General features: G+C 41.5%; 17 protein-coding genes across 17 annotated transcripts; 11 read left to right on the top strand and 6 right to left on the bottom strand.

Moving 5' to 3' along the window:
* Positions 1-1139: 1139 nt before the first annotated feature.
* Positions 1140-3506, top strand: K444DRAFT_660552 (uncharacterized protein; the record flags this gene model as incomplete). The annotated part of the gene is made up of 3 exons (XM_024886477.1): positions 1140-1394; positions 1629-3069; positions 3115-3506. 3 exons carry the CDS (start codon positions 1140-1142, stop codon positions 3396-3398), a joined length of 1980 nt encoding a protein of 659 aa, XP_024741089.1. The 3' UTR covers positions 3399-3506.
* A 1603-nt stretch (positions 3507-5109) lies between these two features.
* Positions 5110-7001, top strand: K444DRAFT_713987 (uncharacterized protein; the record flags this gene model as incomplete). Its single annotated transcript, XM_024888313.1, has 2 exons — positions 5110-5803; positions 5995-7001. The coding sequence occupies 2 exons, from the start codon at positions 5110-5112 to the stop codon at positions 6999-7001; spliced, it is 1701 nt and encodes a 566-aa protein (XP_024741088.1).
* Positions 7002-8390: 1389 nt separating this feature from the next.
* K444DRAFT_713985 (uncharacterized protein) lies at positions 8391-8921 on the top strand. The gene has a single exon (XM_024888312.1). The coding sequence runs from the start codon at positions 8451-8453 to the stop codon at positions 8718-8720; it is 270 nt and encodes an 89-aa protein (XP_024741087.1). The 5' UTR covers positions 8391-8450; the 3' UTR covers positions 8721-8921.
* A 2164-nt stretch (positions 8922-11085) lies between these two features.
* Positions 11086-13035, bottom strand: K444DRAFT_713982 (general substrate transporter; the record flags this gene model as incomplete). The annotated part of the gene is made up of 5 exons (XM_024888311.1): positions 11086-11482; positions 11540-12168; positions 12218-12495; positions 12640-12786; positions 12852-13035. The coding sequence occupies 5 exons, from the start codon at positions 13033-13035 to the stop codon at positions 11116-11118; spliced, it is 1605 nt and encodes a 534-aa protein (XP_024741086.1). The 3' UTR covers positions 11086-11115.
* Positions 13036-16607: 3572 nt separating this feature from the next.
* Positions 16608-18358, bottom strand: K444DRAFT_555256 (glycoside hydrolase family 43 protein). The gene is made up of 3 exons (XM_024876695.1): positions 18148-18358; positions 17482-18088; positions 16608-17422 (listed from the first exon to the last, which is right to left on the bottom strand). Exons 1-3 carry the CDS (start codon positions 18305-18307, stop codon positions 16633-16635), a joined length of 1557 nt encoding a protein of 518 aa, XP_024741085.1. The 5' UTR covers positions 18308-18358; the 3' UTR covers positions 16608-16632.
* Positions 18359-19891: 1533 nt separating this feature from the next.
* On the top strand, positions 19892-22198 carry K444DRAFT_609153 (beta-lactamase family protein). Its single transcript, XM_024879523.1, has one exon. It carries the CDS (start codon positions 19921-19923, stop codon positions 21712-21714), a length of 1794 nt encoding a protein of 597 aa, XP_024741084.1. The 5' UTR covers positions 19892-19920; the 3' UTR covers positions 21715-22198.
* A 414-nt stretch (positions 22199-22612) lies between these two features.
* K444DRAFT_482016 (uncharacterized protein) lies at positions 22613-23695 on the bottom strand (the record flags this gene model as incomplete). The annotated part of the gene is made up of 6 exons (XM_024873013.1): positions 22613-22710; positions 22772-22839; positions 22900-23017; positions 23070-23319; positions 23377-23499; positions 23549-23695. Coding segments are annotated over 6 exons (804 nt in total), but the record flags the coding sequence as incomplete, so codon positions are not given.
* Positions 23696-25414: 1719 nt separating this feature from the next.
* Positions 25415-27746, top strand: K444DRAFT_660548 (MFS general substrate transporter). The gene is made up of 4 exons (XM_024886476.1): positions 25415-26250; positions 26312-26823; positions 26873-27325; positions 27383-27746. The coding sequence occupies exons 1-4, from the start codon at positions 25802-25804 to the stop codon at positions 27553-27555; spliced, it is 1587 nt and encodes a 528-aa protein (XP_024741082.1). The 5' UTR covers positions 25415-25801; the 3' UTR covers positions 27556-27746.
* Positions 27747-28155: 409 nt separating this feature from the next.
* Positions 28156-29679, top strand: K444DRAFT_609152 (FAD/NAD(P)-binding domain-containing protein). The gene has a single exon (XM_024879522.1). It carries the CDS (start codon positions 28243-28245, stop codon positions 29587-29589), a length of 1347 nt encoding a protein of 448 aa, XP_024741081.1. The 5' UTR covers positions 28156-28242; the 3' UTR covers positions 29590-29679.
* Positions 29680-30003: 324 nt separating this feature from the next.
* On the top strand, positions 30004-31859 carry K444DRAFT_306465 (uncharacterized protein). Its single transcript, XM_024871773.1, has 5 exons — positions 30004-30199; positions 30277-30431; positions 30488-30745; positions 30798-31296; positions 31356-31859. Exons 1-5 carry the CDS (start codon positions 30064-30066, stop codon positions 31673-31675), a joined length of 1368 nt encoding a protein of 455 aa, XP_024741080.1. The 5' UTR covers positions 30004-30063; the 3' UTR covers positions 31676-31859.
* Positions 31860-32131: 272 nt separating this feature from the next.
* Positions 32132-33020, top strand: K444DRAFT_521366 (NAD(P)-binding protein; the record flags this gene model as incomplete). Its single annotated transcript, XM_024874124.1, has 2 exons — positions 32132-32349; positions 32429-33020. The coding sequence occupies 2 exons, from the start codon at positions 32132-32134 to the stop codon at positions 33018-33020; spliced, it is 810 nt and encodes a 269-aa protein (XP_024741079.1).
* Positions 33021-33472: 452 nt separating this feature from the next.
* Positions 33473-35227, top strand: K444DRAFT_555242 (uncharacterized protein; the record flags this gene model as incomplete). Its single annotated transcript, XM_024876694.1, has 3 exons — positions 33473-33616; positions 33748-33853; positions 34064-35227. Coding segments are annotated over exons 2-3 (1251 nt in total), but the record flags the coding sequence as incomplete, so codon positions are not given.
* Positions 35228-35370: 143 nt separating this feature from the next.
* Positions 35371-36174, top strand: K444DRAFT_306380 (uncharacterized protein). Its single transcript, XM_024871772.1, has 2 exons — positions 35371-35610; positions 35659-36174. The coding sequence occupies exons 1-2, from the start codon at positions 35561-35563 to the stop codon at positions 35996-35998; spliced, it is 390 nt and encodes a 129-aa protein (XP_024741077.1). The 5' UTR covers positions 35371-35560; the 3' UTR covers positions 35999-36174.
* A 179-nt stretch (positions 36175-36353) lies between these two features.
* K444DRAFT_640986 (S-adenosyl-L-methionine-dependent methyltransferase) lies at positions 36354-37911 on the bottom strand (the record flags this gene model as incomplete). Its single annotated transcript, XM_024884551.1, has 2 exons — positions 36354-37185; positions 37862-37911. The coding sequence occupies 2 exons, from the start codon at positions 37909-37911 to the stop codon at positions 36354-36356; spliced, it is 882 nt and encodes a 293-aa protein (XP_024741076.1).
* Positions 37912-39401: 1490 nt separating this feature from the next.
* On the bottom strand, positions 39402-41527 carry K444DRAFT_521380 (MFS general substrate transporter; the record flags this gene model as incomplete). The annotated part of the gene is made up of 9 exons (XM_024874125.1): positions 39402-39773; positions 39835-39995; positions 40049-40552; positions 40610-40681; positions 40737-40760; positions 40811-40985; positions 41042-41093; positions 41145-41221; positions 41279-41527. 9 exons carry the CDS (start codon positions 41525-41527, stop codon positions 39402-39404), a joined length of 1686 nt encoding a protein of 561 aa, XP_024741075.1.
* Positions 41528-41876: 349 nt separating this feature from the next.
* On the bottom strand, positions 41877-43997 carry K444DRAFT_555234 (uncharacterized protein; the record flags this gene model as incomplete). Its single annotated transcript, XM_024876693.1, has 5 exons — positions 41877-42599; positions 42650-42933; positions 42983-43189; positions 43247-43819; positions 43879-43997. The coding sequence occupies 5 exons, from the start codon at positions 43995-43997 to the stop codon at positions 42043-42045; spliced, it is 1740 nt and encodes a 579-aa protein (XP_024741074.1). The 3' UTR covers positions 41877-42042.
* Positions 43998-47359: 3362 nt separating this feature from the next.
* K444DRAFT_583375 (WD40 repeat-like protein) lies at positions 47360-51071 on the top strand (the record flags this gene model as incomplete). The annotated part of the gene is made up of 4 exons (XM_024877827.1): positions 47360-47796; positions 47851-49459; positions 49692-50638; positions 50765-51071. The coding sequence occupies exons 1-4, from the start codon at positions 47375-47377 to the stop codon at positions 51069-51071; spliced, it is 3285 nt and encodes a 1094-aa protein (XP_024741073.1). The 5' UTR covers positions 47360-47374.
* Between the last annotated feature and the right edge of the window lie 9877 nt (positions 51072-60948).

Here is a 60948-nt window from a genome sequence, read left to right as displayed (position 1 = left end):
ATATGCAATATTTAACGCGGCTTCCATGAGTGATGTTGCTGTTACAAAGAGTTGAAACACTGGCCATCTCTGTGTTGATTTGAGGCACGACCTTGCAATTTGCTGTCTCTGTTATTACATCCTACCGTTGAATCTAAATATCTGTTGTTAAGTTGAAAGTCAAGTTCTTTTGATTGTACTGGAGCAGAGCTGAAGAGAGGAATCCGGGTCGACAAGTGACAAAGGTGGGGGACCTCATAGCCAGGAACCACTATCTGTTCAAAGTCAACTGTCCATGACCACACAGCACTCTTTCTAGAGCTCTCCGCTAGTTCTGGAGAATAACCGTGCAGGGAGATGACAATTATACATCTAGGGAATTACAAGTGCATTTCCATCGTCTCTGGAGAATAGAACCGATGTCCAATGAGCTCTGCGTACAAAGCTACGAATCCATGAGCATGTATTTATCATTTTATAAGCACTATATCTTGCTTTTGGCGCGGTTATTTCTAATTTATTTCTAAGCCTACCCTGTGATCCTTGCTGACTCCAGACTTGTTCATTTTAATCATAACCTGGAACATCTCTGATAAGTGATAAACTCCTCCCATTCCCTTCGTTAATTTCATTCCACTATCTTTGTCTTCCTCTTCCGTTTATTTAAATCTCTCCTGTATCCCAAGTGGGGATCAATAAATAGACACCAACGATTTGGGTCTCTCAGAGAGAAGAGTAGTCTACTGCTGAATGCATTTTTGATTTACGAATGCAAGCCTCCACTGTGCAGTTTCAGATTTGCAGTTTGAGTAAAGATTGAATGCAGAATATAGAACGGTGAGGAGGTCTCAAAGACGAGGTTATTTGTTTTCAATTGTTGAGGAGACACAATAACAATAGAAGAAGAGTGACAGCAATAGAATGTTCTCTTTACTAAACTCTTGCTCAAGCAATGCTCTGGCGTTCCTGGTGACTCTGGTGGACAACCGAAGTACTTTTCAACTGCTCAAGCACAGCCACGTCACAGTCTGTGTTTGCGTTCGATTGGTCATCACAGACACGGGCCAGAAGTCCTGCTTCGCGCCATCCATGGTCGCTGTCCTCGCAGTCAGCCCCTTTTTGTGACGGTCCTTGCATCGAACTATCAAATGATTTGTTCAATGTGGCTGGCGCCACCAATTGGCAATTCGTATCTTCCTTCCAATTCGCGCAATGAAGGAACCAATGAGCCACTTGACCCCGCAATAGGGGGCGGCTCGGTAGCGAACCCTGACTACTCCGTATTGAGAAGTGTGGCCCCCAGTACTAGCCCGGTTTGTCTTGACGAGAGCGGCCTAGTCCGTCCTCCCGAGATGGCGGAAGGCTGCCCAGAATATTTAGCTGTCGCTGCCACTCACCGTGGCTGCTCTCGATATGTGGGCGTGGAGGAACAAGGAGAGCAACTAATTTAAGCCCTGATATTTGGTCCGCATATTCAGTACTCCGGGCCTTACGGGTTAGCGACTTTCATCTCGTGCGTAATAGCCCCAACGCGCACTTAGGTAGGACGGTGTGGGGCGTCCCAAATAACGCCTCACTATTCTAGTTTGTTTGTTGACCTAGAAGTGCGCGTGAACCTCAGTTCATATCAGAAATTATGTCGCTTATAGATCCAGACTTCTCTTGCAACACAACTATTGCGGGGAATACGGACGTGGGAGGACCAGGGGTCAGGACTAGCCCAAACATCTTCCGCGAATAGTCACACTGACGCAAGACAGGTCGTTGGGTCCTTTGCAGTTGTTGCCTGGTTCACCGTCATTCTGACTTTCATCCCGGCCTGGAAGGAAACGAAGGAAACGTACCAAGAATGGCGAAACCCCAAGGACCTAAGTCCTACGTCTCATGGAAATGGACCATCTGGGCTGAAGTCGAACGGGACAGAGCTAGTCGAAAGAGGTGCAGCCCAACGCATTAACCAAGACGCGCCGTCGCAGCTCAGCGACAACGACCACCAAGATCAAAACGTGATTCTCTCGAGACGCTCGCCAGGGCGATCCTACACCATCTCCGGGGTCCGGAAAGTGAAGCCCATTAGGTCCAGTGTAAGTGGCACCCAGGCAACCCCGGCAACCGAGGCCAGGCGCGACTATCAGCGAGTACGTCTCAACAGGAAAGGGTATGACTACGTCAAGGGGCTCCATGCCTCGCCAAAACCGGAATCCCCGTTTGTTGAAAAGATTCTCAATGTCCTTGGAGATCTTGGCGACCTTCAGGCAATCACGTCACTTGGAATCATTATTTCCGGCATAGCGAACCGGAACGACCTCACTTTTTACCACGAACAACTAGTTCTTATCTCATATATGATGGCGCTTAACTCATTCTGGGCTATACGCATCAATTACATGAACGTCGACTCTAAAGACAATGAGTGGCGGCTGCTAGTGAGACGTTTGGCCATATTCGTCTGCATGGTACTGGCAATATACTATCAGACCTTCGTCTATCTCCGTGAGGGAAAACGGCATCTATGGCCCGAGCCGGACAGCATTCCGCACAACGACACTGCAGGCTACTGCTACAGATTCATGGACCGGGCGAATCCTTACTTCTCCTTCTACTTCTGGATTATCGGTCAGGGGCTATTCGCCTTCGCCCTAGCCTTGTGTTTGTTTCCATGTACCAAGCGCTGGAATGAAAGGTGGTTCATCTGGACAACGGTGATAACATTGCATCTGTGGGGCGAGATGAGGGCCTCGTGGGATACATTCTTGAAATCTAAGGAAAAGAAAGGCTGGACAGCGCTACAGACCGCTTTTTGCGATTTTAGCATGATACGAGTCGTGTTTTGTAGTGCCATGGTTGTTCTGTGGTTCTTGCTGGTGCAGCTCCTTGCTATCTGGTCGTACGGCGATGGGTTCTACCCACTAAACTGGTTCTGCTACCTCGCATTCCTCGTCTGGAATACGTTTGACCTCATCACCCTTGTGGCAGTCAACTACCGAATGGTGGAAGGTAATGAATTAACGACATGGGGCTTCGGTCAGGTCTTGCCGGTCGTGGTGGCGTTTCTGTCTATTATTTACTCGCTTGTTGACGAATTCACCGGTCAGTGCGACATCTCCTGAACTATCATGACCACCATGGATATAGCTAACGATACTCCCCGAGCAGATGCATCTGAGAAGGAACAAACAAAGGTTAAGAGAACCCAGACCTTAAGGCGGACGGCTGATCCCGCCCCTGGCGTTGGTGAAGCCTCGGTTGAACGGCAAGGGAGGTTTCTGCCCTCGTCCATCAAGAATTGGAAGGGGAAACATCCACTGTTTGTTTCTACGAAGAGTGTTAAAAACCCGGAGAGAGATGCAGAGGCAGGAAGGCGGCCCCCAATAATTGGGGACGAGACGTGGGAGCCATCGAGTCAAGCCAGGTCGTAGCAGGCTGCCAGGCCATTATTATATTTGAGGTGAGCATCATGAGCACAAGGCAATGGAGGAGCTGAGTGTACTCCCATCCCAGAAGTGGGCCGTCCCAGGCAGCCCAGCGGGGAGCTCAGCTCCAGAACCGGAAACGGCTTTTGGCGTGCTTGAGTTCCGAGTCTTTGAGTATTGCATTATCATGACCTATATCTTTCTGATATTTGCCCGGGTATCGGGAGATAAGTCAGTTCAGAAATAACTTCCTCTTCACCTGCTTGCGCCTGTGTGTTACTGAAAGTCCCTGGTTTCGCGCTGGGATACGGTTCTGGCGAATTGCCTACCCTGAATTACGGGTTGGGTTATGGAGCTCTGTAGATGAATTCGAGGCGGGTTATGGGGATTAGTTGAGCGACTGAGCGACTGTGTTGAATTGGTACGCTACGTTAGCTAGCTTACCAGTCCTTCCAGCACCAGGTTCAACCACTAATTTAGTGTTCTCCACTCTCATTTGTCATGCGTCACTCGCCGAGCTTACCAAGCTCACTAATATATTATTATTCTGATTACTTTTGATTTATTAGCTAATTTATAATGTATCGAAGAAAGCGGGCTCGGCATTATCGATATCGCCGATAGGTAATGAGGATAAAAACCCTTACTTTGGACACTTTCTCCTCTACTTTCAAACTTTACTCTCTTGTATCTAGTCATTCTGCAGACTGTCAACCTCCAATATATTGATTTTGTACCAATATATTGTTCCCATTCCAATAGACTACTAGGGAGGTGAACCCGGCACGGGAGGACTGAATATCTTGTGGAATGCGTCGATTGGTCTCACAATATAGCTCTTTCAAATAACGATCTAGACTTGGCCGTAAAAGGACCCCTGCCTTACTCTTTCTAATTTCAGCTAGTAGTAGTCATAGTTGTGGAGCTTAAACAGGTCGCTACTATCTATTATGAGCTCACCTCCGTAGCTCACCTACTCACCCCAGCCCCGGTTTGGCTTACTCATAGCTCAGGCTATAGTAGTGACAGCTCAGGTCCAAAGACGGAATTAGAAATGCTCATGTCGAGATTCCGATATCGAACTACCTGTTCCGCTAGACGTCCTTAGTTAAGCGAGCGAAAAAGGGGGATCATATCTCGTCACAGTATACGATGAGCCATACCTCGAATAGAGGAGGTCCTCTTCGCGTTCCATATGCTAAACCCCATATTACAGAGGCATGATTCAAAGCCTCTCACATTTCTAACCAAATGTGGCAGATTTGACTAACAAGCCTGCTTTCGCATCATATCAGACTTCGTCCTTAGGCCAACAGGCCCTGCAAAAATCCATGAATCACGGATTGATTCCATGCTCTGGGGATAACATGCGATCTCAGTGGGAGATACACTTTATGACTCTATTATAGCAGAGTACAAAAGCCTCCACTGTTTCTCACATTTCCCAATTTGTTCTTTCCATCAACATACCAAACCTCTAAAAGCTTCATCAAGGCCTCCTCATACCAATCGCTCTTCCATCTAGGTTTGGATAAGCTTAGGTACTCTCGTTGACTCTTATTTCAGTTCGGTATTGGAGACATCTTTAGAAAGCCGCAGGTCAAGAGGCTACCACGCACAGCCATTCCCCACCTGTAACGCCGCACATCCTCCTTCGAAGAGAACTGAGAAGCAACTTTGAGTTGCACTTGCTTTTCAATCAAGACGAGAAATTGCAATGTCGGCTCATGAATCACAAGCCGATTTTACTCAAGATGAGGATGACAGAATTCAAAGATTACATGGATTTTACGGGTTGACCTTTTACAGCATCCAGGAACAACATTTTCCCGAGAGGAGTGAAGAAGATATCGAGAGGAGGTTCTATGAGGTGAGAGACGCGAGAGCTGCGAGAGATGCGAGAGCTCATTTAGGTCCTCGAGCACAAAACCAAGAACTGCAACAACGAGAACACCAGTCTGCAGCTCTTCCTTCGGTCGCGGAAAGGCTTCTTGATATCGAGGGCATCACAGATGCTTATCTCGCAGAAGGTGGCGCAGCGCTTGTAGCGCGCGTGCATCCACGTTGGTCTGACATTCTGGTTGTCAACATCGCGTGTTTGAGATCTCTGCTTGGCTCAGAAGCCAACATACTCCCTGAGGCTACAAACGCTACTCATACTTTTCGAACCGTCTCTTTGGCGTCACAAAATCGCCTTGGGCCTCCTGGTTTGGCGCAGCCCCCAGCAATTATGCGAATGGCTCAGGCACTGGCTATCTCACTCTTCGGCGCTACCTGTCCCAGAACTTGTTTACAATGCGAGGAAGGATCGAATCCAGTTTTGCTGGAATGTCGTCGACGAGCGGGATATTTTGGTGGTGCTTGTAGTGAATGTGTGCTGCACGGGCGTAGTGAAACGTGCAGCAGGTTTGGTAAGGCTCTCTGCCATGAGACACGTGTATCGCAAGGAAGTCTAACTCGGCTTGTAAAGAGGCCACACAGGGATTGCGCTCGGCATGTGATCGATGCAGAAAACGCTGTGTTACACAGACATGTAATCGGGAAAAGGACGGCTGCCAACGCTGCAAACAAGTAAAGAAAGAGTGTACGTACCAACATTCAGACAAGCCGGTAAACAGTTTCAGCCTAAGAGACAAGCCAAAGAATCAGCAGCGCCAGCAGTCATCATTGAAGTGTGGTAACTGTTTTCACCGTAAAACCCGTTGCGACGGAAAAAGATCTTGCAATCACTGTATCAAGACGAACCGGGAATGTGTTGATGTGACCCAAGAATCACGTAACAAGTATCCTGAACGGGACTATCGAATACCGGATCCTGGCCGTTCAGCAAGAGCATGCGATCACTGCCATGGTGGAGCTGAAGGCTGTGATAAGATCCTGAGCGGATGCAGTAGCTGTAGAAACATGGGGAAAGAGTGCAGGTATACAAAAGCTGCGACAGATCGAGAAAAGAGGCTTAAGCGTAAAAACACACAGGAAGGAAATGTTCAGCAGGGGTCTGCTCGCCATCTAGGAAGCCAGGCCTTGCAACAGCAACAAGTGGACGATGAATCTCTTTACGGAGTCTCTCCTCCCGCGTCTGGTAACCAACAACAAGCAAAACGCCCACGAAGTGTGAATTTTGGAACAGAGGGGCCAGGAGTTGGCTCAACTTCCCGAACAACTCCGGTGGCACAAGCCCCTCCCAGACCGAGAGACCCAGTTACGAGCGCAGAAGCGTCTGCTTCCCGCCCACAGCAACATCAACAACTACGAAGCTCATTGCCAGGAGATGACGTTTCTTCAAGTTCGAGCATATTAGCAAGATATGCTCCAGAGCCAAGGAGAGGTCCTCCTACTCCAACCCCGCCACTGCACCAGCGACGGCCAAGGAGAGCCCCCCCTACTCCACCTCCGCTATCAAATCAACCACAAGAATCTCCGTCTAGACCAGTCAGTGGAGTGGCTGCCCACGAAACTCAGGTTAGCATGGTAGAGCTTGGTCATGCATTGCCAGCGGCATCAGGACCAGGGTCGCATGTGATGGGTGACAATAGACGCGGCGGAAGTGGAAGAGAGACTGAAAGGGTAAGGGGCAATGGCCATGGAAGGGGACGTGGAAGAGCATAGTGGGTATTTGGATGAGGTGGGCGTTCCATATAGGGGGAGAGAATACGTGCTCATGACCCTACAGAAATATCTGACGAAGTCGTGTTGGGTCTTGATCTGTGTTGCATGTTAAAAAGTCATTCTCGTGGCAATCGTTGCTTTCAAAAATCCCGGTCGATAGAACCTGAATAAGGGGCTGTAGTCTAGAATGTTACCACATCACGCGCGAGTTTTGATGTCCGCGCCTCTGGACTTGAGACCAGGGAACTGTACTTTAGAAACACCAATCAAGCGTTGTTTTCAAAAATTAGCCTGAACCCTAATACTTAAGTTTGATTGCTGTTTGATCAAAAGAATCCGTTCCCAGATGAACTTTCTCTCTGGGATTAGGATCGCGAAAAGTATATTTGCGAGGGCTCGACTTTCGATAGAGAACAAAAGCATGCCGCACTATAATGTCCACGTGAGCCATTCTATCTTCTTTCCTTTGTTACCTTTGTATTTACCAATGAGAGCGATGCAAAATTGCCTTTTGGAGGTTTATTTAATTCACCAAGTGCCTGCTTCTCTCTGTATAACTTTATGCGGGACCAAACCCGACCTTAAGAACGTTAAAACGATAGTGTGAAGTGAAAAGCGGGCAAGGTAAAATGAGTTTTGTGGGAAGTTGAATTAGGTTTCGGGGTTGATGTTTATGTGCCGCCACTTGAGTTGCCCAGTTAAGCGAGCGGGAAAAGGGGAGCTAATCACGTGTCGCATTTAACATATGTCATAGCATAGCAATAGCATAACAGCACATCTCATGAGATATGACGTCATTGTGTTCCGTACGTTTAATTATACATCATACGGAGGTAATATTTAGATAGGGTCGACTAGCAAACGAATACAATCTAGAACATACAACAGTCATGATCCAGGCGAAACCCGAAGGCAGACTGTTCATGCCATTGGGCTGGAGAGAATGAAGCTCCGATTCTGACTCAATCCCCGTGTGAGAAATTATTGCCTCATTATTTTAATCCTACCAACCTCAAGTGGGATTACTGACACTCAACATTTCGACTATGGCTGACATCAAGCTTCACCCATCATTCAAAGCTCTGTTGAAGTACTGAGTCGTACCCCTGAGAATAAACCTAACTCTATTGGATGTTTGGCAGCCAAGGGCTTGCTCCAATCAAGCTGAAGCGACCAAAGTTCAAGGAGGGCTTTAATAATAGCATGGTATGACCCCACTCTACTGTTGGCCAATTAGACGGCCGATTGCCTGAGCCAGCAAATTGATGAAGCCGGGCTAAGCTTCAGAGTGCTTACAGAGCCATGCCAAAGTCCGCCTTACCTCAACCTGTAACGCCGGAGAGTGCATGAGCTGGTGGACTCATGAAACAATAGATTCTGTAGCCCACTATCAAAGATGCATCCTCTCCTTTGAGCAGTTTCTTTGAAATCGCAGAAGTTATTTCAACGATGGGTCAACTAAATCAGAAGCCGATTTCCGCAGCCCCTCAAGCCATCCACATTGAATTGCGAACCACCGAGAACAGCGCCGCCTATCTCCTGCCCATACTTCAGTGCGTGAAAGAAAGCACTCCCTTCCTCATCTTGTTAGAAATTGGCACCGGCTCGGGGACCATCTCAGTGTCCTTTGCAAAACTCACATCAGATGGTCAAGTCACTGCCATCGATCTGAAGCAGAACGTCTTACAACGCGCTAAAGCTGTTGCAGTAGGTATCTGAAGCAGTCAAGAATATCTATTTTCAGCTAGCATATGCATATGACCTACCCTTTGCCTACGGAACCTTTGAAGTTACATACTGCCACCAGGATCTCTACTATTTGGCGACCCATGGAAGGTGTTGAGGGAGATACTGCGTACAACGAAGCTAGGTGGCGTCGTGGCTGCTCGTGAGAGCGACTTCGAGAACGAGTGCCTGTGGGAATTGAATTGCTCTCCTGAGCTTTTAAAGTCAGAGCCAAGTGGGATTGGATTACGGCAAACTATAGTATATGGTAGTGTAATATACCCGCTAATACATAGAGAAGTCCGTGGTATATTCCCAATTCTTTACATAAGCAGGCTTGGCAATGATTGGCGTTTTTAGTAATCGATTATAATCGATGCCATAATCGTAAGGTATTAATTAAATCGATTAATAATCGATTATAAGCGAGCAAATCCCTGCCCACGTACCCCCTTTTCTAATTCTGGATAGTTAAGGAGTTTAGTAAAGTATTATACTATATATATAATAAAGATAAGGCTCTCCTTTATTTACATATTTAAAGAAAATATTTAGAATTCCACTTCTCTTTTAGTACTTAAGGCCCCCTTTTCTCCCAAAGTTATATAATTTAACTTAATAAAAATCACTATACTTATATATTATTGCCCCTCTTCCTTCTCCCTAACCCTTTATTATTACTTAAAAGTGAGCTCCTTCCTAGGAGGCTCTTTATATATTATAAAAAGCTGTCTCGCAGTAAGCTATTCCCCAAGAAGCTCTTCCCTAGCGAGCTCTTTGCGTATTGCAGTGAGCTCTCCCCAGGGAGCTCTTTACGTATTGCAGGGAACTGTCTCGCAGTGAGTTGTCTCGCAATAAGCTGTCTTCTGGGGAAGAGTGCCCCGGGAGATAGCTCACTATAATACGCAAAGAGCTCTCTGGAATACAGCTCACTGCAATGCGCAAAGAGCTCCCTAGAGAAGAGTTTTTTGGGGAATAGCTTACTGCGAGACAGGCTACTGCAATACGCAAAGAGCTTCCTAGGGAAGAGCTTGTTGGTAGACAGATTACTGCGAGACAGCTTACTGTAATATACAAAGAGCTTTTTGGGGGACAGATTACTGCGAGACAGCTTACTGCGATACGCAAAGAGCTTTCTGAAAAAGAGCTCTTTAGGGGATAGCCCCTTAGGGAATAAGTGGGAAGTGAGCTTTAGTACTTGAAAGTTGCGAGGAAAAGGAAGCCTATATAATTATAGGCTACTTATTGCTAAATTTTAGGGCCACGGTCGCTAAATTATAGGCTATAGGTACTAAAAATTTAGTGCTTGGTACGGGGTAATAATCGTTTGGTAATTAATTACTAATTAATGCGATTCGATAGTATTCGATTGTGTCCAGAATCGATTACTAATCGATTGCTCAGTAATCGTTGCCAAACCTGTATATAAGCGCTTGTTTGGATGAATTTAATGCTAATCGTAACATTAGCCCAAGGAATATTAAAGATTGTTCGAGTTGGCCGGACACGGAGAGCCGCATTGAAATCTGGACAAAGAGCCAAAGCCGCATACGCATTATCGTTAATTTCATCTATGCCATTCAGTCGAGTAGGGACTAACCTGTAGAATTCAAATAACAGCTCACTACTATTGACTAGCACGATGTGCTCCACCAATAGGACTCGTACTACTGTCAATGCATGCCCTATTCGCTATATCTAGACTTGATCATCGAGTATCGGAAACGAGATCTGATAGAAGAGCATAATACGCCCTGGAAATTTGTGGGAAGCTTTTGGGACATTGATTAAGTACCGCCACAAGTAGTTTGTATTAGCTAGGTGGGGCATTCTGGCAAAGAGTTATATTACAAACACTTGACTTCCAAGAATGACTTAGCTAGATAATCGATGTGTAGCAATATTTAGATTTGGAGGGCTTCCAAGGTAAGGTTTAATAGTCGGGCAAGCCGCAAGCAACGGTTGCACATGTTTCAGGCCAAGAAATTCTTGGTACCCCAAAGCTGCTATTCTCTAGCTCAAACTGGCCAATCTACCAACATCCTCCTGTCGCCTTGGGCTAAAGATTGCCACGAGGAGCTTTGCTTGCTCAACTAGCACAACTTCTGTGGCTACTGAAGATAAGCTGGAAACCATGGCAAACGCTTGGGCAGAATGGAAAGACAGGGAAGATGCAAGTTTAGGAATAATCCACGGAGAAATCCTAATCCAGAAATAGCGGCAAGAATACATACATGTTCCGCTGCTTCTCACCCACTTGATAACGCTGACCCACCAGGCATATGAATAGCTTCGAACCTGTGACAGCCAAGCAAAGTTAACTCCAACTCTCACCAGAGAAATTACCAGGTCTCCGACGGCCTCCTTTCCCTCTCTGGGCTCCGCCGCATTAAGCACGCGTCTCCCCCTCAACTCTGTCCTCCGCCTGCTCAACCCGCTCGATCTTGGCCTCCTTCAGCTCCGCGTTCGCCATCTCCGCTACATCAATCGCCGAGTCGCCATCGAAAAATTTGTTGATCTCCTCCATAGGCGTATACCTAGTCTCCACAACGAAGAAGTAGATGATTCCGACTTCAAAAACCAGAAACACACAGTAGAACAGATAATATTTCCATGCGAGAGCTTCAAGAGCAATGGCGTTCACGTATTGGTTGAAGAAGAGCGCTGAGGTTACGCAGAAGTTTAGCCAGGTGAATCCCTTGGCTCGGAGGCCATAGGGAAGAATTTCTGTTGTGTATGAGGCGAGGAGACCAGATCTGTTTAAATGATGTTATTGACTCTCTTCAAGATATGTAAATTTTGGAGTGACTTGCTTGAAATCGTAGAAAGAGCCGTAGACGAAGATCATGAAAACGAATGCGCTGCCGAGGCCATTGACAGGATGGATGGCATATCTGGCCGCGATTATTGTCCAAATTGTAAATGCGAACAACGTGCCGATCGTCGAAATAAGGTAGATCTTGCGTCTTCCGATTCGGTCAACGAAGAAAGACATGGTGATATTGACGATCAAGCCCCACGTTTTGAGGCCACCATTGACACCGAGCTGGGTCTGAGGGCTCGTGATACCGATGTTGTTCATGACTTGATACAGATAGTACGAAATGAGTCCATTTCCGGACCACTGTGAGAAGAATCCAATTGCCGTAATGATACCGACTCTCTTTCGGTTGCCTTTGGTGCGGAGGAAGTCAAGCCAAGTGTTTGCTTCTGCCTCCTTTTCGATTGCGAGAGCAGCGCGAATTTCAGTATGCTCAAGCTGCACGAACTCATCTTGGCCATTGCCGTTGGCATGATAGTGCGCCAGTATTTGGAGGGCTTTGTCCTCTTGGCCACGGTTGATGAGCCAACGGGGAGACTCTGGACACCAATACATCATGGCCAGAATGAAGACGCTGCAGATGCTTTGCAAGAGAGAAGGGAGCCTCCAAGACCAATTGCTCTGTCTTAACATCAGCGCAAGCTGCTTGCGATTGCATAGAGAGACATACCTGGATCTGCAATGTTCCATATGTAACCCAAGAAGCGATAAATGCACCTGAATGATATGAAGCTGCGCTCAATGTGACAAGAATTGCACGATCTTGAGGGTGTGCAATCTCAGCAATGGGGAGAGGAGCTGAGCCGAGCACAATGTTGTCGCCAAATCCGAGAAGAAGACGGGCAGCGATAAACATGCCAAAATTGGTAGCGCCGGTCTGCAGGCCAACAGCAAGCAACATGATGAGGCACCCACTAATGATCCCTACTTTTCTGCCAAATCGATCCACTACACAAGAAACCAAGGTCAGAATCGCACTTTCTGTGATGGCAGGGAGATATGTGAGGACAGCAAGGTGAGATGACCAGGTAGAGAAAAAGTACGGGCCAGCAGCAAGGTGAGAAAAAATCATGTGAATGAAAAGGGACTTACCGGTGTATGGGATGAAGAACAGTCCTAGCATGGAACCAAGACTCATTGATGCGTTGAACAGACCGAGCTTGCTCCCCTGGGGGTGGTTGAAGTATTCTCGCCAATAGCTTAGCGTCTGTAGACCATTCATCATGGAGCCATCAAAACCTGGATTGTGTCCGCGTTAGCGATTGGGGATTTCGAGGAACAGACAGTTTTTTCACACTGCTTACCATTCGCAGTGTTTGTGAGAATAAGAACCAAGATGTAAAAGTAAAGTTTGCGCAGATTCTGGTCCTTGTACCATGTCTTTCGAGGGAAGGTCTGCCCAGCGAAGAAATAGTATCCTTTATGAGGAGGAACTGGTTTCAAGGCTTCATTTTGCTGAACTCGAGGGATGTGATCTTTGAAACCCATCGTGTTTGCGCTGTTGATATAGAGCTGCAAACAAATTATCAAAACGGTACGGAAAATGGATAATTTCCAGTACGAAGATAACGGCATAAAGTATCGGGAATATAGGGCATTATTTTATGAAGACCACTAAATGCCCTGTAAGGTCTTACTTTAATCTCCCTGTAGCCGTTCCTAGCCCCCTGTAAGCCCTGTAGGGGTCCCCTGAAGTGTGGCTTACCTCGCTAAACCTCTGATTTCGATTATTTTTTGATCAGTTCGATTCTATCTATTAAAATAACTACCTAATAAATAGCTACCTTCTCTTGCCCCTTCTTCCGTCCCTCTTTATACTCATTCCCCCCTTCCAAGCGTATTATCTCCTTTACGTAATCAGGGATTACTATAATCCACTCTTAAATCTTGCTCTGAGGGAGGTCCTCCCAGCATTTCTCCCACCTTACTCTCAGCTTCTTCCTATCACTAGTAGGTCCCCGCTTAGTAGTCTCCTTTTTCATCCAGAACCAGGCCTTCTCAATTACATTGAGATCAGGTAAGTTCCCTGGCCAAAGCATCTTCATAATCTTCCATAGATTATAAACCTTCCCTTGGTAATATAACTTGTGGGCTCCTGCATTATCCTCCTGTACGATAGTCTTTGGTCGATCTTTCTGGCACTCCCTCGCAAAGGGTAGAAGCTTCTCAATTAATATCCTCTTTTGGTATCAATACTAATTAATCCCTCCTCGTCCATTCTTCACAACAAAGGCACCAGTCTCCTCGTTATGCTTCCATACCTTCCGTATTCCTCCAGGGGCCCTACCATAAGCCTTCTTCCAATCCCTTAGCCACTTCCTCTGCTCCTTCTCCTACTTCTCTTTATTAGCCTTCTCAATTAACGAATTCCTCGCATCAAGATCAGCTTTGCGATCTCTCTTCTCTTATAAAGTCTCCTTTTCCTATATGTGACAAGGCCCCTTCTTATTAAAGGAGAAAGACCTCTAAAACATAAACTTAGAAAATTCTTTCCACCTTCTCCGTATATAATACTTATTATACGCTTCTCCAGGTAATCTCTATATACGTCTCTTTCCCCTTATACTACCTAATTAGACAGTAGTCTCGTCTGTGAAAATCACATCTTTCCAGTCGTTAAGCGTCTAATACTCTCGCTCCAAGTACCAGGCTAATCGCTCTGCTTTATTGAGCTCGTTCAAACCAGGCTTAACTATCAGTTTATACTAAGAGTAGCCTGTATAAGTAAGAACCTTCTATATAGTTCTAGGTGCGATCTCATGACCCCTCTTCTTTACTTCCTTTGCAATTATAGTACAAGAAAAGCCTCTCGTAGTAAAATTCTGGAGAACGACCTTTAGAACATACTTGATTGCTTTAGCGGAGATTGCAGGTCAACCAGATCTTGGTATATTCAGAATATACGAGATCTCCAAAGGCATATTCTTATTCTCTACCTATCCATACTCCCTAGCTATAGCTGCAAGTTAATAAACAGCCGATCTGGGTACTCCTATAGCCTCTCTGATTTGTCCCAAAGACTTCTTATCCTCAAGTATATAAATAGCCTTAATTCTGGCACCAGTAGAGTGCTCTTTGGGCCCAAGAGTAGCAAGTACAAAAGCAGTTGATAAAGCGGGTAATAGAAGGGCTGGTTCAGCTGAATCATCGTCTGAATCGTCCGAATCTGACGGTAAATTATACCATGCATCCTCTTCATCTTCGGTATGCTCGTCAGAGCGTTCGTCATCTGAGGAATCAGGAGGAGAGGAGAGCTCTGATTAGCTATCTAATAAATCAGGAAAATCAAATAAACCTCCAAAAGTAGCCATAATAATGGCTAAAGTAAAGCGAAAGGTATCAAGTATTTTTCTAATCAATTAGAATTAGAATTCAGAACGAAGTGTATGTGGAGAGGTGTGTATTAGGGCTGATTACCCCCCCCTTTACTCGCTACTAATTAGTGGACTCGCCTATATTTATGGGCGTTTGGGGGCGTTCAGCACCTGTCAAGCTGCATAAGCCCATATTAAGCCTTCAGGGCACTTTTAGTAAGCTTATAGGGGCTTACAGGGGACTAGGACTAGCTACAGGGAGATTAAAGTAAGACCTTACAGGGCATTTAGTGGCCTTCATAAAATAATGCCCTGTATTCCCGATACTTTATGCCGTTATCTTCGTACTGTGGAGGACCCTAAAATATTGCGGGCTTGGAGCGGCTTTAAATATCCCTCAGATTTCCTACTCCACTCCTCAATATCCCTATTCTTCTGTTAGAGAAATTTCAAGGCGAGAACGAGGAGCGCGGGGCCACGTTTGAATTAAGATTTAACCGATTGTTCTGTAATTGGCTCCGAGGATAAATGGGAAATCGCTCTTGGGAGGGCTGAGAGAATGAGTTGCTTCAATGGTGCCTTACCCCGCAGAAACCCCCACCTCTCCGGTGGTTACTCCACTAGCTCCCCCGGCTAGCTTCCGAGCAAAAGTCTACATTGTCGCGGGGCTGATGTGAAATCTTGAAGTAGATTTTGTCTGATCTTCCTGTCATTCGTCGTTGGGGTAAATGCAAAGTTCACCTTAGGAATCCTAAGAGAGTGGAGCTGAAACGGTGAGTGGGGAAGTTCCATGGACGCGGACTCGAACAGGGCAGGGAGCTTTCAGGCTCCCAAGAGCCGAACTTCCATAACTTACTTTTGTTGTGCAGTGGTAAATTCAAAACTTTTAAATAGTTTAATCATACTTCTCGAGCATCATGAAGTCCCGTCCCAACATTATTAATGGTTACTGCTCTATTTGAACAGTAATACCTTACCGTTAACGAAAGCAGAACTCACGGAAAATCTTGGGACACACCGCCAGCTCTAGATTATGGCACCTCCCAAGTTAAGATAATGAAAGGTCCCTCAAGAAAGCGGCCATAAACCTCCGCGATGCGGTTCTCTTCCCCTCTACTCCTCTCTTGATAACCGAGCAACAACTTATGGCTCTTATTGGACCGAAGTTGTAGAAATATGCATAAAGATTTCATTAAAGATCCGATTGTTCTCAGCTTTGCAATGGGATTTGGCTATGGAAAGTTCTCAAGTTTGAGAGACGTACTTTAAGATATTTTTTTATTGGAGTGCATGTGCTGAATTATGTGCAACACAGCAACAGGTTTTGAAAGCGCATACACGACTCGAGATAAGGGCTACTGCTAAGGTGGTTAAAGTCCCTCGCTGATCAGGATAAATTCGGATCCCTGCAATCCTATAGCTGTCGCAGAGAAACAGACATTAGAGGGCTGCGTCTTGGCAGCTTACCCCCGCTTACCCCCGATTCCCTCCTCTTTCCCAAGACGAAGCATCTACACCGGCACATGCTCATTTTTCATTACCAGATTAACGATCAGGCAGATTGATGATCAGGGGCACAAAGGGGAAAGCCTCTCGGCAGTGAAAGAACGATACTAAAGAAGCGTAGTCATGGGGTAGATATCAAAGTGGGGTTGGTGGTTTGAATGTTGCCTTTTGGAGAAACTTTGTCCAGCAGCGAAAGTTGAAGAGAAAACACACTGAATCGAAACTAAATGTGAAAGTGCTGGCAAATGCCTTTTGATGTACGTTCTCATTCCACCTCCAGGTTTTCAAACTGAATTTCTCCTCCTCCCACTGATGAATTTGCGAAACATCCAACAACAGGACCTATGAAGTCAGGAGCTGTCATATCTAGAGTATCCTGAGCTTCAAATGAGATCCAGAGATCTATCTCTGAGTCAATCCTGTAAGAAAATGTGTAAGACAGCTCGGTATATTCAAGCCGAAATTCCACCCATCCTCGGAGCTGAACAGTGTGCCGGGCAACTTTTGAAATCTTCTTGGAGGTGACAGTGGCCTCAAAGACAATCTCCGAGGATGTGTAATCATAGAACAGTCTCATGTAACGGTGCTCGTCTTTGTAGTATGCCAGACCAGCCACCAGTCCTGCAGTGGCTATATCGGGATTCCGCATCAGCACTGTTGATCTTCCCACAAGACTTCGTTGCCGCTTTCCGACAAAGGTGACTGGATCTTTCCATTGTGAGAAGTTGCCGTCACTTGCTGTCAGAGTAAGAGTCTTCCCGCTGTTCGAAAACTTGTGGTCATCAAGCTTTGCATCCCGAATGTAGAGATAATCAACCATGGGTGAAGAGGTCAGACGTGCCTGACCCTCAGCACGCACCAACTCTTTGCCACTTTGCAGGATTGGATTCATTTTGACTTGTGACAACTTCGGCCATTTGCCTTCGGACCATTCTCCCACGGTGAGAAAAGTCTCTCGTCCAAGGGTGTATCGGCCTTTGTCTTTGCGTACTCTTAGACACACACCCCACCACTGCCCCCGCTCGTCCCGCACTATATCACAATGCCCTGTCGCTCTGTAGCAGTGGCCATTAGCTACACTGTAGTCCCAAGGCACAAGTGGTTGCGAGCTTACCTGATGTACTCAGTGGTGCCGCGAGCAGTCAGTATCGGATTCTGTTCAAATGCTTCGTAAAGGCCCCAGATGTTTTTCGACCTCGCCACAGTGATCATATGGCCCTCACAAGTCCCACTTTCAGAGATCATAATATAGTACCACGAGTCCGCTTTGTACATATGAGGACCTTCAGGATAGATTCCTCCGGTCCCTTGCCATATTTCTTTCTCCTCAGTAAGTTTCTTCCCGGTTTGGAGGTCAATCTCAAACAAATGAATCCTTGTCATTGGGCCAGGAGAAGCAGAACCCTGCATGTATACTTTTCCATCGTTGTCGAAGAAGATACTTGGATCTATGCCATGGAAGTCGAAGTAGACTGGATCACTCCACTCTCCAGACCAAATGTCAGTCGCTGAGACGATGAAATTCTCGGTCACATCTTTATCCGAACCACCCATATGGAGGATGTTTGTGCATACAACGTAGACGGTGCCATTGTGATGACGGATCGTGGGAGCATATAAGCCGCCAGTAACATGCATCACATCACCGGCTTCATCCTTTTCAGCCAGTCTGGTGTCAGAGAACTTCAGACTAAGTTGGCTTTGCCGATGGATTGCGTTGCCTGTAATATCATGTTAATAAAACACATTGTTGAGAAGAGCTCTGAGTGAAGGTACAGACTGATATGCTTCCACGAAATGAGATCCTTCGAAGCGTATATTGGCAGACCAGGAAACATGTGAAACGTTGAATTCACGAGGAAAAAAGTTCCATCAAGCAAAATGATAGATGGATCCGGTGCGAAGCCTGGTATTATGGGGTTGATGGAAGTTGATGCCATGGCAAAACAAGGTTTGAAAATGCGACCGAGAACTATGTGGTGCAGAATAGGCAAGCCACATTCAAGGCGGAATAGAATGCCAAGAAATACTTCCTTTGAGAAACTTCGTCCAAAGTTCAAACACCTAAATCTGAAAGTTCTTTGTAATAGTTCATAGAACCGGATAATATATCAGATGAAGCTCATGATTTCCACTTCCCAGCCGGTTAAACTGACCCAGACTCGCTACCCCACTTACCCCTCCCACTCATCAATAGTTTGGCTGTGCCTTGCATTTCAGCTGGCTTGGACAGCGGCAATGTGTGCTTCTGATTTCTAACCCTCCACGTACCCCCAAAGAAAAATTGCTTCAACCAGAAAATGTTGAGTGCTACCTCAGTGGGCGAGATTGAAAGGATTCGAAAGGGACAATGTGGCACGTGACTTACTCTCCTTTTAGGTTTCATCCAAGGCAATCCCTTTAGCCCCTAACCCTTTAATTAAGAAGAATGAGCCAGAACGAGCCAGAAATTTCTGGGGCCATATTGCGCATTGCTACGGCGTAAAGTCTTGAATCACATAAGAAGCCGTGATAGTAGAGAAGGAAAACTTACATAGCCTCAATAGAATCTGCTCACGTGACAAGCCGTCCACTAAGCCGTGTCACTGGTGCAGTCTCCATAAATACAATATTACTCTAAGGATTTTCTCTGACAAGTTACTCAGGTTGTCGCTAGGTTAAAGTATATGAATATGTAAGGCGCTCTTCCTTTAGCACCCCCTATGTCATCATACCTACACCCCCTTAGGTGCAGCAAAACACAACACAGCACTTACATCGGGTCTGGACTAGCATTCAGCGTGTAAGCCCCACTCAGGCAGCTATTTTCCACAGTCGAGTCACACTCCCCATCCGAACTTTGAGAAGAAAAGCCTCTGGGGACCGTATATTCCATCTGCAGGGTCGAGAGTGCCTAGGCTCTGCCTTACCACAGCTTTCCCATCCATTGAGGGCCGTCCTTTTTCGTTATCTCCAAACTCTAAATTCCGCAAGACTTCAAAATCTCATTTTTTTTCTTTGGATGAAAATTGCTCATCCTCATAGATCCGATAAGGAGTTTGACACTACTTCTTTTTCTTCTGTTAATTTCCTTTTCATTATAATTCCCATTATTATTCAAATCCGTTGGTGGTGGTTTGGGTGGCCTATCGAGTAAGCGAAAACCGCGTACATTACCCTTCGTTTATTTGCGGCAGATCAGCTTATAGGGCCCAACACCAATCATCGGCCTCATCTCATCATTGAGATCTATCCGCGTTTAAAACGATGATCTCACAGCGTCACAGGCAACCGAACCAGGTTGGCGCAGTGAGAGGGTGAGATTTTAGCGATCATTTTCTGCCTTGCAAGGTTTTGCGCCTCTCCATCAGGCTCGCCTAAACGGACTGCATATACGCGTAAAATCAGGTACTCAGCATCGCCCGCTCATGCGGTCAAATGCCTCGTAAGTTTGTAGCAGTTCGCTCTAAGCAGTTGATCAGAGGTGTATATATAAACAGCACGATTCGACATTATCGAAATGCAAGATATCTAGCAGAACAATCTTTTCCGCATTTCACTCTCAGATCTCGCCATGCACCCGATTTTTCTACGCCTCCCTATCATTTCATTCTGCATCTCAGGTGCGCTTGCGGACTTCTTAGGACCAAGTTACCCCGCACCGGTGGACTTGACCAGTCACCAAAGCCTTGTCGCCGCAGGTTGGAGAAACATCACCTCCACCCTCCAGAGATACATCGACCATGGCGACCAGGACATCTCTTCCGGGGCTATGGCCGATATCAAAAACCTCACATTTTCCCTTGGCATGTTCTCACTGAACAACCCTGCGGCCAGTGAGCTTCAATTCCACTACACGTCTCCCGAAACCGCAAATGCGCCCAACGGCACACATAAAGTCGACGAGAACAGTATCTACCGATTCGCAAGTCTCACTAAAGTCTTCACCGTACTTGCAGGCCTACTGAATTTCAACGACACCGAATGGGATCGCCCTCTTACTGACATATTTCCCACCCTTGCCGAGTTCGCCCCGAAGAACCAGGGGGAAGATGGCACTGTGTACGCCACTCAATGGAACAAAATCACACCTAGTGCCCTGGCCGCTCAAGTAGCTGGAGTTAGCCGCGATATTCTTCCTTTTGGCTCTGGGGACGTCGCACTTCAAATCCTTCCGGATATCTTCGTACCAGGGCTAGGCCTGCCACCCGTCAATGTGAGCGATCCGAAAGTAGTCACACCATGTGTACTTAATTTCTTAGAGAATGGGACTATTTGTACAGCAGTCCCATATCTTGAGAGTGCAGAGATACAAGCCCCAATCTTCGAGCCCTGGACAACCCCCAATTACGCAAACAACGGCTTCATCTTACTCGGTCGCGCGATATCAGCCACCACCGGCAAGACCATGGAGCAACTGTACCAAGAGACTATCTTCAATCCTCTTAACATGGGCTCTTCACACTCATCTACCCCTCCAGAATCCGAGTGGAACCACTGCGTGATCCCCGGCGACCCAAGCACAACCTTTGCATTTGACGCTGGCCTGCTAGTATCCACCGGCGGACTCTTGTCAACAATCAGCGATCTAGCAAAGTTCGGTATCGGTATCCTCAACTCAACACTCCTCCCTCCAGAACAGACACGGAAGTGGCTCAAGCCCGTTTCACACACAGCCCGCTTGCAATTCTCGGTTGGCAGGCCGTGGGAAATATTTCGATATACTCACCCATCCGGCCATGTCACTGACATCTACACTAAGCTCGGTGATTCTGGGGCATACAGCAGCTGGTTGGTGCTTCTACCGGACTACAATGCCGGGTTCAGCATTCTCGCAGCTAGCACGATGACAAATCGATTCGCGATTGTTGAAATCATTGTAGAGCTGGTTGTGGAATTAATACTCCCCGCTTTAGAGAAACAAGCTGGTATTGAAGCTGCGCGAAATTTCGCTGGGACTTACACTTCAGGAACTCCAGACCTCAACTCTTCCTTAACTTTGACTCACAACCAGACCCCGACCTCCCCACCTGGATTGCTGATTTCATCGTGGGTCAGCAATGGGACAGATATGATTACCCGGCTCTCTGAGGCACTTGGATCTCCCCCTTGGCGTCTCCTGCCCTCGATTTCGGACCTAAAGGCTGGAAGAGCTGCCTTTTTGCTCGCTTCGACCAGAGACGCACCGACTCCTCGAACGCCGGCTGGGCTGTTTGCGGGTTTCGAATCTCAGGATTGGCTTAATGCTGGTTCTCTCGCATATGGAAATATTGGAGTAGGATCTTTTGTCTTTGATATTGGGACAGACGGAAAGGCAACGGCGGTCAGTCCCTCCGCTTTTCGAATCACGTTGGAAAGAGCGACTTGAGAATTGCGGTGTTGGTGGTTTAGACTGGGTGGGTGACAATACTGAGAATATAGAATAGACTGGACAGCGCAGAATGGTCATGATAATAACTCTTCTCTAGTTTAGAGATTGTCTGAGAGGTGGGAAATCACGGCCGTGGTTTCCATCACGTGAGCTGGTGCGTGTCTCGCCGAGTACACTTGTAGAATGCTGAACAACGGCGACAAGTCAATTAACAGTAGTGGAGTTGATATGACCCGATGTTAGCAAAGGTGTGTTCACAACTAATTGGGGTGTATTTGATTCTCGGGAAACGGTTGAAATTTGAAAGTGTTGGTGAGATTCGCAAATTTTCTTTTCTTGCAGTCGGGCGTCAAGGAGGTCTGAACAGATGTGGGCTCAGTGTCGACCAGCATAGGCTTTACAATAAGGAAATAAATCACAACCAAGGCTGGAGCATCTCAAACCGCGAGGGTATGATGTTGTGTAGACCAAATAATCCAACTCCTTTTCGAAATTTACATTGACGGCAGGCTATAGACAGCTTCCCAAGTTCCAAATACACCTTACAAAAAAGCAACACTACCAAAATCAACACATCAATCGGTTCTGCTTAGGCACCACCCCTCTCCAGATCCTTCTTGTCCTGTTCATCATATCTCATAACAATATCCGTCCTCTTAGTGATACCATCACCAGTCTTCTGAATCGGCAAAATATTTTCCTCGCTCTCCGAGCCTGTCAACTTACTCGCCAATATTCCACTTCCGCTAACATCGGTGGTCGTTCTGTTGTTCGTACTCTTCAATGTACCATCGCGGCCTTCACCGTAAGGCATGTATCCCTTGGTTCCGCGACTCCGATTTGCACCGTATGTGTTCATCGGGTACGAGTCACCTTTGCTGGAAACTTGCTTCTTGACATGAAGAAGCAGTGGTCGGAGTGATGGAATTGAAGCTGCGATAATGACGACATAATTTTCGATGGTAAACCAGATAATGAAGGACACGGTGAAATCTTTAAAGACAGAGTTATTAGTTCGGCGGTCATGCCAAGCATGTCAGAGTGAAAAACTTACATGTGAAGTCTGAGACCTTTCCCAGGTTTCCGAGTTCTATCGTTTTCACGATGGAGGCTGCAAATGCACTTTGAATGGTTAGTGTGTAAACTTGGAGGAGTGGTAGGCTATAGCCTATTGGTACTCACAAAATACTCATTCCCATTAAAACACCAAGGATAACTTTCACCCGCCGAGTTATGTTCAGGTCCTTTAAGATGACTAGCGGGAGGAATGTCAATATGAGATCGTGGATGCAGTTTAAAGCTATATCTATCAGTAACCCGAGCAGCGAAGGGTTTGAGCCGCAGAAACCTACCACCAAGGAAGTAGCCGGAGTACACCTGCACCTTCCTGCTCCAGCATTTTCCGCCAACTGAGGGATCCCATAGAGCTGCAAAGTGTTCGCATTGAGCAAAGATGAGGACTAGCTGGATGATATTGACGATAGCTTGACTCCAGACAACAGACCACAGGATCCACCTTCGGAATTTGCTAGTTCCTACAAATTTCAAGAGATAGATAGCAAAGGAGATTCTCGCTAACGTTGGCGCAACAATGCCAGGAGTCTGTTCATACCGAATAGTTAGCGATCAATGTGTGGTCAGAAAATTGGTATAACAAACCTGAGCAATAAATTCAAATTTTATAGCGTTGACTGTCTCTTCGGGTGTTAGGTAATAGATGTGTCTTCCAATGCCCCAAGACACGGCGTGGGTTATGAGAGATGTGTTGAGCATGGCAATGATCTGCAGACGATGAGTTGGGTAGACTCGTAAAGGCCAAGAGGATTCGCACCAGAGACAATATCATGAGGTAGTCCTCAGCACCCATACGACCCACGACTTTAGCCTGTGTGTAAGTCCGGGCTATCACAACGATGACAGCAATGCTTGCTTCGACCCAACCTGCTATGACAGCACTTGGACCGATATTTATATCGGGTTGCATATCCGTCGACATCTTCAATTAATCTGCGGATCTTGGTGCAAGAGGGGCAAAGTTGTAGCTGATTCTGTAGAGAGACGAGCAGTTATGAGGTGAGAAAAAAGATTGGCAGTTCAACCAAAATGCCAAGAGAAAGAAATACTGGTTCAGTCTTGATATTTATGAAGGGAGTCCTTCAAAATAACTTATCTATCTTTCAAGTCCACGTTCTACACTGCGAAAACAGGCGGTCGTTTGAACAGATGCCGTCCGAAGGGGCTGCCATTGCACCTCAACAACACCCCATGACTGAATGCAGTGATTGAACATTCATTGAGTTTCATCCAGGGATCGCCACTGAGGATTCTCGACAGTTGAACGTTTCCCGGGAGGATTCCTCATGCAGCCAGCATTCTTGCATTCACACACCTTTCCTTTTTCAAACAGGGGTGAAAGAACTTAGAGGGTTCTAGGTCCTCTGTCCATAGTTTCGGGAATTAAGCGAGAAGGAATCAGCGGTGCCTCTGCTTCTGTCCCTGCTAAGGGAACACCTACAGTCTCCTTTGAGGGCAGGACTTGCCCTGTGACGGTTGGAGATGATTATTCGACTTACTTTGGATGTCCAGGAAATTGGATGGGCGCCTCTTGGGCTCTCAGTGGTCAGCATGGTCCCCAAAAAGCTTTGTCTCCCTGCCAGGTGGCGCATATCACCAACAGTCGCGTTTTGCTGATTGTCACTCCTGTATGATCTCTAGGAGTGATCAAATCGTGGCGGTACCCAATCCGTCCTCTGGAAGAAAGTAAGCAGCCACTGGTCGTCAAGAACAAGCAATTCAACACATATCTGAAATTAAAGCAATAGAAACACTTCCCGTTTAATGGAAAGGTAAAACGCCGAAACCAGGCACATTCGTTAAACGGAGACATTTAACGCTGGCATGTGATAGGTGAATCTTGATGGACGGGATTCTGCATGTTGCCAAAGTGGGGGGCGCAACTTGGCTGGTGCGGGCGCCGTTCCGCTCGAAACCAAAGGCTTGTCGTGAAGGCTGAAGCCATACCTGCAAGCTCAACACTAGCACAACGTTTTAAGAAGGATCTTCCGATTCTTCCCTTTATGGGGCCTATTTATTTTGTAGTGCAGTGAACAATTGATTTCCGAAGATCAGATGACGCAATAATAGGATCCGGGATAGAATAGAAAAGCTGGTCGACACTGCCTTCAGTGCTAAATTATACTCTAAGAATTGCAGATAAACGACATGCTTCGCTTACAGGACGTGGCTTGCTAGTGGTATCCTTGAAGAAGTCAGATCAATGGCACCCTCGTTTGCTGCAGGTGGCTTGGGAACTATCTCCCCACAGAGGCTTTTTTCCCGTGTCAGGTCGCTCCTTGGCAGGAGACGCCCCTGGCGGCATAGGACCAAAACGGGCCAGCCCGTTATTTGGACCCCGCGATTGGTTGCGGCACTTGGCTGATGGCTTCCGGGGACCAGGGCATTTTTTCAAGCAGGGGTGATCTACTTGAGGGCGTTCCGGCGGAAGTAGTTTTCCTTCCCCGTGGGCCAAAGAGCGTGGGGTAATTTCGTGTGACTGGTCCCTAATCGGAATCACCAACGCTGCAAGTGCTCACAGTCTGCACATGCTTGACTTACAGCATTCGATATTAGCCCCCGCCTATAAAATGCTCTGGGAGACAGGTTGGCCTCCAGATAAGGCTCATTGGCATTTTCTAGTCCTGAAAGATAGTTATTTCGAGGTTCCTATGGCTTTCAACTGCCCGCAAAAGCAAACAACCCCAGCCCGCAAAGTTGTCTCGCCAGTTTGAAGGCGTTCTCTTGGCCCTGGATGCAACGTGCCTGACTTCCTTCGGGAAGGGTTCTTGGGATTGGTTCACGGGTTGCAATGTTGATTGTCCCAGGGCAGTGATCGCGAAGGAGGAGAAACGGCGGACAACCAAGCCATCTCTTGGGGTCTTCGTTTCAAATCGCCTTTTCATGTCCATCAACAAGTCTATCAGAGACTTTAAGTGTTGAGATCCCACGTGGCATTCCCTCTGCACTTATTCCCCTTTCCTTACAACAATTTCAATTCAGCCATCGCCTTATCCCCAGCAAAAGAACAATGGCCGAAGATTTCTCGAAAGACGAGAAGGTTGAGGTATCTGCTGATGTTGAGAGTTCAATCCATCATAAAGCCGCCGAGACAACTTCGGATGGCACGTACATTGTCGACACTAAGCTGCAGGACGGAAATACGGACGCGAGTAGCTCTGAGGTTAAAGAGGTACGAACTACCAAGGACGGCAAGACAGCTCTCATTCCTCAACCTTCAGATGATCCTGCCGATCCGTTGAACTGGCCATGGGGCAAGAAGCACCAGGTCCTTGTTGCGCTTACCTTCAGTGCCTTGTTAACAGATTGGGGCATGACGTGGGGCACCACCCTTTTTGAGGCACAAGCAGAAACTTGGGGCATGTCAATTGTTGATATCTCCAACTCGCTCAGTGGTGGCATTTTCTTACAAGGTCCCGGAGGTGTCTTGGCTGTACCACTTGTTCAACGATACGGCCGGTTAGTTACAACCGTCTCTTCCTCGTGAGAGTACTAAAAACTGACGTATCCCCTCATCTAGATTGCCGGTTCTCTTTTGGTCCCAGGTTCTCTCCTGCATTGTTGTCATCGGAGCATCTCAAGCACCAACCTACGCTGGATTCACAGCATGTCGAACCCTCCAGGGCTTCTTCAACACTGCCCCTCAAGTCATCGGCCTCACCATAATCCATGACATGTTCTTCTTCCACGAGCGAACTCGTAAAATCAACTTCTGGGCATTCAGTTTCTTGGTTGGACCTTACCTGGGCCCTTTCATTGCTGGTTTCCTCATTCAAAAGATCAACTGGCGTCAAGATTTTGGAGTCTTGGCGGCATTCCATGCCTTTGCTGTCATACTGATTGTTCTTTTTGGCGATGAAACTCTTTACGATCGAGATCATCCAGAGAACAACGTGAAGGTCGACGGAATTGTGGGAAAGATTAAGCTCCTCACTGGAATTGTTGGTCTCCGCGCCACAGGTCGGCCAACTCTCAAGACCGTTTTCAAAGATCTCATTGCAATCTCATACCTTCCCTACCTGATTCTTCCTTGTAAGCAGCTCGATTTGCCAGTACGGAAACACGAAACTAATTGCAACAGGTTCTATCTTCCTTCTCGTTGTCTACCTGTGGGCAATTGGCATTACAACTTCAGTAACCCAATTCATCAAGCCACCTCCATATCTCTTTAGCGACACGGCCGCCGCACTCCTCTTCTTGGCCCCCATGATCGGCGTTCTTTGCGCAGAAGCCTGGGGCCATTTCTTCAACGATTGGCTCTGCAATAACTATATCAAGAAGCACAACGGCGTCTACAAACCAGAGAACAGACTTTTCGGTTGCTGGCCGGCTGTTGTTTTCTCTGTGTGTTCCCTTGTACTATACGGACAGACTCTGCAACACTCGCTTTCATGGGCAGGCATTGCTGTTGGGTGGGGAATGAACAGTTTTGCTATGCTTGCTGCCACGACGGCGATTTCTGCTTATGTGCTTGATTGTTTCCCTGGCCATGCTGCTTTGGCTTCTTCTTGGGTTAATTTTTGGCGAGTTGTCGGTACGTAATTCTTCTTCTCACATGCCTGCCCAGGAAATCTACTAACTGCTTTCTCAGGCGGTTTTGTGATCACTTATTTCAACATGAAGTGGGTTGTCCACAGTGGAGCAGCTATTGCTTTTGGTTGTCAAGGCGCTATTGTCTTCGCTGCTTTTGGCTCGATCATTGTGGTGCAGCTTTATGGCCACAAATGGAGAGTCATATATCCGGCTCCCGCTGCTGAGAACTGAGTGAGCCTGGAATATGACATGGGACCCATTTGCTAGGAGGAACTTCTAATCTTCAGAGTCATCCTGGGCCTCGAGTTGGGAGATCAGAACGGACGGATAACTCGAACACAGAAAGGGGAATGTTATGTCACTACCGAAAATTGACTTCTTGAAGCACCACTTTTGTTTTAATCTTAACTTTTAAACCTAACCCTTAATCACCGTTCCAAGTATTCAGTCTTTATTGAGCTTGTTCAAACCAACAATTGCCCGACAAACAAATACTTCTCCCCAGCATGCAATGTAACTCTATGTAGGAAGTCCGTTTCCGAAAAGCAGAATCTTTTGCGAGACTCTGAGACTCCCCAGTCAGTGGACGGCACAAAGAGACAGGGTATTGCATCCTGAATGTGACAACTGCAGCTGCAGGGGGCCAACCCCCCACAGCGTCTCAAGCTGCACGAGGCTGCATGAGGCTTCAGCTACCCTGACAGATAACCAGGAAACAAATCGCCTATCTTCTGGGGGAGATTCTCGTCACATTCTCGCTTAAAGGGATCATCTTCTAATCGTCCAAAAGAGGCAGATACCCTTGCTCCTCCAACCCTCTCGCGACATCCTGCCTTCGCGAGCAAACACCTGCCACGGTTTGGCCAAGTCGACTCAAGCCGGCCCTCAGAACTATCTCATCGCTGCAAATTGCACAAAATGGGTTCAATTGCCAATGGAGATCCTCTTCCCCCGAAGCCGATCAACCTCGCCGTAATCGGTGGTGGTCTCGCTGGACTCGCGCTCACCCTCGGTCTCCTCCCGCATTCCCAACATATCAAAACCACCATCTACGAGTCCGCACCCGCTTTCGCTGAGATCGGCGTCGGTGTTGCGTTCGGTCCCAATGCCGTACGGGCAATGGGCATGATCTCGCCCGCAATCCTTAAAGGTTTCAAGAAACACGTGACGGGAAACTCACCTGATTATCCGGCGTTGGAGGATGTGTGGGCGAGCTTCAGGTATGGGATGGACAGCAAGACTGAGACAGAGAGTGGCAAAGGAAAGAAGTATGGTGATTTGATTTGTCATCTTCGGGGAACGGAAAAGGGGCTGGGGGAGATGCTCGAGAGGGAGGGGATTAGTACGAGGAGTTGTATTCATCGGGCGCGGTTTCTAGATGAGCTTGTTCAATTGGTTCCTGAAGGTACGGCTCAATTTGGAAAGAGGTTGGTGGAGATTGAGGAATTGGAGGAGGGAGGGGTGAAATTGAGGTTTGCGGATGGAGAGACGGTGGTCGCGGATGGTGTGGTGGGATGCGATGGTATCAAGAGCATGACGAGAGAGATGGTCTTTGGAGAAGAGGGCAAGAAGGCAAGGCCGCAGTTCACAGGCGAGTATGCCTATCGGGCTCTTGTTCCTGAAGCCGTTGCGGTCGAGACACTAGGAGATGAGTTGGCGAAGAACTGCCAACTGTATATTGGATACAGAGGATACATCATGTCGTACCCGGTAGAGCATGGGAAATTCATCAACATTGCCGCGGTTATACAGAAGGACAATTTAGAATGGGACGACGACAATTGGATCATTGCGTCAACCAAGGAGGATATGGTGAACGACTTTGAGGGGTGGGGAAGTAATATCATTGAACTGATAAGCAGGTTTGAGACGAAAGACAAATGGGGTTTCTATGACTTGCTGCACGAACAGAAGTATTACCGAGGGAATGTGTGTCTTTTGGGTGACAGTGCTCATGCGAGTACGCCAAACTTGGGTGCTGGAGCGGGGATGGCATTCGAGGATGCGTATGTTTTGAGCAATCTGTTGGGAGCTGCGAGGGATGCCCAAGAGCTGGAGAAGGTATTCAAGTGCTTCAATGAAGTAAGACGCGAAAGGACGCAGGACGTCATCAAGGCCAGCAGGAAGGCAGGAAAGGTGAATTCATTTCTTGGTGAAGGAATTGGGGACGACTTTGACAAGCTCAGACCTGATATCGAAGCTCGGTATCGATGGGTTTGGGACTTTGACTTGGAAGCTACGCTGGTAGAAGCAAAGAAGATGTAGCTCCTACCTCGAGATAGCCGTGTTTGTGCAGGAATTTATCCGTTAGCTTCCGATCTGAAGTATATTCGGGAAATATTTTCAAAGTTTGAGCCTACCATCTGCCTTTGCATGAGAGACGAAGAAAATTGTGATTGGACTAACTCTGATTCCTTCATTAATTAAAGGGAACCTTTTCGGGACATGGATTCGACCTGATGATGAATTCAAAATAACATAATAGTATTCAGGGAAAACTGGAAACCAAAAAACTTTATCTTCCTGAAATTCAGTCAATTCTTGGAGTACAATCCAGGGTGTCTTAAGTTCTCGCATCGGAGATAAGACACCCGCTACAGCTTTGGTGCACGTGATCCCAATTCAACCTCACCGCCTGACCTGATCTTCCAGCTGCCTCGCTGCATCAAGCATCAACATGTCAACGATCTAGCACTACAGATACTTCTCTCCGCTTAGAACGCAATACGTACAATGTGAATGGCTCTGCCTTTCGGCCTCACCCCAGACTTGACTCACGGGGCAACCCCGCATGAAACATGTATCACCCAAGCTGCGGCGCTGGAAGGGTCTGCAGGGCCGCCAGCCGAGGCTTTGTCACTCTCTATTTCTACAGGTCAGCTTTCTGCAGAGTTTTGATCGTCCTTATTGCAGTATCGTTTTCCTCTCCGTCTTGCAGCTAACCTTGCGCAGACAACAAGGACTCCGAGTCACTGGAAAGCTTCTGGGCGCCCTCGATGCGAAGCTCTCCTGGCTATCAAGAGAAACCCCCAGATCATCCGAGATCGAGGAAAGGGCACAAAAAGTCCCGCGGAGGATGCTATAATTGCAAGCGCCGAAAGATAAAGGCAGGTTGAGGTCATTCTTCATAGTTTCTCCAAGGTCACGTGGCTTACCCCTTCAGTGTCAAGAAAACCAACCAGCCTGCCACAACTGCATGAGAATCAACGTGCCATGCGTATACCCACCTCGCCACTGCCTAAAGCCAATTCAACCGCTCTACACGCCTTCGCTGGAGACCACGAGCTTGCAGTCGACGCCAACTATCTTTAGCGCCTCTGATATGCGGTTGTTCCATCACTTTATTGTAAATGCATATCCGCATCTTCCTGTCGGGAACGACAGCGTTTGGGTGCGAGAAATAGCATCTTTCTCTCACACAGCAAGTTTCTCAACTCCTCCGACTGACCTAACATCCACTAACATACACCAAGTACGATTTCCTCATGCAAGCAATGCTCTCCCTCTCCGCCGCCAACCTAACAGTGACCTCTACCTCCCCGCTCTACTCCTCAGCTCTCAGCTACCGCGGTCTTGCCATCAGCGGTCTAAACACCGCCCTTTCTACCCCTCCAACATGTAAAGCACATGCCGACGCCATTCTAGCCACATGTTGGATTCTCGCAGCCGTGACGATGTATTTGGGTGAAAGCGTCGAGGAGTTCTTCACGATGATGAGGGGAATTAGCTTGGTTTCACGCCAGGGTTGGGCAAGTAGGTACGGGACTTCGTTTCTGAAACTGGAGGGTGGTAGTCAGACGGAGGTTACTGTATCGAGGTTTAGGGATGTGCCGCTGGTTCCTGGGCATCTTGTGGCCGAAGCAAGGGAGGCAATTAAGATGATGAGGGCGTTGGAGATGAAAGGCGTGGAGGAGGAGGTATTCAAGTTGCAGGCTGAGATCGTGCGGTTACTGTCTGTTTCGTCACTTGAAGGTTAGTTTCACCCTCTTTCTCCTTCTCTGCATGAAAGATCCCGGCTGAAATGATAAAAGCGTACCTCAAGTACAGACAGATTCACGCCGTCTTATCTGTCCTCCCTCATGCAGAATTCCAGGCTTTCATTGATCCTTCGAACACTCTCGCACAGATTCTCTTGGCTCATTACGTGGCACTGCTTGCTCTGATGGCACCGATCAAATCGCGGGAATGGGCAGGCAGGAGTATGGGGACTGTTAAGCGGAACACTGTTTTCAAGTTGGATTCTATTTGGAATAATGTTCCGGAGGATATGAGAGGATATCTTTACTGGCCTATGAAAGCCACAGGCTCTATCCCTGGCATTCCGCCTTATTTGAAGGTTATGTATCCGTAAAAGGAAGTCCTGCGTGCTTGGTGGAGTTTTAAGACCTACGCACATTCGAAAGAGGAGGAGTCAGTGGGGGGGAAAGAAGCTGATTGGATGGGAGTGGGAGAGCTGCCGGTGTGGTTTCTCGGCTGCTGGGATACTCGGATTCCTCGCATCCAGCTTGCATCTGCGGAAGCCAAACTCACCACTAATCATCACCTCTCCCCGTCGAACCCAGTTTCTTTTCTTCTCATACTCATTTCGTCTTCAGAAAGCAGTTCCCCAAGGACTCTCCTGTCACCCATAAGACGGCAAAACATTCTTCCGTCTTGTGAGTTCGCTCTTTTAGTACGAGATGGCGTCCTCCTCTCTCCAGAAAACAACTTTCAATGCCCTCGTTGTCATTCAGCAATTCTCTAATACAAAGCTTGACCAGCAACTGAAATTCTCCGCTCCGTCCCGGACTCGCTTATTCGAGCCAGTATGCATTTCATCTACAAAAGAGTCCTGATCATCGGCGCAACATCTGGCATAGGCATCGCTCTCGCAGAGAAAATAATCGCCAACGGTTCCCACGTAGTCGCCGTCGGCCGCAGAAAAGATCGTCTCGACTCCTTGGTCGAAAAATACGGATCGGAGAAGGTCTCAGCGCTGCAATTCGACATCACGAACCTGGGAGGGATCCCATCTTTCGTGAAAACGTCAGTCCTCCACTCTCCCCCTGCTGCCTGCCCTTAATCTTTCAAATACTCTGATAAAGTTTCTTCTAACTTGGAACAGCGTTCTCGCCTCCCATCCCGACCTCGACTCCGTCCTCCTCTCCTCCGGCATCCAACGCCCCCTCGATTTCTCTTCTCCAGAAAGCATCGATCTTGATCTCGTCTCAACAGAATCAACAACAAACTACATCTCCTATATCCATATCCTCAAATATCTCCTCCCATACTTCCTCTCCTCCTCATCTTCCGCTTCACCTAAATCCCTAATCTTCATCTCGAGCGCGCTGGGTCTAGTTCCCATACCGAAAGTGGCAGGATACTGTGCAAGTAAAGCAGCATTGCATCATTTGATATTGTGTATTAGGGAACAAGTGGGAGGGAAAGGGGTCAAGGTGGTAGAGATTGTGCCGCCGGCTGTGAGGACTGAGTTGCATGATTATGATGGGAATGAAGAGAAAGGTTTAGGTGGGAGAGGAAAGGGGGTAGGGATGGATTTGGAAGTTTTTACTGAGGAGGTATGGAAGGGCTTGGAGGAGGGGAAGGATGATATTGCTGTGGGTATGGCGGCGAAGGCGTATGAGGTTTTTGAGGAGAAGAGACAGGGGATGTTTAGGATGTTGATGGAGTTAATGAAGGGTAGTGGGGAAAAGTGAGGTGTGTCTGGTTTGGTGCATTCCTTCTGCTCGAGGGGGTTAAAGGGAGTCTCTTTACAAGATTCATCTTTCACTGAGAATGAAAACAATAATTTTTTGGTTTGAAAATGTTAGAAGTTCCCCATAAAAAGCACTGACGGCTGTCAATACGCGATACGAGAGAGATGATAGATATGACAAAACAAAATACTACATCGTAATGACCGCCACTCTAAGTTTCTCCATTCTGTGGCCGCTGAGGGAAGTGGGCGTTTGCCTACTTCCGATTTCAATTAGAAATTTAAGTGTTTGCAACTTTGCGATGTTATTCAAGAGCGTCATTTTCAACAAATATTTAACCCCTGCTGGACCAATACGTGATACGCGATTATTAGTCAGCATTGAAATTATCTCACCAGTCGTTTGCGACGCCTGAAAAATGTCCCGATCCGCCACGTATCACGTATTCTCAATGCGCCTCCTTGCGACGCGTCTGCACACCCACAGAGCGATCAAGGATCGATTATTTACGAGGCTTGCTTTGCCCCTTATCGCTTATACTGTCGAACACGTGACGAAGTAAACAGCTGGAGAGGTGCTTCAGCACAAGTCTGGAGGTGAGCAGTGCCCTGACTTCACGAAGACCACCCGCTGGGACGCTCCAGTGGAGTTGGCTCTCTCATTCACCTCACAGCTTTTGCTACAATCAATGTCCTCGAGTCTCAGGATGCTAAATTTCATTTCCAAGGGCTGGGCTACCAGACGTCATGCCGACGGCCGGAGTCCAGAAGACCAGACGGTCGCACACCAAATCCAGGGGAGGCTGTCAGGAATGTAAACGGCGAAAGTTAAAGGTAAAAGCGCCTTTCCTCATCTATGGACCCCCAATAACTGCTCCTCAATCTGCTCCTCCTGCATCAAGTGTTCAGAATTCCCGTTGGCCCAAACCCCTCTTTAAGAACCAGCCCATATCTCAAGCAATCCCTCCAGCCTCTCAGTATCCATATCCCAGTAGCTGTGCTTCTCCTTCTGCTATCTCCCTGAACTCGTACTAATCTGTACAGTGCGGAGAACAGAAGCCTGCCTGTTCAGGTTGCGTCAAAAGAGAGATTCAATGCGAATACGTCAATAGTGGGACATCTCACCCCTCAGCCAATGTCGATCTTCCTGCACCTACTTTGCCCCCCACTCGGGTCCCATCTTCATCAATCGGCTCCCCAACACCTTCGTCGATCCCCGTGAGAGAGCCTCCGTCAGCTGTTGACCCTAGACTTGGAGTCTCAACACCAGCAGACACCGAGAGGAGGGTTGGACATTTTGACATGGAAGACATGAATCTCTGGCATCACTTTATCAAAGTGACAGCCCCAACATTGACAACTCCCTGGAAAGAAGATCTCGTTCAACGAGCTCTTTCTTGCGACTATTTGGTGCACGGCATGTTGGCAAGTGGAGCTTTGCATCTGGGCTATCTCAGCTCGGATCCAAAGGAGAAAGATAAATACGCGTTCCTGGCGAGCCAGCACCATGACTTGGCCCTTGGCCCTTTTCAAAGAGCGATGGCCAATGTAAACGCTGGGAATGCGAACCAACTGTGGGTTTTCTCGACTCTGTTGATGACGTTCACGTACGCCTCCTACCGCTCCACCGAACACTTGTTCCCATTCTCCGAGGGTGCATCCAATGAAGTCTTGTCAAACTGGATGTTTTGTCTCCGTGGATGTGTGGGCTTCGTCCAAACGGCCCTGGAGCATCTAGAAGGTGGCCCTCTTGGCTTCATCATCTCCGAGGGAATGAAAGTCGAGACAGCAATAGCAGACGGTGCAGTGCCCGATCCAGAAGTCGACCAGAGCCTGTCCCTCTTGAGAACTGCCGTTTTCCAGATGCCTCTCATCAAAAGTACCACCACTGTTGAAGAAATGGAGGCATATGCTGATGCGATCGAGCGGCTGCGCAACATGTTTGCTGCATACTCGCGGGGCCTCACCTCGCAAATGACGCGAGCTACAGCAGCTCTCTGGGTTGGAAGGGTTTCGGACACCTTCATTCGACTGCTGAGTGAGAAGCGGCCCCCAGCTCTGATACTTACGGCTCATTATTGCCTCCTGCTCAAGTATTGTGAGAATGTCTGGTACATGGAACAGCGCTCTTACTATTTGTTCGAAGCCGTTAAGCAGAGTTTGGGAGAGCAATGGGCTCCTTATGTGGAATATCCACATCGCGTCCTTTATAGTAGGACCTAGGCCAGATCGCAGGGGTTTGCGACGGTGCGACGTGGGCGGGAATACGCGATACGAAGTCTGCGGGGTTGTCCCGGCTGACTCGTCACAGGGCTGAGCATCCCGACGAATTATCGTTAACTCCGCGCCACAGGATCCAATCCGTGCTGCCTTCGTTGAATTGCGTATACTCCGAATAGGCTTACGTATCACACACTGAGTCACATCAGAATATATATGCAGACGGCTTTCAACATTGCTGGCTATATTCAGCAATTTTCAACAGTCAAACAATCCGATCAAAACATACTCGTTCCTGAACACCCCCCCTAGCCAATCGAAATGGGTCTCATCAAGCTCGGGATTGTTCTCTATGGCATTCATCTCATCACGTTAGTTACTTCTATTGTGCATTGAGCATAAACCTGACAATTTCACAGGAAACCCCTCCGCGAAGAAAGAAAATGCGGTGCAGGCTGCGGATTGCCCAGGAACTATCACGAAGACCCAGCCAACAACTCTTTCCCAGGTCCAAAACCCCCAGGATCCCCTCAAGTCTACCAGGAATACCCAGCACCATCTCAGTACCAGCCTCAAAACACTACCTATCGAGATGAGAAACAACTCTACAGCGAAACACCAAGGATGAGCGGCGATAACCAGCAAATCCAAATGCGCGAAGCTCCGACATACGATGAAGCTACTTCGAATCGCTTCCCGACGGCAGCGCATGACTGCCCGAATTGTGGACATTCGAATGAGAAGGTGGTGAAACATTAGGTCTAGAGTGGATGAAGATGCGCACGATTGCGATTGGTTTTCGTGTCATGTTGTAAGATTATGTGTTGGTGTATACATCTCAGCCCTGGAGTTTGGGGTCGGAGTTCATCGGCGGATACTAATTTATAACTCCGTGCTCAGTTTCGTTGCAAGTTTTTTTTCATTCGGTCAGGTATTTGTGATATTTCCTCTCTCGGTGTTCTCTCTTCCCAGTTCCTAAATCTGCAGCTTGTCCCTATGCCTCAATGACAAAAGAGACTCCCAAGTCAAGCTGTTTTCTTTTACAATACTTCCTTGGCAACCGAAGGCTAGACGTCCCTCAGCTACCTTGCGCTTCCCCTTTTCACTCGCTTACCTACTTCCACGCAAGCATCTCGCACTGCAGCGCCGCGAACCAAGCATCTTCCATCTCGGCCCACTTCCTCACCGCCCGCAGTGTCTCTTGTATCTCATCCTCGGTAATGCCAGCATCCAGCCAGCTCTGGCGGAACGGATCTCCCTCCCGCAGCTGTCCTTCAGCGCGCCAGGCTAACCACTTCCTCGTTTCTGGCCCCGAGAACACCTTCGTTCCAGCGCCAACTTGGACCTTGCCTCCGTCAGTATCAAAACCAGCGCTGCGGAGCAGCGCCGGCATCCTCGACCCCGTGGGGTCAGGGTCTGGCATCCCCTTGTGTATTCCGCGGCTTGAGTTTTGCACCCACAACCGGTCGAGGTCCAAGCTCCGCGGGTAGAAGTGCGAATCCGCCGCATCGCGCGTAGCTAGGAGACCGCCTTTCTTCAAGACGCGTCGCATCTCGGCGAGAGCACGGAGCGGTAGGTCCGGCGGGGGCAGATGCCCGAAGAGCTGCGAGCAATAGACGATATCGAATGTCTCGTCGGGATAGGGTAGCCCTTTTAGAACATTTCCTTCCTCGAAGATCACGGATCCGGGTCCCTGGGAGGGCACGTGGTCTTCGGCTGCTAATATCTTTGCCTTTTTCAAAACCTCTGAAGAGATATCGAGGCCCACTATCGTGCCTTCGCTGGCGTACTTAGCGAAGCCCGTGGTGATGGTGCCCGGCCCGCAGCCGACATCGAGGATGTGGTCTGTCTTCTTAATATAAGGTAGGAGAAAGGCTGCATCTGACTCCGGCGTGCGCGACTGGTGAGTTGCGAGGGTGTGGTTGGAGTAACCCTGAGTATAACTGCTTTGACTCCGGTGTGCCATGTTTGCCATCTCTTTGGCGAGAAGGCCAATTTCCTGCAGAGTGGGATCTATCGTTTTTGTATCTATTTATCAAGGTTGGGAGGTTTCATAAAACTGGGGCGGCCTCTCACGGCCCGAACAACCTAGTACCTCCGTTAAATCCGGCATCTTTCTCCTCGACCGGCGGCCTTTGGACCGGAGCAGTCGCTGCTTTTACCTGAGCCGAGCCCTGAGCCCTGAGCCCTGAGCGCGCTAATAAGTTAGCTATATTATGCTCCGGGAGACCCTTTTCTGGTTCCCGAGAGAATTAGTTATAGTTTTCGCATTATCTAAATATAAATCCTATCACTACCTACTTCTACAAAACGTAGCCAACTTTTTAATTTATTATAATATTAATAGTAGCAATTCTTGCTCTGTGAGGCACGTAATAGCAGGGTGATGCACAAGTAGTCAAGGTAAGTAAGCTGCAGAGTGACGCTTGCAAGTGTAACTGATTCCAAGAATTGATTCCAACAAAAGACTAATTGATGCCCCTTTCCAAAGCTAGAAGCGTCTCCCTGTATATTCCCTAGTGCTTAGCCAAGCCTGCGAAGCACTTTACTCAACTAGGAAATACGATCTCATGCGATCCGTACGATTCCGATCGCCCGTACGATTCCGATCGCAAGCTTTACCCAAAATAGGAAACTAGATCCACGACATCTGACACCTGTCCATGCGCCATCACGTGTGCCCCATCACATGCTCTCTCTATTAAACTTATAACAGTCCCTACTAGTGCCTAGTAATTTAGCCTTATAATTTAGCGTTATTATATATGACTTTAATTTTACTAGTGTGTCAAATAATTAGATTAGATTAGATTAATGGCCATTAGTCTAATCTAATCACGAAATATACTTATTAATTATATTCTATTCACGTATTTATTAGATTAATCATGATTAATCTGATTAATCTAATTAATACACACGTGATCCTACACGTGACCGTGCTAGCCTAATCTGGTAACACTCCTGCCCGCTCTAGCTCTAGCGCTACACTAATCAGGGGCGGTAACGCTTAGTAAGCGACCCGAAGCTAAATTAAAAAAGGGGGAATATAGGAGAATAACTGGTTTATTATTATTGAAAGCTAGTATATAACCACTATTATATAAGCCCTAGCTTAGTTTAACTAGGGCTACCTGATAGGTGCCTTAGTTATTTAATACTTATTAAGTAAATAGTGATTTACTATAGTCACGTGACAGATTAATCAGATTAGTTATTCTAATCTAATCAAAAAAAAATCGGAATTACATTAATTATAATCTAATTACATTAATTAATTAATTAATTTGATTAACGTGATTAATCCTTTGGCACACTGAATTTTACTAAAAACTTATTTAATTTCGATAATATAGAACTCATACTTAATATAAACACAATTCCCATCCTATATTAGCACAAAAGATAGGTATTATAAATCTTTGAGTCTTTTCATATGGAACCATCCAAGACAACATCATGAATATTGGTTCTTGCCGGTTAAACTGGGAAACTGGGATAAGCTGCCTTCAATCCCTGTCCTGGCCAGCACCGAGAAAAATACATTCCTTTGATTGATGTCAATATTGGCCACCATCGTGACTCTACACAGCAGGCTGTAGCACAGCACATAGTATTTGGTAGAAGGCATATCCCCGGCGGAATATTGTTTTCAAACAAGAAGAGCAGCTACTCCGCGACCCTCACATCCTTAACCTGCTTGGTAATCTCCGAAGTTCCAGATACGGGGTCGCAAATACTAATTTCCGGGTGAAAACTTATTCCCCCCCCTTCCTGTGGCCATTGACCTCCCACAAGCTGGCCATGCCTTCGTAGACATACCATCGAGCTCCGTCTAAGACTTGAGCCGCGTACAAGAGCATTGAGTGAGAAAATCCTTCCTCTGAGTTACCCCAACATGGCTGTCGTCGATTCTTTATACTTTCTTTCGCTTAGGTCAAAGTACCCGTTCTGCGGCGCCAAAAACTTCCCATGAACCGACGGCATTTTCATTTTTCTGGGCTTAGAAAGTGGTAAGATTGGCAAGGTCTCTTCTCCCTCTATAATTGTTATCTATACATCTAAAGTGACAACTAGAGCAGCAATGAACGCCACGCGCTCGTTGCTCATTGTCAAATGTCATCTCGCCCTACTGAAAGATACCTGTAAGGAAATGGAAACCCTAAGCTTTCGAAACAGTTTGCTTCTTCCTGATATCTTTGAACCCCATAAACCAACAGGACATGAAGCTGCCTACTGCTGCTCCAGCAGTCAAGTAAAAAACGCGATCCACACTCTTCGCATACACCACCACTACGTTTACCAAGTCGGCTCCTTGAAGAATGGTTCGGAATCCCGTTGCACCGGCATTGATGACAGCTTGAGGATCCACGGAAGGGGAGTACTTGGGAAGCAGGGTTTTAAGACTGTTGGTCAAGATGGTGTCGGAGAAGCTGAGGAACAGCGCTCCGCCGAATGCTTGGCTGAACATGAGGAGCGCCATGGCGACGGGGATTTGGGCTGGCTGTAAGGTGTTTTGAATGGCAATTATGGGCTGGAAAGCGCGGTAAACTGTTAGTTGCAGGTGAGAGTTTGAAGAACGGGGGGGGGCTCACTGGTTGCATTCCAAGTCCGCGACCGACACCTCCGATGATCTGGTATCCAACCCATCTTCCAGTCGATGTTCCGGGGGATGATGTAGACAAGAGACCATTTGCAATTGCTACTAGGAGGGAACCAAGTACACTGAAGGGCAAATAGTAGCCTAGTTTTCCAACTATAGGACTCAGCAAGAAATCTACGGACTCGGGATATATGCACGGTACTCACTTAGGACTCCAGAGATCAAGCCAGCGAGGATGTGAAATCCAATAATAGGAAGAACGTAGACACCGCTCATAGTAGGAGACGCGCCTTTCACACCCTGGAAATAGATCGGCAGATAATAGGAAACTGTGAAGAGCTGGCCCATGAAGAGGCCGTACGTCACGCAGCTAGACCAGACAGTCCTCTTTCCCATTGTGGAGAAAGGGATCATTGCGTCGTCTCCCTTACGGTAATCCCACGCTAGAAAGACTGCGAATGTACCGCCGGCGCCGCAGAACAGGCCGATGATCTTCGCACTGTTCCAGGTATATGTGATACCGCCCCATTGTAGAGCCAGTAATAGTTGGATGACGGCAGGCGCGAAGAGTGCGAAACCGGTGAGGTCGAGTTTTTCTGGCAGCGTTTTGAGGACGGCCAGGGGAGGGGGTTTGGGGAGTTGGTCGGGAACGTGGATGAATATTAAAAGTACTGCAACAAACCCTCCAATCGGGAGGTTAATGTAGAAGCCTGATATCGAAGGGGCGATTAGACACATCAACCAAATACGGAAAGAAGGTGACTTACACCATCTCCAAGTCGTGTATTCCGTCAGTAATCCACCAATCAATGGTCCCGTTATCAGGCCCAGTTGTGAAACTATATAAACGGGTGAACATGTTTTCGGTAGGAAAGGAGTGAAGCTAGAACATACAAGCGGTAACAAATCCAATGAGAGCTACAAACATGGTTAATCGACGAACTAATTTTTCTTTCTGGGGAACATACCTGGTCTTTTTGCCATAGGGACACATCCAGCAATGATGGTAAAAGCACCGTTCGTTATGCCAGAACTTCCCATGCCGGCGACGACCCGTCCCACAATCAACATCTTCGAAGAGTTGGCCACTCCACATAGCAGAGAGGCTAGTTCAAAAATGGCGAAGAAGGCGAGGAAGGTCCACTAGACGTAAGTGTGAGTAACAACTGGATCCACGAGAATGGAATATGTTTGCTGACGTTGGAGTTGAAGTTCGAGTAAAACTTCCCCGTCAGCGGTTGCAGGACCGCACTAGAATCATGTGAGCTAGCTATACTTGCAAGGGAAGGAAGCTCAACGTACCTTGCAACCTGGTATCCGGAACCGTACCAGCCCACGTCGGGCAAAGAATGGAAGTCGTTTGTGATTTTCGGAATAGCCTATAGCTACATCTTAGCTGGGAAAGAAATCGAGAGAGCTTTACCACCTGCCGTAACGATGATTGACGTGTCCAGCAGCATGAGCAGACACACTAGCGAGACGGCGGTCATGATAGTAAGAAGCTTGAAGCCAGACACCCATTCTTGATCCTGCGTTGGCTGAGGAGCTTCTGGCGCTGACTTGGGATCTTCATAGAATCCTGCCTGGCTGTTGTCAGAGGGAGGGGCGGAGAGGTCGTCTTTACTCTCTTCTGGTCCAATTTCAGAAACTTTCTTGGTGAGAGAAGGGGGTGTTGATGAAGCCATTTGGTTGCAAAGCGGTGGTAATCCGTGAGAAAATATAGGCCTTGCGATAGGGGAGATGTCGAAAATAACAAAAGAGAGTGATTTAGAGAGAATTCTAGTTTGAAATCTAAACTTCTTTACTGAGGAGAAGGTTGTACAGATTTTATAAGGTTGAAGGGGCCTAGGAAGTCCAAAACTTTGTAAGCATCGGTCGGGATTGAAGAAGAGGGTCCAAATCCGACACCCAATCAAGTCCCTTATATGGAACGACATCTTTTCTGCGCCCAATCTTAGCTTCGGCACCGTTGTTGAAAGGGGGTTTTTCTCTTCTCATTCACAGCTGGTCAGGAAGCGGGGCTATTGTGTTCATCAAGTATTCGTAATATGAACCACTAAGTCTACTATTCCACATCGGTTCCAGCCCCGAAATTGCTGGTTCATCTATACACGCCGAATGATTTTCCCAACGGGAAGAAATTCCTCATAAAAATGTATCATTCTTGTGCGGCGGCCGCGTTCAAGATAATACATAAGTGTTAATTATTTGAAGAAAGGAGAAGGTCCATGAGCCAATCGTCGTCAGAACCCATGACAGGAATGTTGTCAGGACAAAACATTCCATTGACACTCTGCGAAGGAGGAATATTTAGTAAGTCATCTTGGACCAAATGTGTCTCCATGCCTGGCCGAATGGTACGAAACATCTGTGCTGTTCGAAAGAATAGGTCTCCTTCCGGGAAGCCACTATTATCCAGCCCAGCGAGTTCCGCAACTTGTTCGAAGTTGTCAATCACACGATTCATCGTGGAGAGCGCATCCGCGGTTGTCCAAATACTGTTCTCCATCCAGCCAGAATCGACTTGACTTATGAGCCGAGAGAGCGTAACTAGGCAGCGGACCAGTTGCGAGAGTATGGAGAAGGGCAACCCAGCGTAGGTGGCTACTGGTATCGCAAAAAGGGTGTCAAACCATGACTTTATTGCCCGAACGCCTGGATCGACAGATTTCCGTGGCTGAAGTGTTGTTCCATGGAGAAACGTGAGTGGAAGGGAGACTTCTAGCTCTGCGTTGTAAAGATGAAACAACACCGCATCTGCTGTAATGTGAGTAGGAATATAGATCAATTGGTGTATTGAAGCTAACCATCCGTTTGAGGTTGAGCGAGAAGCTCGGTTTTAATGTCACGCAGTTGCGATTGGAAGACTTCGAGACAGAAAGACGTGGGCTTCATGGCACGTTTCGTAGTTTCTGATACTCCGTCATCCAATATAGCCCGAGTCACTCGCTCAGTTATTAATTGCAATCGCACTTGCTGGACTAAAATCCCATCGCTGAAACATTCTTTTGCTTCGTCTAAGACTTGAAGACATTCATCCAAATGCGGTGTCCAACGAAGTGCATCGATTTTTTGAACGAATGAGGATATTCTGAAACAATAAGTGTAGGTTCGAGGATGAATTAAAATAATCAACGTACACTGATGTAACCAAGAAGCAACCCAGCACAGCTCTCCGCTCCTCCATGGTCCGAGGTGTAGGTGCCCTCGAATAGTTCGCCTTCAGGCAGACCAGCGGACGGAAGTCTTTACGGACTTGTTTATTAAGTCCTTGGTCAAAGACCAAGGATATCGCGAGTTGAGTAAAAACACCCAGGAATCCTTTCGTACCCACTTGGTAGTGAGCCCTAAAATGCGGTGGTCAATGCCAGATTCTGCCCTTTCGAAGAGACGAAATAACATACCACCAGCAAAATGTTAGAAGTCCTAACAGGAGATCGATACTCTTCTCGGACTCAATGACCATTTCTTGCGCTACAGTTTGTCGGATTCGGGTACCCAAAACTTGTTGCTGTGATGTTGATTTTGAGCCGACTGTCATTATGCAAAGCCATAGAAACGGTCGCTCTTGTCGGAGGTCTTGCGCCCTTGTTGTAGGTAGGATATAAATAAACGGGAAGTATTTGGATTTGTAGGTCTGGAAATTTATAAGATATGACTCTGCGTCGGCTGGAGAGGGTTCGAAGTCTGTGTCCAAGAAGCCATATGGTTGAAGGCTGTACGGAGAGCCCGTGGAACCATCAGTGGGAGGTGTCGAGACTGCTACAGGATGATAAGTGCCACGAGGCGAAGAATTTTCTACAATCATTTCATGAGGTGTTTTCACGACCCCACTAGATTGCGCTCCAGCCTTAATCAATGACACGAGGCCATCTAGCTTTTCCTCGAGTCGTGCTGTCCTGGACACCACAGGCTTCCGCCGACTCCGACGTCGAACTGACTCTGCTGGGCGGCACTCATTGTCTAAGCGACGGCACCTAAACATCGTATGTCAATCAGCATGTCATATTACTGCGACTTGCTAGAGGTTTCTGACCTCTCACAAGGTCCACCAGCATGGCGGATGATACACTTGCATTTGGACCGGACACAGTTAGCACAAGCTTGTCCATATGGTGCTGGCGTCCCGAGAGACACTGATGTATGGCGGTCCATATTTTTCCTTACGGAAATAGCCAGAAGTTGTAAAGGTCCAAGGTGCAGATCTGTTACAATAGTTCTCCAGATCAGAGATGTGACTGTATTGGCGACGGAGGTTTCGGTGACCAGAGTCGTGCTGACAAACGGCTTATGACCCCTGACGGAGCGGAATGTCTTGGCAATCCCGAAATCCGAACGGCCAGCATGAGGGTGTGTTTGACCTCCTACAGTTAATCAACTTCGAAAGGACAAGGATAACTTGTGCTGGTGTGGACGCTATCTTTGAAGAAGGTTGACTCCCTTCGAAAATATCTTACAATATGAATGAGACTTTGAAAGAATAGGAAGAACCGGTACTCAATATTATTTGACCCACCGACGCACAAGGTATGCCACTCTTACTAATGAAGTGCATAAATAGCATATTTTGGATCTCTTTCATAACGACACGACTGAGCCCAGGATTCTACATGATCAACATAGATCTTTCTAAGGAAATGCTCTTCGGGGGAGGTTTTCTGATACCATAGTGCCAAAGATCCTTCCGAGGAAATGTCACGAAATTCGCCAAGAAACATTCTTTCAGATCCGAATTTTGCTATCTGTTTTCACAAGCATGTCGAAGTAGATATAACATACGATATTCAGCTAAACAAACAATCTTGTCTCCGTAAATAGAATTCGCTGGGAACCTTCTCTCCAAATCTAGAGAAAGATAACGATACATTTGGAGTTCCAAGCCCTCATACCGATCATCAATGTGAGTTTCCACTGAAATAATATCTTGGTGGGCTCGAACTTTTAGCTACACTGTGGGTCTCAGAAGGGATTTTTTTATGTTTGTCCATCTCCCCGTCTTGAAAGTTGAATAGGAACATGAAAGCTCGTTAATTAATGAGATTAACTCAAGGCCTGTTTCGCACGGCCGCATGTCTCTTAATTACAAGTAATTATAATAACCAAATACTAGCTTTTATTACTCGATAATTAAGGCTAGTATTTAATAAATTAAAATTATTTTGCAAGAAATAAGTAACTAATAATTACTTTTATATTAATCTTAATATTTATAAAATTACTTATTATAATTAGGTTTATAAATATTAAGTATTTAAATAATATCTTTTTTTAATTTTTATAAGCTTCTTTATAATATAAATTCTTTCTAAAGCTTTATATTTTATAATTCTTATAAAATCTATCTTATATTAACTTATTTAATAATAAGTAATATAAGATATAATTATGTTTTTAATTATTATAAAGAGAATATTTAGAAATTAATAAAACTAAAACTAAATACTAAAAATATTAGTAAAAATAAAGCTAAAACCTTTATAATTAGAATAATTATTAATTAATTAGTTCTTGTAAAATAATTTTAATTTATTAAATACTAGCCTTAATTATCGAATAATAAAAGCTAGTATTTAGTTATTATAATTACTTGTAATTAAAAGGCGTGCAGCCGTGTAAAACGGGGCCTTATATTACTTATTACTAAATAAATTAATACGGGATAAGTTCTAGTAAAATTGCAAATATAAAGCTTTAAAAATAATTTATACTCAGAGAGGCTTATAAAAGTAATTAAAGCTAGTATTCAAATACTTAACAATTATAAAACTACTTATAATAAGTAGTTTTATAAATTCTGAGATTAGTATGGGAGCTATTACTAGTATTTGAATGCCAGTAATAGTTACTAGTAAATAAAAATATGCGAAAGACTTATTTTTGTAATAAACAAAGGCTGGTGTTTGAATTCTGATAAATACCAGTATTCAAGGGTTGTGAAACAGAGCCTTATTCATTCGCGAGCTTGATATATAGTGCCTCGTGATAGGCATTATTCCACTTAAGCTAACGGAGAAAAAATCGTCTTTGTATTCCATGCAATAGTGGCTGGCGCCGTAGAGCCGAATATGCTGCTTAGGGATTGTTATATCACCACCATCTGGGTGGGCTTATAAACGCGAGGCAAACGAACCAATTCGGGGCGGGAACCTTGACATCAACGACTCATCAACCGCTTTCTTGACGATTCGTGACTCACAAATGGCTCGCATACGGGCTAATTTAGTGACGTTCGGCTCAAAACTCAAGGAATGCGAGAAAACTAAAAGTCGTAAAAATCAATAAATCAAAGAATTTGATAAAAGGAAACTATGCTAATCTAATATTTCGGAACGTAATAATATGCTGTTGAACTGTCTTTTTATTAAATTCCAAGCCTGTAAGTAATATAGACGGCGATATAAGAAGTAAAAGGCAACGCACGTAATTTTACAGGAAATGTTAATGAAACAAGCGAAAAAGGGACAAACGCGCAGCTCGAGCCTGCTCGGGCCGACACTTCTACAGAGCGGAAAAGTACCGTACGTTGTACTGCAGCATAACGAAATGGAAGCACAATTTCCCAGTAAGATTATTATTAATAGTGAGAAGAACTTGATTACTAGGAAACTTCTGGCTCCTAGTATGAGCACTAATGCTATAATCTATTAAAGCAGTAACTTTTTATTAATAAACTATATATAATTAGATTATTTAGAATACAAGTAATAAAACTAAAGCATAATTAAATATTATAGGAAAGGCATACTAATTTTGCTTTATATATTAATTTTAAATATATTAAATAATGCTTTATTTACTAATAAGTAAAATAAGATAAATAAATATATATAATAAAGTAAATATTAAACTAAATTAAATTACTTAATTAAAGTAATACTTATATAAGATTATATTGCCTAATCGGGGCTAGTACTTATATTATACTTAATGAAATACTAGAGAATATATAAAGAAGTATATAAAGCTTTAAAAGTAAGTATTAATTAGTTTCTTATAAAAGCTAAGTCTTTAAATTAATTATGTTTATAAGCTTTATCTTATATTATTATATATAAGAGCTCTTATAAAAGTTATATACTAAGAAGTAAAACTTGTTTAAAGAAAGCTTATATAAAGTTTATATAGCGCTTATAATAACCAAAAACTATAAAATATAAAAAAAGGCATTACTATTTAATAATTTATTATTAATTTAAAATACTTTTATAATTTTAATATTATAATATATATTAAAATAGGAACTTTATTAAGTTCAGAAAGGCTGTATGGGTATTCTCGAGAGAATACGGAACATGTCGAGGGCAGCTATTACTAGATCGACTTGCGCTATTATAACGGCTGTAAGGGTGCTGGGAATATAATGTGTTCAATTCCGAAGATCGAGTCACAATCAAAGATCACGTGATCGTGTTGGTCTATTCTTAGAACTGAGTCCTCAGGCCAAACAGGAAGCCTCGTCCCAACTCGAATCTCAGCCGTAGGAACGAAAATGTCTGTTACGCGCTCTGTTCGTAGGCCTCTTCGCAACAACAATGGCAGAGACTCTAGGACTTGCCGCAAGCGTTATAGCAGTTATCGATTTGTCCGCAAAGGTTACCTCACGGTGCTCTGAGTACTACGGCAATGTCAAGAATGCCCGAGACGACATCGAACGCCTTCAAAGGGAGGCTCAAGGATTGAAAGCAACCCTTGAAAGGGTCCAGTCGCTGTGTGACGGCCCAAATGGTGTGAAGCTCCAGGAATCCCAGAGCTTGCGTGAGGGAGTCGAGGACTGTAGGAAGCAGCTCGCACAGCTAGAGACGAAGCTAGAGCCTCGAAGAAGGAATAAATTGATGAGCCATTATGGAATACGCGCCTTAAGCTGGCCTATTAAGAGCAACGATGTGGATGGAGTCATGAAGAAACTCGGAAATTGCAAGTCCAACATATCTTTCAGTCTCCAAGTCGACCAAGAGTAAGTGATTTTGTTCATATTTCACATAGCAGAAGTTAATAATGTTGCCTATAGGGTACAAATCCTTAGTCTCTATCAAGGAACAGTTCTTAATAGACTGCGATCCGTCGATAATGCCGCATTCGACTCCCACGACGAAGAACATAATGCCAGATGCTACCAAGGCACTCGAGTAGAACTTCTTCGACAGATAAATACCTGGGCTAGTAATCAAGGCAGCGAATGTATTTTCTGGCTGAATGGAATGGCGGGTACTGGCAAGTCTACAATCTCCCGTACAGTGGCCCAAAACTTCGCCGATAAGGGAGATCTCGGCGCAAGTTTTTTCTTTAAGAGGGGCGAAGGCGACCGTGGCCATGCAGGATTGCTCATTACAACAATTGCTACTCAGCTTGTCCAAAAACTGCCTTCCTTAGCGCCATACGTCCAAACTGCGATCGAGGCCGACCCAGTTATCTCGACAAAGGCCCTAAAGCAACAGTTTGAAACGCTCGTCTTGCAACCTTTAGGCAAGATGCAAAGAGACTTGCAAGAGTCTTCGAGAATAGTGGTTGTGATTGATGCCCTTGACGAGTGCGACCGAGAGGAGGATGTCAGAATCATAATTCGCCTCCTTTCACAAGTACAACGCATAACATCGGTACGACTCAAGTTCTTTTTAACAAGCAGGCCAGAGCTGTCTATTCGCGTCGGCTTTGAGGATATAAGCGGTAAGTATGAAGGACTAGCTCTTCATCAAATCCCTAGACATATTGTCAAGGAAGACATCTCTGCATTCCTAGAATACGAGCTAGCAATAATCCGTGATGATTATAATAAATCAGTCACATCAAACCGGCAATTACCCGCGGATTGGCCAGGTCAAGCAAACGTTCAAAGCTTAGTTAGAATGGCTATCCCATTATTCATTTTTGCTACAACAGTCTGCCGGTTTATTAATGACCGAAAATGCGGCCAACCGAAGGATCAGCTTGCTAAGGTCCTAAAATATGAGACTAGAAGCCAATCATCCAAACTTGATATAACGTATCTCCCAGTCCTGGACCAATTACTTATCGGAGTTACTAGTTCGGAGAGAAGAGGTCTAGTAGAAGAATTCCAGCAAGTCGTCGGCTCAATCGTCATTCTCGCTAGCCCTCTTTCTGCTACTTCCCTCGATCGACTACTTGGAGTTCCTGAAGGTACAGTCGATAGCAGAACAGATCTCCTCCACTCGGTTCTAAGCATCCCCTCTCGTTTTGATTGCCCTATACGGCTACTCCATTTGTCATTCCGGGACTTCCTCGTCGACCCTGAGAAGCGCGGGATAAACCCCTTCTGGGTCGACGAGAAGGATGTTCATACAAAGCTGGCAACAAGATGCCTCCAACGCTTGTCTATTAGCAAGTATATCAAGAAAGATATCTGCGATCTTCAGACACCAGAAAGGCCACGGGCAGATATTGATAGACAAACGATAGATTCACACCTACCACCAGACATCCAATATGCTTGCCAATATTGGGTATATCACTTGAAAGAGGGCGGAAGCATTATATGCGACAACGAACAAGTCCACAATTTTCTAAAGTATCACTTCCTCCATTGGCTTGAATCATTAAGCCTTATTGGAAGGCTACGAGAAAGCATTAGTATGATCGACAACCTGGTAGCTATGGTAGAAGTAAGTCACTCTCTAATATTAACCACAAGCATCTACTGAAACGTAATTAAAGTCTACAAAAAGTATTCAACTATCTCAATTTCTTCGCGATGCGAAGCGTTTTGTCCTTAGCTTCTGCTCAATAGCCGACTCATCGCCACTCCAGCTCTACTCTTCTGCACTTGTCTTTGCTCCAAAAGAAAGTACCATTCGAAATATATTCCAGAATTACATACCTGATTGGATCTCACAGCAGCCAAATATAGATCTGGAATGGAATACCGCTTTTGAGACACTCGAGGGCCACAGCGGTTCGGTCACATCAGTCGCCTTCTCACACGAATCGAAGTTACTAGCATCGGCGTCAAGTGATTGCACTATTAAGGTCTGGGATATGGCTGTAGGCTCTCTCCAGCAAACACTTAAGGGCCACAGCGATTGGGTTAGGTCAGTGGCCTTCTCACACGACTCGAAGCTGCTAGCGTCAGCGTCACATGACAATACTATTAAGGTCTGGGATACGGCTACAGGTCTGCTTCAGCAAACGCTCAAGGGCCATAGTAATTGGGTTAATTCAGTCACCTTCTCGCACGACTCAAAGCTACTAGCGTCAGCGTCAGACGATAATACCATTAAGATCTGGGATACAGCTATAGGCTCTCTCCAGCAGACGCTCAAAGGCCATAGTAGTTCGCTCAGGTCAATTGCCTTTTCGCATAACTCGAAGCTGCTAGCGTCAGCGTCACATGATAACACCGTCAAGGTCTGGAACACGGTTACAGGCTCTCTCCAGCAAACGCTCGAGGGCCATAGCGATTGGGTCAACTCAGTTGCCTTTTCGCACGACTCGAAGCTACTAGTATCAGCGTCACATGATAACACTATCAAGGTCTGGGACACGGCTACAGGCTTGCTCCAGCAAACGCTCAAGGGCCATAGTAATTGGGTTAACTCAGTTGCCTTCTCGCACGATTCGAAGTTACTGGCATCAGCATCAGACGATAACACCATTAAGATCTGGGACGCGGCTGCAGGCTCTCTCCGGCAGACGCTCGAGGGCCATAGCAATTGGGTTAGGTCAATTACTTTCTCGTATAACTCAAAGCTACTAGCATCGGCATCAGACGATAAAACTATCAAGATTTGGGACGTGACTACAGGTTCGCTCCAGCAAACGCTTGGCTATAGTAATTGGGTTAGGTCAGTCGCTTTCTCGCACGACTCAAAGCTACTGGCGTCGGCGTCAAACAACAATACCGTCAAGGTCTGGGACGCGGCTACAGGCTTTCACCAGCAAAGTGTCGCAGTTTCCGGTAATATCACGAGTTTATCATTTGATATTACGGACTCAATCCTTATTACAAACGTCGGAAGTTTTAAGGTAGAAAGAACTAAGCTTCCCACTTTGTCCGAATCTTCTCAAGAGGCCACTGGTAAAAGCAACTGCCAAGGATTGGGAATTTGCGGGCCGTGGATTACATGGAACACCCAGAACTTGCTCTGGTTACCGCCTGACTACCGGGCTTTTAGTTCTGATATTTCGCTATCGGGGTCGACAATCGCTATTGGCTGTCAATCTGGAAAGGTGCTTATTATCGGATTCTCATCGGCCATCTTATCTACTCTTAGATAGCTATAATGTTAAATAAAGTAAATGCTGATTATTTAAATACCTTAGTTTTAAGACTAGTTTACTGCTCTTGGGGGAGCATAGCTCCTATGAGAAATTCGTTAGGAACTATGCTCTCCTGAGCCGTTTTTCACAGGACCAGTGATCTCCCGGGAAATTTCTCCTAGGAAAGTACTATGCACGTGATTTCGACGTTAGGGATGGAGCGAAATTTGGCTCCCTGTGGCTAATATTCTGACCCCTTTTAGTCAGATTATTAACGTCAAAAATAGTTCGGCCAGAGGCTGCCACATCCGTTTCGCTAGCGCTTCCCAACCTCTAAGGATAAGGCAAGTTTTTAGGGTATTAAGAATTATAAGTTCTAAACAAGAAGACTGTGAAATGCGAAATTGCGAAAGTACTTAAATTTGGCACCCAATTATGCCTAAAATTATATACTTTTGAAAAGAATTAATTTCAAAGTCTCTTTATATATAAAAAACTCCTAATTTGCTTAAAAAATAGTTAATAAAAGGCTTTCTTTTAATAAAAAAGAAAGAAGAAAGAAAGAAAGAAAATATAAATAATATTATTTTAAATATTAATTAGGAATTAGAGAAATTAAAAATAAATATAATATAGTAATTACAAATTAGTTATATGAGCTAATTTCACGTAATTATATTTATTATATTTAGCTTTAGCTATTAGTACTATATTCTTTTTTTTTAATATTAAAAAATTATTATATAAAAAGAAATTAATATAAAAAGGTATTATATAAGAAATTGGAGTTTAATTAAGTATTTTTAGGAAATAAAAGTCAATAAATCTTGCTTTATATATATAAATATTAATACTTTTATTTAAAAATCAATAATAAATAATTTATAAATTAAAGAAACTAAAAACTAAAATAAGAACTAAAACAAAACTAAAATAAAACTAGAATAAAAACTTAAATAAGAACTAATATAATAATTAATATAATTATATAATTTACTAAGAATAAAAATTAGAAAATAAAAATAAAATAAGAAATTAAACTAAAAATATAAATAAAATATTATTAAAAATTAAGGCATTTTTTCTACTTTTATTCTTTAGCTAAATATTTTTAATATATAAGATTTCTTAAACTTTAAGTTTTTAATTATTATATTAATTTAATTCATAAAAGTAATATAATATAATTAGTAAAGAAATTATATTTGCTTTTAAGAAATATAAATAAAATATCGTTTTTAATTATTAATATAATTATTATTTCGAGAGTTATATATATAATTATAAGAATTAAAGATAATAAAATATAAGTAATAAAATATAAATAATAAAATATAAAATATAAAATATAATTATATAATCTCGTATTTTATAAATAATTTAATTAATAAACTAGATTTTATTAGACTTATCAAATTTAGAAATCATATATTAATATTATAATATTATAATTCTGATTTCTAAATATTAAATACTTTATTAACTTTATATAAATAATATTTTATAATTATATAATAATATTATATATATTTCTAATAAACTAATATTAATTAGTTTCCGGATTTAGATTAAATTAGAAAAGAATTAAACTATATTTATTTAAGATTTAATTTTTTAAAAGCAAAGCCATTATTTAAGTTAAAGAAAAAAATAATTATTAATTCTTTATTTATAATTTGATTTTATAAAAAAGAAAAATATTTAATTTTACTAAAGTTTAATTAAGCTATATTAAAAAAAGAAATAATAATTACTTTTATTTATAATTCGGTTTTATAAGAAAAAAAGATATTGCTTTTTACTAATTATTAAATAATTAGCTATTCAATTATTTAATTATTTTATATAATTACTTTTTTTATTTTTATAAAAATTACTCTTTTATAATTACTTGAATTTCTAAAGCTTTTAAGCTTTAGAATTATTAAATTCTTCTAAAATCTCGGTATTTCACTTTCTAAATTTCTTATTATAAACGAAATTTTTACTTTAAATATAATATTTTTTATAAATTATTCTTCTTTTTACGAATTTATTTCTTTTAAAAGTTATTATATCTTAAACTAAATACAAGTTTATAAAATATACAATTATATAACTTATTATAATAAATAATTCCTTTAGTAAATTTATTTAATTTAATTACTTTATATAAAATAATAATTTCAAGAAAATAATAAAGAAATAAAAATATATAATTAATTTAATTATTACTAAATAAGAGAAAATAATTGAATTTTTGAATATTAAACTATTTTAATATATTTTTTATAATATAATTAATAATATTTTTTTTAGAAATTATTTAAATATAATTTTAAAAACTTTATATATTAAAAAAACTATTAATAAGCTTAAATATTTAAAAATATTATATTTAAATAAAATTCTTTAATATAGTAATATATTTATATAATAAAATAATAATATTAATATTATTATAAGTATTTTATTTACTATTATTAAGGAAAATATATAATATATATTAAAAGCTAGATTAAATCTTTAAAGAGAACTAATTCTATTAGAATTTATAATTCTTATAAAAAATAAATATCTAGAAGTATTTGTTTTTAAAAAATTTATATTATTATTATTATTAGTATAGCTATAGTTATTAATAGTTATATAATATAATTATATAATATAAAGATAACTAGAGATAATAAAATATAGATAACGAGTAATAATTATATAACCTTATATTATATAAATAACTCGACTAATAACTAGTTTTTATTAGGCTTAGTAGATTTAGGAATTATATATTAATACTATAATACTATAATTCTTATTTCTAAATAATAATAACTTTACTAACTTATATAAATAGTATTCTATAATTATATAATAATATTATATATTTCTAATAAACTAATACTAATTAGAAAGAATTAAGCTATATTTATTTAAGATTCAATTATTTAGAAATAAAGCTATTATTTAAATTAAAGAAAAAATAACTATTAATTCTATTATTTATAATTCGGTTATATAAGTAGAAAAAATACTTAATTTTACTAAGGTCTAATTATACTATATTAAAAAAAGAAATATTTATTAGTCTTATTATCTATAATTCAGTTATATAAATAGAAAAGATATTTGATTTTACTAAATACTAGAATAATTAGCTATTTAACTATTCTATTCTATTTCTATTTAACTTTTATAAAACTCTTTTAAAAATTATCTTCTTTTGAATCCCTGAAGCTTTTAAGCTTTAGAACTATTAAATTATTCCGGAATCTCGATATTTTACTTCCTAAATTTCTTATTATGAATTTTTATTTATTTCAAATATAATATCTTTTATAAATTACTTATCTTATAAACTATTCTTTTTTTTATAAATTTATTCTTCTTATAAGCTATTATATCTCGGACTAGATATAAGTCTATAAAATATATAATAACGGAATATACTATAATAAATAATTTCTTTATTAAATTTATCTAATCTAATTACTTTATAAATAATAGTAATTTCAAGGAATTAGTAAGAAAATAGAAATATGAAATTAATCTAAACTTTACTAGAATAAATAAGATAACTGAATTTCTAGATATTAAGCTATTTTAATATATTTTTTATAAAATAGTTAATAATAACTTCTAGAAACTATTTAGATATAATTTTAAGAACTTTATTTATTAAAAGAACTTTAATAAACTTAAACTTAAAAGAATATAATATTTATATAAGATCCTTTACTATAATAATATATTTATATAATAAAATAGTAATATTAATACTATTATAAATACTTTATATACTATTATAAAGAAAGATAAATAATATATATAATTAAATAAGAATATATTAGTAGCTAGACTAGACCTTATAAAGGAATTAATCCTATTAGGCTTTATTACTTTTATAAAAAATAAACATTTAAAATTTATTATTTTTAATATTCCTATATTATTATTATTTCCTTTATTACTTTCTTTACTACTATATTTTATATCTTTACTAGATTTATATACTAGTATAAAAGCTTTAGAAATAAATAATATACTTCTATTATTATTATTACTATAATTATATCTAAATACCTTCTAATTTCTTTTAATTTTAAGATTTATTAGAAAAGTTACTAAAATCTATACTAAAAAATAAAAGTATAATAGATTTAATAGTAATTTTAATTATAAACTTATTTTTTCCCTTAATATTTACTAATATATAGAGCTTTTATAAGAGATACTAATACGAGCTTTTCCTATTATACTAAAGGAACTAGCTTAAAACTACTTTTATAGTAACTAGCTCTTTTAATATATATATATATATATAAAGCTTATATTAATATTTATAGCTTTTTTAAAAGCCCTAAATTCAAATATCGAAATTTAGATAAATAAAATACTATTATATTAGCTTTTATAATAGCTAAATTCCCGGAAAAGATAATATTTAAAACTATTTAATTACTAATTAATAAATTATACTAACTATAATACGGTTTTATATCTAATTTATAAAATACTAAATTTCTTTATAATAAAATTATTATCTCTTATTCAGATTTCCGGGTATATAAATATATAATTTCAGATTCTCTTATAAATCTCGGCTAGTTTATTAATAAGCTCTAGTTATTTATTATTATATATAAAAGCAAATAATAAGCTAATTCCGAAATCTTTTTTATTAATTAATAATATTATTTTCAGAATTCTCTAAGCTATTATTTCTCCGGAAATTATTAAAATAAATCTAGCTATAATTTCGGAACCCGTAATAACTATTTCAAGTCTTATAATTATAATAATTATATTTCGAAGTTATATTTTATATATAAGAAACCCGAATACTATTTATAAAAGTATATATTAGAGAAATAAAAAGCTAAAAAGGCTTAATTTAGGAATAGAAGTATTTATTAGTTTAGATCCCGAAATACCTATAACTTTAATAAATACTTTAATAGTACTTATATATAATATATTACTAAAGCTAAAGATAAAGAAAATAATAAAGGTAATAAAAATAAACTAATAAATAATACTTTTAAGGTTTTATTAGCAGAAATAAATAAAGAAGAGAAATATTATTTAGATTTCTATTTTACTTTAATTAAGAGCTTTTTAGCTATTTCTACTACTTCTATTTTACTAATAACTATAGCTAATACTCTTATAAATAATCTTATTTCTTTTTCTTTTATATATTAGATAATAGGCAAAAACTATATCTTAAAATCTATTAAACCCTTAATAGAAAACGCCTATACTTTTATAATTAATAGTATATTAAAATATAATACTTATTACTTTTACGGAGTTATAATTAATACTAAAGCCTCTAGATACTTAATTACTAGTTCTAACTAATTTCAAGCTCTTTAGCAAACTAATAATAGTATTAAATTTAATAAAACCATTAAAAATTAAATTAATATCTAGTTTAGTATTAGATCTATATCTTTTATTAGATTTATAATAATAAATATACTAATTAGGTAAATATAATTCTATATTATATCTTTAAAAACTTTATTTTTACTTAGCTTAGCTAATATAAATAAGTTAGGGATTTACTTTAATAATCTTATTAATTATTTTATTATTTTTACTAGAAACTATAATATAATATTTCGAATACTTTTTCTTATTTTAGAATACTATATTATAAGGCTTTATTTCTAAATTCTTTATTTATAATTCCTATTTTCTTATAAAAGTCAAATTATAATATTTATATTATTAATTTAGCTATTTATTTATTAGTAAACTCTAGAATATACTAGAATAAATAGGCTATAATATTAATATAAAAGCCCTTAAATATCTTATGAAATACTATAAGTAATACTAGAAATATAGCTAATTATTTAAATAATTCAAGTTTAATCTAAAAAATAATATTAGTTTTAATTATTCTATTATTATTAATATTTTCTATATTTCTAGTAAATCTATACTTTATATTATTAATAAAGGCATTTAATATTAAGCTAGCTAATAACTCTAAAATATTAATATAATATATATTTGGAATATACTTAAGTAATACTAGATTAATAATTATTTAGGCTTTTCTAATTAGATTATAGTAAATACCAGAAAGTAGTTTATTAGTAAGAAGTTTATTTAACTTATAAATATTATAAGAACTAAGGTTAAGATTATTCTTATAGAAGTTTATAAATTTATTAGAATTATAGAATATTATTATAGCCCGATCTAATATATCTATTTTATTATTATAGCTAAAATTAATAGAATTAATAAGAATATTATATTCTAAATAGCTTTTAAGGCTATTAATAACTTTATAGAACCTAATAGTATTATTCTAATTTTTTTTAGTTTATAATACTTTATTTTAAATAATTAAATATAATATTTTATTACTTATTATATTATAGTAATTAGTAATATTTAAAAAAGTAATAATAGAAATTTAGAAGCTTTAAGCTAGATATTAAATTACAAATACTTTAAATACTTAAAATAGTTCTAGTATTACTAATATTTATAAACTATTTCTAAATTCAAATATTCTTATTTAGTATAAAGAAAATACTAGTTCTATTATATAGTAATACTACTTTCTATTTAATCTCTATAAAGCCCTTTTATATAAGAAATATTAAAATTATTACTAATAGTCCCAAACCTAAATCCAAATCTAATAATAAAACTAAAAGTAATACAAGTATAATTTCTCTTACTATTTCTACTATTTTACTAAAGTATAATAGAGAATACTCTTATAAAACTCCGGATATTATAGTATTTCTATAGAATAATAAACTATATAAGAATTCCCGTTAGATTAAAGTTATTAGTTTTCTAGAAAAAAGTATATTTGAAATTACTTCTAGATTTTAAATACTAAAAAATTTTTTTTTTTTAACTTCTGGTTTATTAATGAAATTAAGAATAAAGATATAGAAAAAAAGCTTAAAAAGTTAAAACTAGTTATCTAAGCCTATAATAATAGTAAGAAATATATAGTATTAATATAATTACTTATTATTTAATATATTAGCTAAAGAATTATTCTTAGTATTATTATTATAATAATAAATATTACGGAATTATATTTATATAATATCTTATAAGCTTATATCTAATTAATAACCTTACTTAATTATAATTTATAAGCTTATTAGTAAGCTAAATTTAAAGAATAATTCTATTCTAAAAATTATAAAACTATTATATAATATACCGGAAGCTAGAAATTACTAGTTTAAAACTTATTATTTCTATTATATTAATAAGCTTTCTATAAAATAATTAACTTATAACCCTTATTTTTTTTATAATAAGTAATTCTTCGGAATTATTAGCCTTTAAACTAATAATACTTTATTTATTAGAACTAATAATTTTATAAAGGCAAAGTAATTAAAGCTTTAAGAAACTAAATTCTTAATTAAAAAATATAAGTTCCTTATTTTTGACTATAATCTCAAGTTTAATAAAAGTATTATTTATATAAATACTACTAGAATTACTCTTATATAGGAATATTAGTATAAAAACCTCTGAATTATTTCTATAAAAAATACTACTATTATAAATAATAAAAGTACTATTTATTAAAAACTAATATATTACCTAATATATTAAAGAAAAATATATTATATTAGTCTATTAATTAAAAGCTTTATATAACCTATTAATTACTATTTAAGCTATTAAATTCTCGAAAACTAATATAAAGGCATTTAATAAATATATTTAATAGCAAATTGAGAATATTACTAAAGAACTAAGATTTATAAAGCTAGTAAAAAAGTTCTTATATTTAATTATTTTTACAAATACTTTATTTATAAATAATAGAGATTTCTTTTCCTAAATTAGATATATTCTAATTCTAGTTAATATATTAAATAATTAGATTTGATTTAATTAGACTTCCCTATTTAAATCAAATTAAGTCAAAATTAAGCTAATTAAATTATACTTAATTATAATTAAAGATAATTAAAGATAATTAATTAGATTTATCACGTGACTATATATATGACTCTGGAGCTTTGGAAGCCGAGATAAGGCTAAAATAAGGTCTGGGCTAGCCGTATTAGGTATTACTAAAGGCGCTCTTTACTAAACCAGGCCTAGTACTAATTAGTAAGCAAAGCCAAAGGCACTAGAACCTCCTTAATTTCTACTAATTTCTTGCTACTAATAAAAGAGCTATAAATAAACCCTTATAGTAATTAAGGAAGAAGAAATAAGAAAAGAAGAAAAAAGAAGGAAAAAGAGAAAGAGATTTCTAAAGAAGAAAACTATTAAGATAAGGTAATATTATAGTAGTAGTAAAGAGCTTGAATTAAGCTAAAGGCTATTTGCTAGGCTAAGGAAGCACTTGCCACATGCTAAGTCACGTGCCATGGCACTATATAACTGGTATTACGTAATAAAAACTAGTTTGTTATTTTAGATTTAGACTAATTTTATACTCTTATATATGCTTTATAGATTTTATTTCTATCTTATTAATATAGCTATTAGTTATTTAATAATTTTTAAAAATACCTAAGAAAATATACTTTTATATTATTATATAATAATTATAATAAAAATCAAGCTAATTAAATCATACTTAATTATAATTAATTCTAATTAATTCTAATTAATTCTAATTAATTAGCCTTAATTATTTTTTAATATACTAATTCTAGTAAATAGAACTAGATATACTAATATTATTTACTAGTTCTTTACTAAATATAAGAGAATTACTAGAAGTATTCTAGTTTCGGAATTTTATTATATAGCTTATAGTTTTAATATAAGTACTTTAATTAAATCTATAATTAATAAAATACTAGAAATAGAACTATTACTAGTTATTTATACGAATTTAAAGTTATTATATAAATATCTTATTAAATTGGATATTACTTGAGAAAAACATTTAATAATTAATATAATATATCTTTATTAGATATATAAATAATAAGAGATTATAGAAGTTAAGTAAATTAAGAGAGAATTAAATTCTATTAATTTTATAATAAAATTAAAGCTATTAAATACCTTTAAATACCTTATTAATATAAATACTATATAATTAGATATAAAGAAATAAGTTAAATATAAATAGAATAGGAAACGAATATATAGAATAAAAGAATATATATAGAGATTCTTTTAGTATCTAGTATCTAAGTATCTAGTACTAGGCCAGATTAGGAAATTAAATATCTGAGTATCTAGGTATCTGGATATCTGGATATCTAGTATTAGGCCAGATTAGAAAATATAAATATATAAAATAGGAAAATATTATAGAAAAGAAAATTATATATAAAAAGCTATAGTTTTTAGTATATAACTAAAACCTCAAAAGTAATATAGATATATAAAATATTTGGGAAATCTAGTACTAGGCCGAATTAGAGAGTTTATATATAATTAGAGGAAAGTATTATTTTTCGCGTTTTTTAGAGAAGTTCTAGTATTAGTATAGCTATAATTATTAATAATTATATAATATAGTTATATAATATAAAGGTAACTAGAAGTAACGGGATATAAGTAATAAATAATAATTATATAATCTTATATTATATAAGTAATTTAATTAGTAGCTAGTTCCTATTAGGCTTAATAGATTTAGGAATTATATATTAATATTATAATACTATAATTCTTATTTCTAAATAATAATAACTTTACTAACTTATATAAATAATACTTTATAATTATATAATAATATTATATATTTCTAGTAAACTAATAATTACTTTTATTATTTCTTTTTTTTATTCTATCTTATATTTTTATTAGATTAAAATATTAATATAAAAGTTTTAAAAGCAAGAAATATAAGAAATAATATATTTTTACTAGTTTTATTATTATTACAATTATATTTATTAGTTTACTAATAATATATATAAAATATAAATATATTAAATTA

This window comes from Hyaloscypha bicolor (assembly GCF_002865645.1).
Source record: "Hyaloscypha bicolor E unplaced genomic scaffold K444scaffold_39, whole genome shotgun sequence".
Classification (NCBI taxonomy): Eukaryota; Fungi; Ascomycota; class Leotiomycetes; order Helotiales; family Hyaloscyphaceae; genus Hyaloscypha; species Hyaloscypha bicolor.
The sequence above is the reverse complement of the archived record's forward strand: the minus strand, read 5'-3'. Positions and strand labels throughout refer to the sequence as shown.

What these genes read in the sequence shown, in the direction of transcription:
- K444DRAFT_713985 (XM_024888312.1), top strand. Translation starts at nt 8,451, where the DNA reads ATGGGTCAACTAAATCAGAAGCCGATTTCCGCAGCCCCTCAAGCCATC.
- K444DRAFT_555256 (XM_024876695.1), bottom strand. Translation starts at nt 18,307, where the DNA reads ATGGCATCAACTTCCATCAACCCCATAATACCAGGCTTCGCACCGGAT. An exon ending in CATTTCGTGGAAGCATATCA is followed by an intron (nt 18,089 to 18,147) that starts GTCTGTACCTTC and finishes ATGATATTACAG; the next exon opens with GCAACGCAATCCATCGGCAA. An exon ending in GGCACCACTGAGTACATCAG is followed by an intron (nt 17,423 to 17,481) that starts GTAAGCTCGCAA and finishes CCACTGCTACAG; the next exon opens with AGCGACAGGGCATTGTGATA.
- K444DRAFT_609153 (XM_024879523.1), top strand. Translation starts at nt 19,921, where the DNA reads ATGCACCCGATTTTTCTACGCCTCCCTATCATTTCATTCTGCATCTCA.
- K444DRAFT_660548 (XM_024886476.1), top strand. Translation starts at nt 25,802, where the DNA reads ATGGCCGAAGATTTCTCGAAAGACGAGAAGGTTGAGGTATCTGCTGAT. An exon ending in TCCCTACCTGATTCTTCCTT is followed by an intron (nt 26,824 to 26,872) that starts GTAAGCAGCTCG and finishes TAATTGCAACAG; the next exon opens with GTTCTATCTTCCTTCTCGTT. An exon ending in TAATTTTTGGCGAGTTGTCG is followed by an intron (nt 27,326 to 27,382) that starts GTACGTAATTCT and finishes CTGCTTTCTCAG; the next exon opens with GCGGTTTTGTGATCACTTAT.
- K444DRAFT_609152 (XM_024879522.1), top strand. Translation starts at nt 28,243, where the DNA reads ATGGGTTCAATTGCCAATGGAGATCCTCTTCCCCCGAAGCCGATCAAC.
- K444DRAFT_306465 (XM_024871773.1), top strand. Translation starts at nt 30,064, where the DNA reads ATGGCTCTGCCTTTCGGCCTCACCCCAGACTTGACTCACGGGGCAACC. An exon ending in GTCACTCTCTATTTCTACAG is followed by an intron (nt 30,200 to 30,276) that starts GTCAGCTTTCTG and finishes AACCTTGCGCAG; the next exon opens with ACAACAAGGACTCCGAGTCA. An exon ending in GCAAGCGCCGAAAGATAAAG is followed by an intron (nt 30,432 to 30,487) that starts GCAGGTTGAGGT and finishes TTACCCCTTCAG; the next exon opens with TGTCAAGAAAACCAACCAGC.
- K444DRAFT_306380 (XM_024871772.1), top strand. Translation starts at nt 35,561, where the DNA reads ATGGGTCTCATCAAGCTCGGGATTGTTCTCTATGGCATTCATCTCATC. An exon ending in TATGGCATTCATCTCATCAC is followed by an intron (nt 35,611 to 35,658) that starts GTTAGTTACTTC and finishes ACAATTTCACAG; the next exon opens with GAAACCCCTCCGCGAAGAAA.